Source organism: Lissotriton helveticus, chromosome 7, assembly GCF_964261635.1.
Source record: "Lissotriton helveticus chromosome 7, aLisHel1.1, whole genome shotgun sequence".
NCBI classification, from domain to species: Eukaryota; Metazoa; Chordata; class Amphibia; order Caudata; family Salamandridae; genus Lissotriton; species Lissotriton helveticus.
Window position 1 is genome coordinate 484,167,579 of NC_136068.1, and position 72,089 is coordinate 484,239,667.

Consider the following 72,089-nt stretch of genomic DNA (forward strand, 5'->3'; position numbering starts at 1 on the left):
CCCACACACACACCCACACAGCGCCCCCACACACACCCACACAGAGCCCCCACACACAGCCTCCCCTCACACCCACACAGAGCTCCCCCACACACCCACACAGAGCCCCCCCACACACCCACACAGAGCCCCCCACACACCCACACAGAGCCCCCCCACACACCCTCAGAGCCCCCCCACACCCTCACAGAGCCCCCCACACAGAGCCCTCCACACACCCACACAGAGCCCCCCACACACCCACACAGAGCCCCCACACACCCACACAGAGCCCTCCACACACCCACACAGAGCCCCCCCACGCACCCACACAGAGCCCCCCCACGCACCCACACAGAACCCCCCCACGCACCCACACAGAACCCCCCCACACACTGCGAGCCCCCCACACACCCACACAGAGCCCTCCACACACCCACACAGAGCCCCCACACACCCACACAGAGCCCCACACAGAGCCCCCCACACACCCACACAGAGCCCCCCACACACTGCGAGCCCCCCTGTGCAAGTTATACACTGTTGTTAGAGATGAAACGCATAGGTAACCAACAGGTGTAAAAAGGACTTCAAAGGTGACAGACTGGGGAGAGAGATGATGATGATGTAGGAGTGAGAGAGAGAGAGGGATTGTGCAGATAAAAGAGGAGTGTGGAAAGGGTTGTACACAGCAAGAAGTCTGAGAGGGAGTGTGTAGATAATGGGTAGGTTTGGGTGGGAGAAGCTCTTTGTGTAACATCAGGTGTACAAGGCTCAGAAGTACCACGTCCCCTAGGACCTCGAACATCTGGTACAGGCCGGATGCCTCATTCACTCTCCTGAGGATGGCAGTGGTGAGCTGGGTGATGGGGTACTGTGTCGCGGGCCAGGAGACCCCATGATAGCGGTGTAGGGTGATACAACATGTAGTGTGCAGGTGGTATGAAGAATCGCAAAGGATGAGGGTGGGGAAACAACACAGAGGGTGCGGGTGGCGGAAAGTAACATGGAGGTCGGGGTTAGGGGGAAGCAACAGGCGAAAGAACGTCATGGAGCGGGTGGGGAGGAGCACATGGATTAGAAAGCAACTCTTGGGGGAGACGTACAGGAGGGCAGCATAACATGGACAGGCAGGGGAGAAGCGCGGCTCTGGCCAAAAGGAATGCCCCCCTAGAGCCTCCCTGGGCTCTCAATACAACGATGTGGCCCTGGAGCCTCGGGCCTCCTAATTACAAATGCCCCCCGGAGCCCTCTTAGGGCTTTAACCAATAAGAGTAAGCCTTGAGCCTCGCTGGGCTCTTTAACAAAGAATGCGGCCCGAGCCCCCCTGGGCTCAAAATGAGAAATGCGGTCGGGAGCCTCTCGGGACTCGAAATCAAATGGGGCTACTTGGGGGGAAAGAAGAAACTGCTCTCGAGCCTCTGTGGGCTCGCAAAACTAAGCAGTGCCCCCAGAGCCCTCTACACATACTATGGGAGTGCCCTCTACTAACAGACTAAATCACAGAGGAGCCTCGGAGTCGCACAGCACACGCCCTGAGCAGAAAAGCAGATGCCCATAGAATGTGTGTAAACATTAATCACAACATACTGAGACGAAAAAGCACAAACCGATGCTGCGATTCCAGAACCTTTTCAAGGCGGGCTCTCTCTCTATTCTTGCCATCCATTTCCCAAGACGTTCAACACCCCTCCATCATCTTTTCATGCAGGCGTTTAATCTAGGGTCAGAGCTCGGGCATGACGACAGCACTCATCAATGCACCCCCTCCCCGCCTGTTCCCATTCCCGCCCACAACACATGCCTGGGATCCTTCGACGTGCCGCAAGAAGATCCCAGCAGCATTTCCTCTCCAAGGCCCGGCCGCAACCCATGGGGGTCGGAGGATCAAGCCAGATTACGAGCAATGCGGTCCCTAGGTCAGAGGGCTGCTGTGGGGGTCCCGGCGCTCCACACTCCTCGGCTGCTCCTCTCCCGACAACCTCCACTCTTGCCCACCAAAGAGCGGCAAACACAGGGACCGCCACCGGTGGCCAAAGGTCTAGCTACACCATTGGTCTTTGGACATTGTTCTGTCAAGGTTTTTGTAAAACGTTATAAATATATTAAACATAAAGAATTGGCTAAAACCGGAATATTTTTTGGGACTAAAAAGCACCCGGAGTAGCGTGCTATTTGCTGAAAAAGCGCTTTGGCGCCTCGTCAGGCGTAGTAAGCACTATATAAATGCAATTACAATACAATATAATACATTGCCCTAGTAATCCCTGGGGAACTACTTTGTGTGCTAGTGTGCTCCTTGTGAATGAGCAAAAAGCTGTCAGTCACAGTGATGCTAATGACTGAGGAGGGTTTACACGGTGCCCCATGCTGCATTTGCAGGAAATACAAAGTTAATGACACAAGTACAGCCCAATGGATGAAGAGGAGTGGCTCAATACACCTATAAGTATATACATAATTGTATAAAAAACAAAAGGTCTGGCAGGTCCTGGCATAGCGGGTGTGTTTTCGAAACTGTAAGGAGTGCCGGATCTTTTCCCTTCGCTATTAGCCCCGCAACTAGCCTCCATGCAATTCCCCTCAGTGGGTGCTTGTTGGGCTTATGTAGCCGGTTAACAACTTACCCGGGGATGGGGTAGCGTGTGGCCACACACCCCTGCCTGCCCTCGCCCCTGGTGACTCTTTGAACTCCCTGGTCGGTCTGCGTGGCTGCCGCACGCTCCATATCCGCTTCTTACCTCCTTCTGATGTCCGTCCTGGCTTGGGGGGGTTTCCCGCCGCCCGCATTGGCCGTTGTCTTCTCGGGGGCACAGCTGCCCGCTCCGACCACCGCGTGGCTCCTAAATCTCTCGGATCCTTCCCTTTCGCCACCTCCTGTTGAGAGCTTTGCCCAGCCTGCTGATGCGGAGTGTAGACGGCTGCTCGCAACGGTTCAAGGTGCTCTACGCTACCCTGCCCCTCGTTACCCTCCTGAGGTATGCCTGGAGCGGCGGGTGCACGGCGGGCGGCCGGGACCCTCAAAGGGGGGGGGGGGGAGGAGGGGAGTTCCCTCCAAGAGATTCCGGTTCCCCGGCTCGGCCGCCCCTCATGCTGCTTCAGTTGCGCTGGTTCCTGGGTACCTTGCCTTGGTGCTGCTACCAGCTTGCTTGTTCCCTAGGGTGGGATCGCTGTTTGACCTGTAGCACAGGCGGGGGTGGGGGCTCCGGTCGCGCTGCCTCCCCTCCCTGCGCCACTCGACCATCGCCGTCAGAAGGAAAAGGAAAGCGTGAAAGGGAAGCCAGCTGTTCTTGCCGCCATTGCTGCTCTCCTTGTCCTGCTGAAGGCCAAGACGACCATTGAGACCCGTGAGGTGCAGCTCAAGCCTACCTTAAACACGGACAGCGGGAGGGGGGGAACACGGGGAGAGGGGGGCGGGCGGCTACACGGACAGGGGCAGGGGGGGCGGGAACGGACAGCGGGGGGGTCGGGAACGGGATAAAGACATTAAGAGCGAAAACGTCAAAATACGTACACAAACAAAGTGAAAACACATTTATAAAGAAAATGCTCCTTACCTGATCGCTTCGTGGGAACTCTAATCTTGCAGCCAACTCCAACAACAAACACTTGGAAAAAGAAGAAAACAGGCCGACTCCCAAAAAAAAAATAACACCCACCCACCGCCGCGATGACGATCAGAAGTGGGTGGAGAGAGAAAAAATGTCGGGAACGCCCCCGAATCTGGTCCGGGATTGACGGACAGAGCCGTCTCCCAATGGCTAGCTTCCATTTATGGAGCTAGCCAATGGGAGGAGGGGGCGGATACCCGACCCCACAGAGGAAAACATAAGATTTTGCTAGCGCATGCGTACTTGCTAGGCAAAACCTAAAAAGGGAGCGATAAGCAAAATAAAAAAACATAAAAAATTAAATAACTGCGAGCACAGTGATACCAAGGAAGACAGTGAAGATAATAACGACACTAACATTGACGAGCGGTTAGAACTTATGGCTAAAAAAGCAAAACGCTTACAAACCATCAAAGATCTAAAAGCAGCAGCTAAAACTACCGGACTACCAGGGGAGAACCAACCTAGGATCTCTACTATATTCAGCCTACTTCCTCGGGAAAATTTTAACGTAGGAGGGAAAAATGGAAAATTCCAAAGTGCTATATCAGATGCCCAAAGACTTGAACTAGATCCAGACCAGGAAGAGCAAGCAAACGGCCTCCCTCCTGGAAAAGGAATCAAAGCAATACATGTCAGCAATGGCATCGACATCGTGAAAGCATCAAAAAACGTGATCTTACAACATCAGTCTCATGATAATGAATCTACTAAGGCAACAGCTATTTACAAAGACAATTTGGAATTAGAAAAGTCGTGCACGATAATACAACCCTGCTATTCAGAGATGTCAAACGAAGAATCTGCTGATGAGGGGGATTCTGATATATACGAAACCGGACTCTCAATCTCCGGTGATACAACAGAGAGCAATGGAACGAACGATGATCAAGAACCGGATGCTACCACCATAGTGGCCCCAGACCACCCCGATGAGAAGGAAACAAATGAATCAAGGCAAGATAATACCCCGGAAAAAAGAGGTGACAAAAGGAAGACAAAATATAGGAGAGCGCAACTACCAACCTATGATGAAACCACTGATCAGGGGAGTAATCCTGAGCAAGTTAAGGCTAAGAAAAGACATACAAAGAAAAACTCAACTCCTAAACTAGATGGGAGACCCTATCATGAACAATTGACCAACGAAGAAGGAGGAACCAAAAATATGGATAAAGATAGTGTAAGATTAGAAAACCATCCAGAAACATCCTTGAGTGATGTCCTCAAGTCTATAAAGCACTTTCATGCGGATTTGAAAACAGATAATCAACGGAATCATGTTGCAATTCAAAAACTACAGGGCTCCATCCAAAAAATCGACTATACTTGTTCAGAAATAGTGGATCGAATGAAATCAATTGAAACTCGTACAGAGAATCTCGAGTCAGATGTACTCAATCTACAAACTAAAGAAAAGCAGCAGTCAGGCATAATTGAAGATCTTATGACCAAAGTGGAAGACTTGGAAAACAGAGGAAGGAGAAACAACTTACGAATTCTGGGAATTCCAGAAGGAGCAGAGGGAAACGATCCAAAGGGGTTCATATCGGAACTCTTAAAGACAGCCCTCCCAGAAATACAATCGTGGGATTTAGAGAGAGAGATCCAACGGGCTCATCGTTTTCCTCTGACAGCTCCGAAATACTCACATAAGGCAAATAAATACCCAAGAGCTATGCTGGTGCACTTTGGGAACTTTCTTCTGAGAGAAATTGTTTATGATATTGCCAGACCGACTAGTAAAAGAGAATTTAAAGGAATTAGCTTCTTCGCACGCCCTGATTTTGCTCATGCAACAGTAGAACGCCGGTGGAGGCTGCGACAACTTTTTGCCCCTTTTGAAAAAATCGGTGCCACCTTATATTTACAAAACCCTGCATGTCTGAAAATCATTTATAAGGGAGCTACTAAAAGCTTTACAAGTGAGATCCTGGCAGAGGCATATCTGAAAGAACTTACTGAGACTGGCCCTCACTGCTCCCCGAAAATCACAACTAATCCTAAAGCGTAATTAAAGACAGAGACTATAAATCTCCGATATGATGTCAAACCTAAAGGACTTAATGATTCCTCAGCGATAATTGGGCGGGAGGTGGATGGAATCGAAATAATGTAATTCTCTACCCTTTGCTTTCCCATCTCCTTTTCATACTCTTGAACTGAATTTAAATAGAGTAGGAATAAATAGTCGTACATTTGTAAGAACACTTACATACTAGTATAGCGGGCCATTTAAGGTTTAGATGCTGGGTCTCGGAGAGGGCAGGGAAGACCGGACCACCCAGACACCCACACTTGGGGGAACCATGACCCAAGACGCCTCAAGTAAGGGGGGGGGAGGGCCTGCTCACACTGAGCAGGGAGGGATGGAAAGGGAGAGGGGGAGGGGGGGAGGGGGCGGGGCTCACCCAGCTTACATTACTAATTATTAATAAAATTAGACATACTAGTAACTTTTCGTCAAGGCAACAAATACAACTTAAACAGCCAGAACACTTAGAAAAAAATCCCAAATTTCGATGGCCGCACTAAAAATTGTTTCCGTTAATATCTGTGGACTAAATGACATACGTAAAAGGCAAAATGTAGCTATAGCTCTCCGATCAATCGGAGCCAATATCATTTGCCTCCAAGAGACACATATAGAAGGACGGGAAAAAACACTTTTACAAACTTTGGGGTACACATTGATTACAGCCACAACACAAGTGACCAAAACACGCGGTGTTGCTATCCTGGCATCAGATAAAGAAATCAAATTTCCCCGCACTGCAGCAGATACATTCGGGAGATGGTTGATCGCCGAATGCATCTACGGGGCTGGGAAGCGTATAACTATCTGCTCCATTTATGGATACGTTACTGATGATCCAGATCTTCTGGAATTTATCACCAGTAAATTATCCGACTGGCCACTACCGATTGTTATGTGTGGGGACTTTAATCTAAACCTACCGTCAGATTGGACCTATGATCAAAATTTCAAATATAACGGTAGGAAACCTAGGGTATTTAGGGAATTCGTAACACTATGTAAAACACAGGGATTAATAGATTTATGGCAATATAAGTTCCCCCAAAATACGGGATACACCTATTTTTCACATCCCCATCAAACATTCTCAAGATTGGATTATATGCTAGTCTCAAATACTATTATAACAAAGTGCAACCTGGAAAAACTCCCTATGTTGTTTTCGGATCATAACCCCTTGCTTTTAAAAATAGATATTGATAGAATACAACAAGATCAGGTTAATTGGACATTTGAAAGGACACTATTAATGAATGAAAAATACTGCCAAATGATGGAAAAATGGATACCAGAATTCCTGGAAGATAATATAGGCAGCACATCCTTAGATGTTGTCTGGGACACACTCAAAGCTTTTATCAGGGGTGAAACAATCTGATTCTCCATAAGATATAACAAGGAAAAGAAACAAACAATAACTGAATTAAATAAGAAATTAGCCGAAGCTGAGGAGGAACTTGTAAAAACTGTTGTAGCGGGTCAAAATACTGAAAGTGTACTTCAAAAGGTGTCAATAGCCAAAAACAGAATAATTGAAATCTTTGCTACAAGAGCTATTGACAAAGCTACCTCAAATAAAGAAAAGGCATACAAACTAAATGAGCAAGTAGGGCATCACTTAGCTATCCGTACAAGAAACCAAAATATTATAAATACTATTAAAGAAATCAAAGACAAAAATAATCTATTAACGCAAGACCCAGAAGCAATTAAAGCAGAATTCCAGGCATACTATCAAAATCTATATACAGAGACAGATAAAAATCAACATCTAATTAACACATACCTAGACCAAGAACCGAGACGTAATTTTTTACAAAATGATTATGACAGCCTTGAAGATATACCCCAATGGATTGAGATTCTACTCTCCATTAACAGCTTGCCTTCGGGGAAAGCCGCAGGACTGGACGGTATACCGGTCGAATTTTATGTAAAATTTTACAAACCACTTAAAGCAATACTCACGGCTCTTATGATTCAAGTATTCACAACGGGAAAACCACCAAAATCTTGGTCAATGGCAAAAATAGTGATCTTCCCCAAAAAAAACAAGGATCCAACTGAACTCGGATCATATCGCCCCATAACTCTGATTAACTGTGATTCAAAAATCTACTCTAAGATGTTAGCTACCCGATTAGCCCTGATCATCCATAAAATCGTATCGGTACGACAACATGGATTTGTCCCCAGCCGCTCAACTACAGACCACATACAAAGGGTGATTACACTCTTCGATATAACAGAGGTCACAGGAGACCCTATGGCACTTATATTATTGGATGCAGAAAAAGCATTCGATAGGGTCTCCTGGCAATATCTGTGGACAGCCATGACAAAGAGTGGAATCGGAAATCAATTCATCAATGCCATCCAGAGTCTATATTATAAACCAGAAGCCGTTGTGATGATAAATGGTGGAATGACTGGTAAGATCAAAATAACTAGGGGAACCAGACAAGGGTGTCCATGCTCACCCTTATTATTTGCAATATTCATCGATCCCTTTATCAGTAAATTAGAATGTAATCAAAATATCTCACCAATAAAAACATTGAACGGAAATACCAAAATATTAGCTTACGCCGATGACATCGCAATCACCACAAGCAATCCATATGTAACAATAAAGCTGTTAGAAGAAGAGGCCTTACGTTTTGGAGATATCTCTGGATATAAATTAAATGAAAATAAAACTCAGATAATAATCAACAAAAATATCAACTTAAGCGATGAAAGAATAGTCGGAAATGCTACATATCTCGGCGTTAATATTACCTCTAATTTTGATGAACTTGTTAAAATTAACATAGATCCCCTTCTAAAACAATCATCGGATAGCCTGAGTAGACTAAACAATTTACATCTAACTCTTATAGGGAGATGTAATGTAATTAAAATGATTTATTTGCCGACATTTTTATATTTTTTTCGTACCATATGTTTAAATTTTGATCCACTAATATTCAAACAAATCGATACGCTTTTTTCTCGATTCATATGGGGATACCAAAAAACACGCCGAGCATATAAGCACATCTCACTTCCAAGAATGAGAGGGGGTCTTGCAGCCCCAAATCTTAAAATATATTGGTGGGCTACATTGATGAGTTATAGCAAAGGCTTACTCATGTCGGATGATTTTCCGATTATTGAAGGGGACGTCCCTTCTCCGAGCAGACTTATTCTGGGAACAGAAACTGGTGATCATTTGTGGCGACTAACATACGATAATCACTTTAAAAAAGTCCGATTTAAAACACTGTTAGGTATTTAAAACGCTTGGTCTAACATCCGTAAAATACTAGGAATAGGCAGATACTCTCATTACACTAGTCTCATCCAAAATCATAACCTCCCAGGAATATTTCAGGATACGTGCATGATTAGATGGATCAATACTGGGATTAAACATTTGGGAGTATTTTTTTCACCATTGGCCATTAAATCCTTTGAGGAACTAAAGATGGAATTTGGGCTTGAACATAGGGATTTTTTTAAATACCTCCAAATTAGAGACTTCATAATAAAAAAAGGGGGAGGCAGGGCCGAGTTTCAGAAAGTCCCGATTATAGAAGCCATTATAAGCAAGACTCCTATTAAAATAGGAGATATTTATAAAACTTTAATCTCACTGTTACCAGATGATCTTGATAGACATAGTCTCAAATGGCAAAATAAACTTAATATCAATATAGACGGCGTACAATCAGCATTTCAATTCTCTCAAACTTCACTAATATCTACGAAATTACAGGTTCAATATTATAAGACTTTCTTTCAACTATATTATACACCATCTCAGATTGCCAAATGGAGTATGGGTAAAGGTACGAATTGTCCAAAATGTGCTACACATGCCGCCGACATAGTACACATATTTGCCACATGCCATTCACTAACTATTATCAGATCAGAAATTTCTAAATTTCTTTCTGAAATTTTTCAGAGTCCAGTCGTTATCACGACAACAGAAATAATGTTGGGATTGGAACAAGGTCTAAGATCCAGGGAAACACAGGGTCTGATATCTATATCTATGGCCATCTTAAGGATCTGTCTGGCAACTGGATGGCTGGATCCAACTCCTCCACTATTCCAACAGTGGCGATCAAGACTACTAGCTAGCTATAGCCTAGAAATAGCTATATACAGGAGGAAGGGGACATACAAGAAAAAAAGGGGTCTCGAGATATGGGGCCCCCTAATTAATTGGCTGCAAAATAACGAATAATGATAGGCAGTGAGTAACTCATAAGTCGTGTGAAACTAACATGACTTATTAACATTCAAACGAATGGACGAACGAGTATGGAAATAGAGAATAAATACTTCTAACTTTTATAATGTATTTATCTAATAATCTAGCTACTTTTCTTTTCTTCTCCTCTCCCTGTTGTTTATGACAATGTGCTAGTATGTCCTTCATTATATGTTATCATATTTAGTAAGAACTAGAGAAATAAGTGTATATATTTATGTTTTTGTAATGGAATTCTTGACCAAAAAAAGTTTATAAGCTGGCTGGGCATGGGTGGAGAGGAACAAAGGGTGGGAAGGGATTAAAGTCAAAATATACTGAATAAAGAACTATTTTTAAAAAAAAAATGAAATAGGGCCATACGCGATTGAACCGTACACCTACATTACGTGCGTGTGCGCGGGACGTTTCACTATTGAAATCGGGCCATACGCGATTGAACCGTACCCCCACATTACGTGCGTGTTTGTGAGATGTTTCACTATTGAAATCGGGCCATACGCGATTGAACCGTACACCTACATTACGTGCGTGTGTGCGGGACGTTTCACTATTGAAATCGGGCCATACGCGATTGAACAGTACCCCTACATTACGTGCGTGTGTGTGAGACGTTTCACTATTGAAATCGGGCCATTCCCGATTGAACCGTACACCTACATTACGTGCGTGTGTGCGGGACGTTTCAGTATTGAAATCGGGCCATACGCGATTGAACAGTACCCCTACATTACGTGCGTGTGTGTGAGACATTTCACTATTGAAATCGGGCCACAAGCGATTGAACCGTACACCTACATTACGTGCGTGTGTGTGGGACGTTTCACTATTGAAATCGGGCCATACGTGATTGAACCGTACACCTACATTACGTGCGTGTGTGCGGGACGTTTCACTATTGAAATCGGGCCATACGCGATTGAACCATACACCTACCTTACATGCGTGTGTGCGAGACGTTTAACTATTGAAATCGGGCCATACGCGATTGAACCATACCCAGACATTACGTGCGTGTGTGTGCCTCGTTTCACTATTAAAAAAGTGGCATGCGCGACGTGAAACGCAACGTACTTGTGTGTGCATCACAAAAAATACATACGGGACACCTAGGCTATGAGTAGTAGTACCAGAATGCAGGCTGGTTGTCATGGATACTGAGATTTGAGTGTGTGCTACATGTGTCCTGCAAAAGTCAGTTGGGCAAAACTAGACAATGTTGCAATGTTGTTGCGGAGCTGAAGCTCAAATTTTGAACCATGCAAATGTGTGTCAGGGCCTTATGTTGAAAGTGATTGGATGAAACGTAGGATGCTAAGTAATGTGGCCTATCACACTGTACTCCTGATACTGAAAGCCCCTCAGCAGCACTGATTTAAGGCTGCATGGGGCTGGGAGAGGGCACTTGCCTGCACAACATTGGAGTGGACAACACTGCTGCTGTCTCTGCATTCCCTGGACTCTGATTTTGCTGACCATGGAGAAGGCACCTGTATTCAGTGAGGAGGAGAACCAGGCCCTGCTGGATGCCCTCCTACCAAACTACAGCAAGCTGTATGGGAGACCAGGGGAGCAGGTGAGTGATGACTGCACTAGCTTTGACTGTGCCCCTGTTGTGTGAGTGTCACTACAGCCATTGTGTATTTGTGGTTCAGACATGCAATGTGGTTTCTCTGTGATTGCAGGGTGTGTACATTGTGGTGTCTCCCATGCAGAGCATGTTGTAGTAAAAGTGTGTTTACTCCTTACTTGCATTATGGTAACTGTGTGTCCTGCCAGTCCCAGCTGATGTCGCAGAAGTACCATAGAAGTGGAGGACAGTCCTCAACTTCCCCGTAACACCACCAAATGCCAGAGCATATAACCTGGTAAACACTTGAGGATGTCTTGGGGGAAGAAGGGAAAACAAAACAAGGTAAGTGGGGGGAGAAACAGGATTCTCTTGTGGAAAGACGTCAAGAAGGCAGTGGGAATTCAGGAGGCTGGTGTATCTATCTTAGTATGCAACTATATAAAGGAAAGAAAACAAGAAAGCATTAGATTTCCTCCCTATAGTCTAGACTCTTTATGTGCTCCTATTTCCGCTTAACTACCTTTCTTTTTCTTTGTACAGTAATGAATGTCGGAGAAGTGATTACCTACAACAGGAGTGGGAGGTGCACCAGCTTCTTATAACAGGAGTACGTGAACCTTCTGAACACACGATAAACTTAATTAACATAGGGTGTGACACGCGAAGGAGAGTAAACTTGAATTAGTCATAATGCAAATCTTACCTATCTGATTGACGGGATACACATAGAAAGAGAACCCGGAAAAGAAATACTCTTTTACCATGAAAGAGCCAGTTCCATTAGAACCATCAATAATATAATTCTATAGCGCAACTAAAGCACTATCACGAGGGAAACAAATAAACTCATGTGAACCTTAAGCTCGATACACATGAACTATCCAAACTGATAGACGACCAACTTAAATGACAATCGTAACGGGCGGACCTACCGCCAATGAAACAAAGTAACCTTAATCCTAATGTCTCTTAGGAAACCAACGCTATTCCTGATATGAACACGTTGGATCGACAGAGGAAACCTTCGTAAGGGGAATTACCTCAATTTCCGTGTTCTGCACACGACGAATCGCCGCAAAACCCGACGAGCCCGGAGACGCCACCACCGTGACCCGGATACAAACGAACTGGCCCCTGAACCGCAAAAAGTACGCAAAGCGTATTGGGAACCGAGAGGCGGGTTTAAGAAAAGCCTCTTTCCTTCATGCGCATGCGCTGATGTTCGCGCATGCGTGTAGGGGACTCCTACCGTAATTGCCAACCGGCTCTCCGCCCTGACTTTGCCAACCAATATGGCAGGCACGACACTGTGACATTCAAAGCATACTGATTTACGCATTCTGCTGTGCCACACCGTGCAGGTTTTTTTTTACATGATTTAATGAGCTGTAATTGTGTTCAACCCAGAGTGACAGCTGAATGTATTCACTGATGTTTATGGTTTTTTTTGATCTGTGGTGATTTTCTACATATGCTGTGTTTGGATTCATGGACATTGAAGAGTGTGAATGTTCCTTGTCACCTGGCTGAGTGTGCATGTGATGTTTTGCAACACAGCTGCATGGTGTATGCAGCAGCTGTAGCCATCTGATGAGACAAGTATGCAGTGTTATGTGCATGACTTGCACAGTTAGCCCAACACCTGTGTCACCTCTTTGTCAAGTGTGACATGTGCAAAGTAAGGGTTGTATACAATGTTTTTTTTAAAAACGTTACTTTTCAATTTTCGGTTTAAGGTACAACTTATACCCCCCTCCCCCCCATGGCATCTTTAAAAACATTTGTTCACAGATCGATGGACTCATTATGGCACATTTACAAAGTTTGACAACTTCTGAGTACACAAGACAATGCAGTTAAGCGGTGGAATCAGCTGCTTACTCTTGAACACGTGAGGAAATCAGTCAGGTTCAGCACCTTGCACAAGTTCAGGAACCCCACATTGGGCCCCTCCCCTTTCAACCTCCGAGTCACTCTCAGAGAACAACTCCCCGCTGGTCCCCTCCGAATCACTGGGTGACGAGGGCCCCCCTGCCGCCAGACCTGTCATGCACATGGCACGCCACGCCAACAAATCCTCCTGCAGTTTCTCATCCCTCCTAGTGTGCTTCATATGCGTTTCTTCCGCTAGTGTCCATTCTCTCACATCTCTAAGCCATGCATCGACTTCTGGGGCCCACTGTCCCATCCATGTAATGGCAACCCTGCGCCTGGCCAGCACTAGCATCAATTGTAATAACTTATAGGAGAGTTTCCGCTTCCTTGGCTTCGGGACCAATGCCAGCAGACAATGTATGGGCGTGAGCTCGATTCGGAGTCCCGTGGTAATCCCCACCCGGGTCACTACCGCTGACCAAAAGCTCCCCACCAACGGGCATTCCCATGCCAGGTGCAAGAATCCTGCCCCCCCTGCGCTGCATCTAGGGCAATTGTCACTTCCGCTGCCCGAGAATCGACTGATCGACTTCGGAGTAAGGTAGGTGCGGTGCAAAAAATTTAAGTGGATAAGTTTAAATTTCGCATTACAAGAGACCCAACGCGTGAGGGTCCCCACCCGCGCCCTTTGACTCTGAGTCAGAGGTACTCCCAGATCTGCCTCCCAAGCCGCCCATGCCGGCGGTACCGGAGGCACAGAGTCCTGCTTCATAGCCGCATATAGCAGAGTTATTAGTCTACGTCCTCTTCCGCAGGACAATATAATGTAATGTATAGAATGTAATGTATAAAAACTTATAAAGCGCACTTTCACCATGCGGTTTCTTGGCGCTGGTAAGCATCCAGAGAGCAAAACGGTTTGAGAAACAAAGGGTTTTCAAAGAAGATCTAAACTGAGTATAGGAAGATGTGAGCCTGAACTCAGGTGGAAGTGCATTCCAAAATGAAGGTGCAAGGAAAGAAAATCGTAGCCCCCATGTTTCTTCCAGGCGGGAAGACCTGAGGTTGCGGGAGGGGACATAGCTGCACAAGAGAGAAGAAATAAAAGCAGGGCCGAGGCCAGCCAGCGCCTTGAAGACGATGCAGCCCAGTTTGAAATAACAGCGCTCGGCCACCGGAAGCCAGTGTAAGGATTTTAGCTGGGGACGGACGTGCTGATGTCTGGGCTGGTGAAAGATCAGTCGGGTCGCCTGGTTCTGGACCCTCTGGAGCCGGTTCAGTTGGTAGGCCGGGATCCCGACATATAGGGAGTTTGCGTAGTCGACTCTGGACATGACCAAGGGCAGGAGGGCCAGGGTAAGTGCCTCGGTCGTGAGAAAGCGGGCAATCTTCCGAATAGTTCGAAGATGGAAAAAACTGGAAGACACCACAGAATTAATCTGCGCCTTCATTGACAGGTCTTTAGAAATAATCACTCCGAGGCTTTTGGCAGAGACGACAGGGCAAGGGGGACTGCTGAGGTCAGAAGGCCAGAAATTGGAATTCCAAGGATAATATGCAACGTATTGGACATCGGTGGAATCTCCGGGCACTGTGGCCAAATTGAGCGTACTATGGATCGCAGCGCTTGGTAATGTATGTATTGTCCGCTGCCTAGGCTAAAGGACTCCACTGCCTGCTCATAGGTCACGAAGCTCTCCGAGGGATACAAGTCAGCCAGAACCTCGCAGCCCCCAATTCTCCACTCCCGAAAGGACATCTGATGTTCTAACTCCACTATAGGGGCCAGGCTCCAGAGTGGCAGATCTCTGTGGAACGGGGCCGACCGCTGCACCCTTTCTATGACTCGTTGCCATACTCCCGCTGTGTGTTTGACCACATAAGGCAGTCCGGTATCAGCTCCTGCCCCTCGCAACAGTGCCCTCTGCAGCACCTGCGCCGTCGCCCTTCCTGCGAGCAGCCTCGTCTCCCAAACATCTGCGTTCGCAAACCATCTGGCTGCCGGGAGCAGCTGTGCTGCAGAATAATAAAGATTAAAGCGTGGGGCCTCCAGACCACCCTCCTCAAAGGAGCGCACTAGGGTGCGGAGGGCTACTCTGCTCCTCCTACCCGCCCAGAGCAGAGATGTGAGCAGGGTGTTGACGGTTTGAAATATCTTTGGCGGAAGCGGACACAGCGTGTTCTGAAGGACATACAATGTCCTTGGCAGCATCACCATCTTGGATATGGCCAGTCGCCCCATTAGGGACAGTGGGAGTGTGTTCCAGAAGGACACTGAGCTCTGGAGAGACGTTATGACCCGATTTATATTACGGGCCAGGGACTGTTCCACGGAAGAGGTCACATGAATACCCAAATAGCGGAAACTGGTGTGCTCCCATCGGAGCCCCAGCTCTGGCAGTTCCTCCTGGGGGACTGCTGCAAATTCCGATAGTGGGAAGATTAGGGACTTACTCCTGTTGATCCGCAATCTCGACGCCTCGCCAAAGCGGTCCAGGTGCTGTAGCAATCTCGGGAGCGCTTCTCTCGGAGATGCCAGATAAAACAAGGCATCATCCGCATATAGTGATAATATGTTGCATGTGTCTCCCACTTGAATGCCCCACTGCCTTATTTCGGACCGCAACAAGACGGCAAAGGGCTCGATTGCAAGGGCGAAAAGCAGCGGCGAGAGGGGGCACCCCTGTCTTGTGCTCCGCTCCAACCGCCACTCCTCCGACCTCGCAGCTCCCAGACGCACCCTGGCTCGCGGGGAGCTATATAGGATGCTAGTGGAGTGGTGTGGCTCACTGGTTAGAGGCGGCAGACCCGGAAGCAGAGAACGACCCAGGACCAGGGTTCAATTCCCGGCGCGGCAGGGTTGTGGACCAGGGTCAGCGGACTCGATAATTCTCGCCTCGGTGCCTACTCTAACCAGGGATCACACTCGGCAACTCTGGGCATTAGCTTGCCTCATCTCTACAACGGCCCCCCACATTCGCCGGGGATGCCTGGTTTCACCTTGGAGATACCCAGTAGGGACCATCTCACAGGGATAGCCAGGACGGGTTCCCCAGCGGTCTACAGCGCCAGGACGCCTCAGGGCAGCAGTGCGCTTTACAAGACACATACATTTACATTTACATTTAATCCAACGTCGGAAGGTGGGCCCAAGGCCCATCTTCCTAAGGACCTCCTGCAGGTAGCCCCAATCTACAGTATCAAATGCCTTGGCCAGGTCTATTGAGACCAAGACCGTCTGCTCGTCCCTGTCTCTCACCTCGTGCTGGATATGATTCAATCGTCTTAAATTCATGGCCGTGTTCCACCCGGGGATAAAACCACATTAGTGAACTAAATGCGCCATGTGTGGCGCCAGGCGTAAGGCTAAGAGCTTGGTCAGTATTTTTACATCAGCATTGATCATGGTTATCGGCCGATATGCCGAGGGGTCATGCTTGTCCCCCCCCGGCTTCAGGGGCATGCATATTTCCCCTTGGGCCATACTCTGCGGGAGCACTCCGCTATCTAACGTCTCTTGAAAGACTTGGAGAAGGAGCGGAGCCAAGACTTCCTTATATTCCTGGTAAAACTCTGACGGGAATCCGTCGCTCCCAGGCGCCATTGCGCGTGGAAAATGTGCCAACGCCCCACGGACCTCTTCTAATGTCAGCACTGCGTCCAGCTCCTCCCTGTCATAATCTGAAAGGGTCAACACAGGCAGGTCCCGCAAGTAAGGGAGATATGTGTTCTCTGAAACAGCAGGGTCCGCTGTGTAGACTTCCTGCAGATGGGACTGAAGGACCCCAAGGACCGCCCGCTCCGAATACACCTCCTGTCCGGTCAGGTCCCTCAAGGCCACTATACGCTCTGGAGTCTGCTCTCTCCTCAGGAGCCACCCCGATTTATCGCCCTCCCTATGAAGGCGCTGCCTGTATTGGCCCAGTGTGTATTTATCAAGTCTATCTAACACATCATGTATCCTAGCGCGGGTGTCCAGTTCCTCCCGCTGCTGCTGGGCACTGGGGTCCGTTACAAGCTGAGCCTGCAGCAGGGCGTCCTCCTCTTTCTGGAGATCCCGGAGGAGTTGCTTCCTTACTCCGTATGTGAGCCCTATACAAGCTCCCCTTACTACCGCCTTCAGGGCCTCCCACCTAGTGGCTGCTGATAAGCTCCCCTGCCCCCAATTGAGATCCACATAATCCCCAATGGCCGTCTCCACGTGCGCCTTTCCTATTTGATCTTGTAGTATATCTACCGGAAGCCTCCAGGCCCGAGGGCGAGCTGTCGAAGGCCCCCATTGAACCATACACGCCACCGGCGAGTGGTCCGACAAAAATCGCGCCTGATGAGTAACTTCCACTGCCATATGAATCCCTGTGTTCGCCACCAGGACTCTATCAAGACGGCTGTAAGTATTGTGTGTGGGGGAGAAGCAGGTGTATACCTTTTGTGTTGGGTTCCGCTGACGCCAGACATCCGTCACCCCTATGTTTCTCATGACCTCCCCAAGCTTCACAGTCATACGGGGCTTCGTGCCCTTCCTAGGCGGGGATCTATCTAGGGCCGGGTCCAGTATGCAGTTGAAATCCCCAAACCAAAGTGTCGGGGTCCCCAAATCGTGAACCATTACATCCTGCAGATCCCCAAAGAAGGCCGGGTCGTCAGTATTGGGTGCATACAAATTTAGAATGACAATCTCCCTGCCGTCCAGTTTAGCCCGGAGGAGCAGGTATCGACCGTTGATGTCCGCTTCCATATACTGCATGGCGAACGGCACCCCCGGGGCCACCCAGATTAAAACTCCTCTGGCGTACCTAGAGTAGGACACATAATACATTTGTCCTCGCTATTTCTTGGCCAACTTCTGCGCCCCGTCATACACTAAGTGGGTCTCCTGAAGGCAAGCAATGGACACCCCATGTCTGCGGAGGAAGGAGAGGACCCTGTATCTCTTAGTGCACGTCCCTAACCCCCTCACATTCCAGCTCATGAACTTGTAACCCATAATGCATGCTCCATCTCGTTCCACCACACCCTCTCTCTTCCAGAGCCGTCCCCCTCCCGTGCCTGATCCGTGATACAAGCAATGAATCCCTTCAAACTCACCCCCCTCCCCCCTCCCACGAGCAATATAGCGGCAACCATCAAATATGCCCATATGCCCTTTCCCTGCCGGTGCCAGGATGTGCACAGCAACCCCATTCACCCAACTGGATAAAGTTCACTCAAAAACAAGAGCAAATAACTCCCTCCCCCCCACCCCGATTCCCCGCAGGCCCAGGGCAAAGCTTCCTTACCGGGCTCAAACCATCTATTGTCAAGCATAGTACCCTCCCACGTCTCCAGTACATTACCACCCCTTACCCCTCATTCTCTCGGTGCCCACTAGAAGGCCTTCCCCCCCCTTCCTGCATCCTATAGTATGCAGCCCCCCCTACCTTCCTGAGGGACTCACGCAGTAAATGGACTTCTTGTCCCACGGCACACTCTCCAGAACCCCCCCATGTAGTCCGTTCAAGAAGGATCCAACGTCTCTGGGGTCCCAACCCCCGCAGTCTCAGGGATCGCCGCAGCAGTTATTGGCATGTCCCCTGACCGGCATTGTGTCAGGGACCAATATTTCTTCATTTCCCACGGACGTCGAGGGCATCTCCCCATCATCCCCCTCGGGAGGCTCCAGATGCAAAGCTCCATCTGGTCCCGCCAGCACTCTACGCCTCCCCTCGCTCGCAGCCGCCTCTGACCGTCTTCGTCTTCTGTTCGCCCGCCTCCTTGGGGCTCGAGTTCCCCACTCGGCTCTGTTCCCTCCCCGTTCGCCAGGTGGCAGGTCGTCTCCCGAATCTCCAGCCATTCCCAGACCTCTTCCGGGTACTCGAAGAAATGAGCCTTCCCCTGGGCCAGCACCTTCAGTTTGGCTGGATATAGCAACATGTACTGCAAGCCCATCTCTCGGAGTTTCCGTTTGACTCCTAGGAAGGATTTCCTTTGCTCTTGGACTTGCTGGGTGTAGTCCGGATATATAGAGATTCTGTTGTTTTCATAGGAGAGGTCCGTCGACTCCCTTGCCGCCTTTAGGATACAGTCACGGTCCCTGTAATTGAGAATTTTGGCAATCAGGGCTCTCGGGGGGGCCCCCGGTCATGGCGGCGGGACCAGTGCCCTGTGGGCTCGCTCTTTCACAAATACCTCTGAGAGACCCCTCGGGCAAAGTTGTGTTCTTATCCAGTTCTCTAGGAAGCGTTCCGCATTTCCCGCCTCTGCCCGCTCTGGCACACCGAGGACCCTAATGTTGCTGCGTCGCGCCCTCCCTTCTGCGTCTTCCGCCCTTCTCTCTAATGCTCCGGTCGTAGCCTTGAGTTGCGCAACAGTCTGTTTGAGAGACGCCACCTCCCCTTGCAGCTCTGTGATGTTGCCCTCTGCATCTGAGACCTTGTTGGCCACCTTCCTCAGGTCCGTCCGCAGTAGGTTGACATCTATTGAGACCGTCTCAATTTGTCACTCCAGAGCCGAGTGCGAACCCTGGATCGCCTTCAAGAGCTCCGCGCGGAGGGCTCCCCGGGCTCCTCCGCCCCCTCGTCCTGCCCCGACTGTCGCGCGATCCTCTGGGAGGGGAGCCTTTGAGTGGCAAACTGCGTTATGGTGTTCTGCTGCGTGGATCCCGCCATTCTGTCTTTCCGCATTTCAGGTGCCTCGAAACTCTCTGACTGCACCCTGGTGGGCTGTCAGACCGTCGGTGTCTATTGATTATCCCGTCTTCAGGGCAGCGACCGACCCCAGGTCCCAGGATACCTCCACTCCGTCCGGCGTTGGTCAGCAGTCGTCACACTTCCCGGGTACAGTGACTGACCAGTCTCACATTACTATCGCTGCCCCTCTGCACCTTGTCCCCAGGTTGTGTGGCCCGTCCGAGTAGTTCAGGGGGAGCAAGGACCGCAGTCAGGTCCTACAGCCGCTCCCAGGATCGCAAACCGGGACCTGTTCCCTAAGGGGTCACTGTCGCAGGGCGTTGCCCCAAACATCCACACTCTCCCGGACACCCCCACCTGTGTCCGCCATTCAGAGGCTAGTCCTGCGCTTCCAGCGAACTCCGGTGCTGGCGTATTCCAAGGTCCTCCAGGGGCAGTGCTGGGCCGGTCAGGCAACAGGCCTCTGCCTGCGGTCCCTATTTTCTGACCCTGCCTAGATCGGCCGTGATCGCCGTCCGCATCTGTAACCGGGTCTCCCGCCACTTGGCTGATTCCAGGTCCCCCGGCTCTGGGATCGCAGGCTGATGACCAGGGCTTTGTTCTCCTTCGTGCCACCCCCTCCTCTGAGCTGCTGCGCCTGTCCGTGCGCCTCACGACCTCCCCCGCCTTGATGTCACCCTCGGGGGGGTCGGGTCTCAGCAGTTATGTCTCACCGCAACTTCTGGGGCATTCGTTCGGGTCCTCGACACTCCAGGGGCATGTTCCTGCCAGACCCTGACGCCTGTCGGCCCTCCGGAGCCCCACAGTCCCTCCGGTGCCAGGCGTTGTTGTCCCTGTCCGGGCTCAGGCCTCAATCCGCGGCCTCCCGCACTTCAGGGTCCTGGGTTCTGTTGGTCGGCTTTGTTTCTGTGTCCCACACGACCTCCCCCGCCTTGGAGTTGCTCTCGGGGGGTCGAGGCCCGCCGCAACTCTGAGGCAGGCTCCGGATGTCCGGCAAGTCCTCCCGGGCTTTCTGTGAATATTGTCCGCAGTTGGGTGGGGGGCCTTCACCTACCCGGTCGGGACTCCCGCCACTCAGGTTCGCAACACTCCGGGGGCTGGATCCAGCTAGCTTTCGACGCCGGAGCGGCTCCTGGGTCCTCCGGAGCTCCGCAGGGCCCCCTGTCCAGGCGCTGTTGGTATCCTCCGGCCGCAGGCCTTAATCATCGGCCTCCCGTAGGTCCCCGTTCGGGACTCCTTCACTCGGCTATGATCTCTCGGCGCTTCCGGTCACGGAGTGCCCGAAGCCTCTCCTGAGGATGCTCCCCGGTACTGTAGTGTAGTTCCTATTATCCCAATAGGCTCTGCGCATTGGAATAATACCTTCAATAGTATAGACCTAGGGCCGAGGTTAACTAGGTCTTCTACTGACGATATTAGACTTAAAGTTTTGGGTTTGCCAGCTAGCTCAGAGTTCACTAGAAACTTTCTCGAATAGGCAAGGAGGAGTTTAACCTCCCTGGATAGACAAGAAGGGATTTAGTTTCTGACAACCATAGAACATGACAACTTTGCTCTCCCCTAATCAAGAGTGTATCTCTAGAGTCGTGTGAAAACAAAAGACAACTTATTTTACTCAGTCAGTTCAGTGCATTCTTAGTTTCACCAGATTGTAGAGAAAAGGAAGAGACGGGCGTGTTCAATAAAAGATGTTATTTATTGATCAGTCTCTTTTCTCGAACAAGAGAAATGAATCGATATTATTGCAATACTTATGGTTAAGTAAAGTGCATACAATAAAAGCAGAATTAAAAAATAATACTGTAAAAGCATTGATATGGTTTCTAAGCCATAAGATATTTAAAATGGATAAAATAGATACATACATATATACATTTGACTAATCGTACTCAACTGGTGCTTCTAACTACGCCTACCCCGGTGTACCTGACCTAAGCCTAATACGTGGGCGGGAGTAGATAAGTAGCAGTTTAAGTTAAGTTTGTTTTGCCAAGTGACTGACTCAAGAATTCTCTGCAAGGGGTTATTCAGTTCTGTACCTGAGATCTAGAATGGTTGAGGGCTGGTATCTCTCGTCTTTGGTCTTGATATTCCAGCTGCCTGCAAGGGCTGCTTGGAAGCGCCGGAGCTGGATTTCTCGGCAGGAGAAAGGCAGCGTGTCCTTCTCAGCGCGTCAGGAAGGCGGGGCAGCGCCAGTGGGCTTCGCTCTGTGCTGGGCTCTTTGGCAAGTCTCGCTGCTCCGATCTCGTCACCACCGCGTGTGTTTGCTTAAGGCAATGTCGGTAATATTTATACCTGTAAGGTGCCGAGATTGACGTAAGGATGGACATATATACCTCAATAAGGATGTCATACGAACTGGTCGTTAGCACATTCTTTACTGAAGTTCTCGGTGAAATCAAAACAATGGCTGTAGGGATTTTCCCAGGTTGTCATAGGTTTGATTTGTTTTGAGAACTCCGTATGCCTTATCAGGGGCTGGAGGAATAGTGCTTGCCTAATTAGATGGCAAGCGTTATGACTTAATCAGATAACGCGTTCCTGTGCCGTGGTGTGGCTTAATCAGATAACGGTTTTTGCACCGTGGAATGGCTGCTAGTTAATTATTAACCAGACCAGGGTCAGGAATAGGGGGATCGATACAGAACCTATAGGAATACATCACACCCACTCCACGCAGACTATGTCCATAATTACAAATCTAGGCATAGTAAATATACTAGTAGAGCACGTGTATACCGTACCACCCCAAAATACATTCATATGCATTTTGAAACTATGAAGTATACGAAAAGATAATTATATGCACCATATGCAATCAAGCAGTATAGCAATGCTAAATCAATTACGCATATACATACATCATTATTAATAAGATATGAAAATAACACATGAAATGGCTCTTAATACAGAAGAAAAGGTGCGAGTCCATTTCATCACAAAAATAAAATATTTATGAACATGCCAGAGGGCAGCTAATGTCTCTAAAGTTCCTAAAATAGAATTTTAGTTCTCTAAGAATAGTTTCTACTTTAAGCAGAAGATAAGTGTCCCGAAAAATTGCAAAATATTTTGGGGCCGCTGAAAAAATTATGTTTCGCTGTCCGTAAACTGGAGAAAAAATTGTTCATGATACTTTATTATCAAAGTTGAAGGCCAAATTCAGGGTGTTGGGAACGCCGTGTGCTAGCTTGCTCAAAAGTCATTATTTCTGCTCTGGTGAGAACATCATATCATTTAGACTGTCGAAAAAGCTGTCAACAGCTTCCTGTGAAAGTTCCACTAACTCGGAAAAAGTAGTTACCATGCATTCATGAGCATGATTGCCTTCATTGATGTTTCGATCAGCATAGCTGACAGAAGGTCGTACCTGATCGATGCTGCTTTCATCTTGAACTTCACTACCCCTCAATCGTAGTGGTGAAGTCTCCACGAATGCCGTCATCAGGATTGGTAGCCGCTGGGGACAGCACAATGCATGAGCCGTTACCGGACCCAACAAGGTTTCTGCGTCCATCGGCACATCCGATTGTAGTGTCAGACAGGTGTCCAACACGCATTCTTCTCCGCATAGCAAGCACCTTAATACAGGTAAAACACATCGCTGCCACATCGGTCTAAATGAAAGAAACCAAGACATGTTTAGGTCTCTAAGCCGGGATAGTCCAAGGATCTTAGATATCCGGTCCCGGTATCCAATGGCTAGGATTGTTTCTTCCCTTGTCGCAGGTGTTTTGTCTGTGACACGGTTTGCCATAGCGAAATAACAGGATCAAAAATAGGATTCCTGCCACTAGTCCCAAAAGGAGAGGAAGTCCGCCAAAGATGGAGTGGACAAAGTCTGGAAAAATACCCAGAATGGCTTTGAATGGTGTTAAAGCCCCCGAAAACACTGTCTTAAATACATTTGAGACTCCACTGGTATCAGAAATATTTAAGATTTCATTCAGGATCTCTGCGAAATGTATGGGGGAATTAGTTGATAACAATGAATGAATCTCTGCCGTTGTCCTTGCAACTTGGAGATCATACGTTTCTTTTGATGACGTAAGCCTGGTCGGCGTCTGAAGGAGCACTGTCTTCATTCTGCTTAAAGTATCAATTCGAATAGAAGTAATTTTCAATTTGGGCCATAACCTTGCCTCCCTGTCTGGTGAAGCGCTGGGGAACAATACCCGTTCACAGCACATGACCTTCGCAGTCGTAGTTATGAGATAAGGTATTCCGGGCAGCAAACTACAACATCTGCGGTCTACAATCATAATGTAACTCCCGTTCGATAGTCTCCTAAAGAATGGTTCTATTTGTGTTGCAGGTGTGCCTAGCTGGTGACATGAAAGGTTATTTGAGGACCCTTCACAGGCTCCATGTAAACTAATACCATTACACAGAAGTGTACCGCTTAGTGACATCGCACAATTATTGCCACTAAGAAACACTCTCTGGCCTTTATTACTGACACATGCATGTGAATAGGGCAGGTTCCATGTTGACTTAATGTACCTTTTTCCCAACTTTTCATACATGCCAGCCTGTATATATTTTTGGCAGTATTGAAACCTGAAAGTAGATATTGGAATATTAATTATCCCATGTATTATCCATTCAATGACAGGTCGTTCTGACATTGTCAATGGTAATCTCTCGAGTTTCTCAATGCTCAGGATTGTATAATCAGCACCCTTCTGTGCCGTACTGATTTGTTTATCAGTAAGGTTAAAGATATTGAATAGTGACGTTGTGTTGATTAAACGCCAAGGCACATAGCCTGAACGCAGATTTTGTAACGTCCAGCCAAGCTGTACAATAGAACGCAATTGGGACTGACCGTGTTGTAACAACAGTAAGTCTTGCGATATTATGTCGATTGCTGAAGACACAATGCTGTCCAAAGAGTATATTCTGGAGGACAGAGTCATTAACCCATTGTCCACTACAGAAAGTGATTTTTCCAAATTAATACGGTCAATTTCCCGTATTCTCTCTGCTGTCTCAATTTGAGTTATTTTCCAGGCTTCGTTATAAGCTGCATATACAGAGGCTGCTATGAAGCGTTTTTGACGCTGTTTGCGCGGTCCCATAATGAAATCACGCAAGTCAGCACCATCAGTAAGTAAAGTTAGGTGTTAATTTCTGCCAGTGTGGATGTTTGTAGCCATTGAAGGCAGAGCTTGCCCACACTGTACGTGGTAATTATCCCTGGGTGTTGTCTTTGGGAATATCTAGGGTCTGGCCTGGTCAATGTGAACCCCTGTATTTTGTTCAGGAATCTGTCTTGACAGTTATTAGTATCTGTGGGCCAGATCAACCATTGTTTCCAATCAGGATGTGTTCTGTTTTGGCTTAATATATGGTTACGTCTATCTCCTCATCTATAGATCTATTACTGTTCATTGTTGGCTTTGGAATAGACGGTTTGTTTAAATCTTTGATTTTGGCTAGCCCAAGACAGGTAGTTTGTTGAATAGTGTCATTTAAAAATATAATTTGTTCTGGGATCATGCAGGCTCTAAACAATGATTCCATACCTTGTACTTGCCATTCTTTTGTACCCCAAACACTTTTTACTTCAACATTTTTGTCCCAGTAATCAAAACCAAATGTACTCATTTGCTCAAAAAATGAGTCTGAATATATCAATTTAGTGTTTGTAAGCATGGTCTTCGTACCTGTCTTGTTTGACAATTTGAAATAAAATGTTTCTGCATTACTCGTGTTGAACCCTGAAAAATATGAATATTTGTCATAAAAAGTTCTTGAGCTACCTTTTGGAGAGGTTGCACAGTGTTCCCATTGATTATAATTTAAAACATTTCTAGGTTGTGCAGATTTATGCAGATAATGGTTACCAAAGTGATTATAGCAGAACATCTTATCATAATTAGACGAACCCTGCAAATAATCATGTTTTGTAAATTTAGCAGACATCACTAGGTCAGACATCATATCATTAATACTTTCAAAGTCCCAATCATCAGCAAATGAGCTTGGTTTTACAAAGTCACTCAATGAGATCTTAATTTGATGTGGATACTTCAGGATTTCAACCGGACCATAGATTTCATAATCAGTATTGTCCCATGCTACCCCACCGGGTATAGGATTGGCTGTGAAGTTGACTGAAGAAAGTTCTCTTTTCTCGACATGTGAAGATGTGTGTGGTTTGAGGACCAAGTTGATTTTCTGGCTTGCTGTGTCCATTTTAGCATATTTTCCCTCAATGAAATGTCCCAAACATAGTACCATGATGAGCCAAAGTATGAGGATAAATGCACCTAAGGCCAACCAAAATTCAATCCATGGAGAAATTAGATAGGTTAGATAGGTTTCTTTCAGATGTTGAAAAGTTCCTTAGCTTTATCTTTAAAAGTTTTTGTTGATGTCTGTTTCTTTGATTCACTCAGATCTTCAGATGAATCATTGAAGTTGATGAAGTAGCCGGATGCCGTTCTGTCTATTGTTCCAATTGCTTCTGGATTCGTTTTTGTTCTAGAAGTTTCCTTTGTTTCATCAGCATAGTCATATGGTACTTCATTATAGGTTGGTGTGTCTCGACTAAATGTTTTTATTTGGGTTTTTAGAGGTTTAAGTTCCATTGCTTTGTTGCATAGTCCTTGTTGATGTTCTGTAGGCATTTCGAATGTGATTAGCCTCTTAGTTTGAACCTCTGTATTTGTAGCAAACCTTGGTGTTCTACTACTTATCGGGAGTCCACTTGGCCTACTGTTTGTTATCGGCCACATGATTGTGGTTTTACCAGGTCGATGGATACAACTCTGTTCTCCTTTTTACCAGCAAGAGGCGGTAGTACTACTGATCTTGTCCCGTTGATAGACAAGACAGGAACTGCTTTTCTGTAAGAAGGCCCAAATTCCTTCTTTACCGCGATCTTTTCTCTGACTAGATCCCCGACTTTTGGAATCCAGACAGGTCTTGCTGGGACTGGTGGTTTTTCTTCAGTGGTTGTTGGCTGTTGTTTCAACTTTATGTTGCTCAGGTCTTTCCTTGTTTCGTTTAAGTCCTGCAAAATAGCCAAACGATCTTTGATGTCAAAGCTTTTTTCTTTAACCACTGAAGTCTGACTGTCAAGATCTAAGATCATCATTCTAGTCCCAAACAATAATTCGTACGGACTGAATCCCCTCAGAGAATTTCTTGGCAGGTTGTTTAGACTACGTTGGACACTTATTAGATGATTGACCCACCCAGCTCCCGAACCTAATACCTTCGCTGTTATAGATTGCTCTATGCCTTTGGTTTTTTCTTTACACCATCCCGTTCCCTCAGGTAGGAAGTGAGAAGACTCCCGCTATGCTATGCTCATTTGGCCATGTTTTTCCACACGCTTTAGGGCAAGAGGAAAAAATATTAGCCAAACGTAGCATGCTTCTAGCGTATATGCCATTATAGACTCGCAAATCTTTTTATAACAGTCCAGACGTCAGCCGAGTGCTGGGGTCTACATTACAAGTGGAAACTAGTCTTTTTTTTTTTTTTTAATTGGACACATTATTTTTTATTGTTGATCCATTCTGGAGTGAAACGCCATGGTAATATACCGTTTCTCTCGCCACTGCGATCTCTATTGCAGTCTGGGCAGTTCTTTACAAAGATGTGATGATGCAGGCTCATGCCTGGCCACCAGTACACTGATTGTAATTCTTCCAGGGAATCTTTTAGTTTTAGGTGTCTGAGACCCTCACCCATATGTGCCTCTGCTATTAACAAGCCTCTCCTGTCCGTGTTTGGAATTACTCTATCCCCCACTCCAGGGATTCGAGCAAAAGGAACGGAGTTTGCATTGATTATGTATGTATAATTGAGTGGATAGTTGATCGGTAGCGCTGAGCAGTCGCCTTTTGATGACGTTTTCACCGCCAGCACTGTTTCACCGTCAATGTATTTTACAGCACGCTTTTTCCTAACTACGGAAGCCGATTCAGTTGCTACCGTTGTGGCTTTCTCAGCCAATGAATTCCCTGCAACGTGAACGCCATCACGCTGATGACTCACTGAATGTATCACGTGAGTTTTTGGTAGTTCTTTCTGCAAAAGAACTATTTGTTTCCAAAGCACTTTTTGCTTTATTGTTGCACCTGTGTCATCTTTGTAACCGTTTTGAATCCATTTCTGCAAATCGTTGTTATATGATTTGACGCAGTAATATGAATCGGACACTATAAGTGTCGGGAATTCGCGATCTGCATTATCTAGCGCCATTTTCAATGCTATTATTTCAGTTTGTTCTTCTGAATTAGTTTCTACTGAATGTGTTTTTATTAGCAGAGGTCTCAGTTTCCCTCCGTGCCACACTTCTTTTGTAATTTCACATGTGGGGTTGTACGCTTGTTCTCCCCACCCTGGTGGTTGAGCATGGCCGTCTGTATAGATTACACAGGCGTACTGTCGTAAGGGCAGAATGTCGATTGGCAGAGGGTATGTCATTTCATATTCTAGATATTTTAATTCCTTTAATTCTGGATCAAAGTAGTATTTTACTTTGTCCGTTGTAATAGAATTCACCCATTGTATCCATTCTGGATTCAACGCTGTTGTTGGTAAATTACATGGGGTTGTTAATGCCTCAAAGGCTGATTCTGCTGTTCTGACTGTGATACGTCTACCGTCAGCTTTCTCTTTTTCTCATGCTATAGCCGTTTGAACTGCATGAACGATGTTTTCTTTAATACTGAACTTCTTTTCAGCTTCTGTGTACAAGTGTGATTTGTATGCAATTGGTACCTTTTCTCCCTCATTAGAGGTCAGGTATGTGAATCCGCATCTTCCTGGGATGACTCGAATCACAAGATTGCGTGTGTTATCACGTGTTTCTAATCTTGTTTTAATTAACATGTCTGTTTGTAAAGATCTCAAAATTTCTGTGTGTTTTTGAGTCCAATTGATTTTTTTAAAATCTGGTTTTATTAGATCATAAAGGGGTTTGACCCTTTCTGCGTAATTTATAATGTAAGTTCTTCCGAAATTTAGGAAGCCTAGAATTGATTGTAAGTTTTTTAATGTTTTAGGTGCTTGGATTACAGCACATTTCTCTAGGAAATTGTCAGTCAGGCTTTTGCCTTCACTTGTATAATTCATATCCTAAAAACAGGACTGTTAGATGGGCAATTCTTGACTTTTTAAAGTTGAATTTGTAACCCTCTGCTGCGAACCCAAGTATTATGGTGTTCACTCTCTTCAAGTGAGTATCCAAGTCATCATCTGTTAGGTAAATGTCGTCGACATAGGATAATGCCTCGTCATCATATGTTTGTAGTAACTCTGTTACTCTCGCTGAGAATAATCCTGGGCTGTTCTTGTGCCCCTGGGGTAAACGGCAGAAACTTTTTTGTGAGCCATTTACCGAGAACGCAGTCAAATATCTGCTCTCTTGTGCTATATTTTGACAAAAGAATCCATTAGAGATGTCTAATGTTGTTTTGTATTTTTTGCGCACTATGTTATTCATTAGTGCAGCACTATGCGAGTTTTGAACTGCAAAAGTTTTGCAACATGAGTTAAGGTGTCTGTAATCCAAAACAAGACGATATGAATTGTCTGGTTTGGAGACAGGAAACAAAGGGTTGTTCATTTGTGAGGTGCAAGTTTCAATCACCCCCTGGTATTCAAGTTGATCTAGGATCTCTTTTACCTGTTTTTTAGCTTCTTGCTTAATTGGGTACTGCCTCTGTGCAGTAGGTTGTGATTTTAACTGGATTTTATGAGGAGGAGAGTCCTTATCCCATCCTACATGATTTTTATATAAAGCAGGAGCTAGAGCTACTGCCCACTTTCTTGCAAGTGTATATTGTTTATGAATTGGAATATGATTTGAGAAGGCAGGCATAATTATTTCTTCGCCATGAGGGCACTCCCTGACAAACTCGGGTGGCCAGTCTCGTTCAGCTAGAAGGATGTCATAGCCCTCGGAGAGATTATCCCAAAATAGACCCCTTATTTTTCTAGTCTTATCCCCCTCTATACGTAATGTTATTTCATATATTTTGTGAGGTTTGCTAACTCTGGTATCGGCAGTTTCCACCTGAATGTATTCATTCGTGTCCACTGTCTCCAGATGATTCATAAGGACTTTGCGAGCTATGCTCACTTCTGCTGCGCTGTCTAGCATTGTCTGAGCCCATTCTCCGTTTTTCAGCTGTGTCCTCAGTATTCTCGGCATTGTTGATTACTTTAATACTGGCTACCTTCTTTTTTGGAAATTGTAACTTTTTATTTGGATGAGCAGGTTCCTTGTCTTTGGACTTGACGTGCTCTTCCCTGTGTTCTGACCGTCCTCTTCTTTCTGATTTCTGCGAGGAAGTCTGAAAAGATTGAGAGGGACGTGTATCATTATCTTGATATCTATCAGGTTTCTTTATATTATCCCTATTTCTAAGGTTGTATTTTTTCACAGAGGGCTCCCTTTGGGGAGACTTGCGTCCTTGGTCAGGAGATCTTTCTCTCCGCCGAGGAGACCTTCCTATGATTGGAATCTTTTTTCTTTAGGATTGGATTGTTTGTTTCCATCCCAGTTCTTTTTTTGAGTGAATAGAGTATTTTTAATAAATATTTTTTCTGGACTTTCAATTAGTTGGGGTTTTACCAGTATTCCACCCAAACTATCTCTACCTAGTTCTTCATAGGATTTTTCTATAATTCTGGCAATTTCAGCTGGTTGGTCTGCTATATTTGTCTCTTTTAACCTCTGGCGGATCGCCACATTCGCTGCTTCTCCCTTTATGTTAGCTAGTAATATTGCCGATACCTGCTTGAAGTCTTTCAGTAATTTCATACCAAGAGTTAAAGCGGGTTCTGGACCGTATTCATCTTGAATTTGTTTTAGCACATCTGGTATTACTGACATGGATGGTACACCATGTGTTTGTGTGTAAATGGAAGCGAAGACTGTACCCCAAGTGTCACAGTCCTCCACGTGTGGTGCGATTCCCATTGGAAGACAGATAGTCAGAATCCTGTGTTTCTCAAGAGGAGTGGTTTCTGGAAATACCGCCTCTATTTGAGTGATTTTTTGTGCTAACCAGAATGGAATTTGTTCCCGTTTAGCTGGTACTTTACCTAGGCAGGACTGTATGTTCTGTGGTGTAATTTTATTTGTGTTCCCCTGTTGAGGGGTCAGCTGTGGAATTTTAATTGCTGGTTGGACTGTTGAAGTCCGCATTACATATTGGACTAATTGTCTATGTATTTTGATTAGTTGTTTTAGCTGTATTAAAAGTTCTGGTGCAGGCATTTCTTCAATGTCTGGATGTGGTGAGTATCCGGCTAGGACCGGCCACGTTGCTCCCGGTCTACCTAGTGGACCGAGCCTGGTGATGTGATTATTATGTTTTAGGGCGCCATTAAACAAGAGGAGGTGCTCTTGGAATTTAAGTGGTACTTCCACCTCCTCGAAAGGAGTGTACTCATTAGGAGGTTCCTCTGTTTTGTAATAGTGGAAGTCCTTTGTTACAGCGTTTGCTGCTGGAAAGTTTATCCATGAATAGAATACCTCTGTCTGCCGATATTCGTGTGCCTCAATTACGAATATGACTGTGCCACCTCTCGGTGTCAGTCCATTTTCTATAAGTTTTAAAGTTATAGATTTTCTTATGTTGACCGGGATGAGTATTATATCCGGGTCATTTTCCTGCATAGTAATATCAGCTGCTATGAGTTCAGCTGTTATTCTAGCTGTCTCTCTTTCTTCTTCACTGTCTACCATTTTACCGACAGGAAGGTTATTCCGTTTGTTTGCAGATCAGGTTTCTTATGGAAACAAAGATTAGATGCACAATATTTTGGAACAGTGTATCCTTCAATGTTGACTAAACCAAGAACCATACATAGGAGTCTCCTCCTGCGATGTTTGGCGGATATGACCTTTCACCCACTCCAGACGTCTTTGGAGTATTATGGGAAAAAAGGGGTTCTGAGTGAAAAAGCACGACTGAGTTACTCTAATGTCTTGCGTTAGTTTTATCGCCTATCCAAACTTTTGGGCGCCATGTAGTGTAGTTCCTATTATCCCAATAGGCTCTGCGCATTGGAATAATACCTTCAATAGTATAGACCTAGGTCTTCTACTGACGATATTAGACTTAAAGTTTTGGGTTTGCCAGCTACCTCAGAGTTCACTAGAAACTTTCTCGAATAGGCAAGGAGGAGTTTAACCTCCCTGGATAGACAAGAAGGGATTTAGTTTCTGACAACCATAGAACATGACAACTTTGCTCTCCCCTAATCAAGAGTGTATCTCTAGAGTCGTGTGAAAACAAAAGACAACTTATTTTACTCAGTCAGTTCAGTGCATTCTTAGTTTCACCAGATTGTAGAGAAAAGGAAGAGACGGGCGTGTTCAATAAAAGATGTTATTTATTGATCAGTCTCTTTTCTCGTACAAGAGAAATGAATCGATATTATTGCAATACTTATGGTTAAGTAAAGTGCATACAATAAAAGCAGAATTAAAAAATAATACTGTAAAAGCATTGATATGGTTTCTAAGCCATAAGATATTTAAAATGGATAAAATAGATACATACATATATACATTTGACTAATCGTACTCAACTGGTGCTTCTAACTACGCCTACCCCGGTGTACCTGACCTAAGCCTAATACGTGGGCGGGAGTAGATAAGTAGCAGTTTAAGTTAAGTTTGTTTTGCCAAGTGACTGACTCAAGAATTCTCTGCAAGGGGTTATTCAGTTCTGTACCTGAGATCTAGAATGGTTGAGGGCTGGTATCTCTCGTCTTTGGTCTTGATATTCCAGCTGCCTGCAAGGGCTGCTTGGAAGCGCCGGAGCTGGATTTCTCGGCAGGAGAAAGGCAGCGTGTCCTTCTCAGCGCGTCAGGAAGGCGGGGCAGCGCCAGTGGGCTTCGCTCTGTGCTGGGCTCTTCGGCAAGTCTCGCTGCTCCGATCTCGTCACCACCGCGTGTGTTTGCTTAAGGCAATGTCGGTAATATTTATACCTGTAAGGTGCCGAGATTGACGTAAGGATGGACATATATACCTCAATAAGGATGTCATACGAACTGGTCGTTAGCACATTCTTTACTGAAGTTCTCGGTGAAATCAAAACAATGGCTGTAGGGATTTTCCCAGGTTGTCATAGGTTTGATTTGTTTTGAGAACTCCGTATGCCTTATCAGGGGCTGGAGGAATAGTGCTTGCCTAATTAGATGGCAAGCGTTATGACTTAATGAGATAACGCGGTCCTGTGCCGTGGTGTGGCTTAATCAGATAACGGTTTTTGCACCGTGGGATGGCTGCTAGTTAATTATTAACCAGACCAGGGTCAGGAATAGGGGGATCGATACAGAACCTATAGGAATACATCACAGTACTAGTGAGTCGGGACGTGGACGCTTCAGTCTCTGAGTCGCCCACACAGGATCTTATATTAGGATTACAGGGCCGTTATGCAGGGAGCCGAAGGAGCTCACGTCCTGTCGGCCATGCTGCTTGGCCACGCCCCCCCCAGGGTTGTATACAATGTTGACACCAACAGGCAAGGGATCTGTGCCAGGGTGTGTATGTGTGGTCTGCTGAGGGTTCGTAGGTGTAGTGGGATATGTGGCAGCATGTCAGGTGCTGTCCAACACCCTGCAGTTGCATGTGTGTACAGTGTGTGCCATGATCAGTGAGTGTGTTGTACCCCTTATGCCATCTGTTGCCTTTCAAAGGCATGTAGTGCATTAGTGTGTGCCCACTGGGCAAAATCAGATGGACAATGTTGCAAGTCCTGTCAGCATCCTATGCCCTGTTCACATCATCAATGTAGTGCAAGTGTATGTCTCAGGGACATGCAGCAGGTGTAGTGATGTTGTTTAACTTTGTCTTCCTGACAGGTAACTGCCTGTGAGAAGGGGGAGATCTGGTCGGACATTGTCAGGGCTGTCAGGTCTGTGGGGGGCCCTCACCGTCGGCTGATGAACATCAGGAAGAGGTGGCAGGACAACCGGTGCTGGACTTGCTGTATTGCCCGGGTCCAGCTGAAGCTGGAAGCTCCACGCCGGAATGGCAGCAGCCGTCACCTCAACCCCCACATGCTCCGGGTCCTGGAAGTGGTCTTTCCAGACCTCCATAGGCAGTTGCAGGACGGACAGCAGCAAGGAGAGGGTAGGTACATATCTGTTTCTAGTGTTGTGTGTCACATGGTACTTGAGGTGCTCTGAAGCCTGTTAACACTCCCACAGTTGGGGGGTTTGGTCAGACAGGCTATTTGTGTATTGTAGTTTAAAATCACCATATTCATCTGCTGCTCTTTCCCATCCCTTCCCCTCCTCAACATGTTACCCCTGGTTTGTGTGTTTAACATTTTTAACATGTACTTCTAGGGTGCAAGGTAATTAGACAGCACATTGATTTCCGCATCATGTGGGAGGGAGGTCTGTGACATGTGTTGTAACCTTGCCTGTGCCACGACCTGTGCACTCTGTTTGGCATTCATATTTGTTTGCACTGATCATGAGTATCAACATAGGAGTGCAATTTATATGATTCACACCCTACCAGCATGCATGAGCCATGTTCCATACTCATACATGATGGACATAATTTTCAAGATATGCATAGTGACAAGACGGTTATTCATGAGACAGTCAGCAATTTCTTGACACACAGATCTGTGTGCCCACCACGGTACCCTGAAAAACCCGGGCATCCTAATCATGTGTGTCATCCAACACTGTGCCCATTCTATGTGGGTTCAGAATGGGTGTGCCTCAGTGGCCTTGGTCCCTGCCATACTTTGTTTTTATCATGTGTTAGCTACATCTGCACACTGGCCATGGATACAAGATTTAGCTTGTGCATACTCACACTGGGCATTGCCTGTGTGCCTATTCTCAAGAATCTGTTGCTGATTGTTTGTGATTAATATGGATTGCCAGCCACAGGAGGTGATCTTGCTGTACATTTTAAAACGATGCTGCTCAGTTTTTGCTACCCTGATTCTGATGGTTAACTTATTGAGCAGTTTCAAACACATTAATGGAGTGATGGGGGTCTTGTGCAGGAGAGGTGTGATGGGTCTGCCTGTTTGCCCTTGTCAGTTGTGAACTGTGGATGTCATTTGTGAGTTATAGTTATCAGCATGCACTTCACCTGTGATGCTGGACAGTGCTGTCATGGGGCTCTTTACAGGCTATGTTGTTTGCTTACAGAGATGATTGTGCCTCAAAGATTTTTGGATACATGTATGTAGTTGCAGCGCTACGCTGTTTTGTCCTAGTGCGCAGACTACAATGCTCACATTTCCCATGTGGTTAAGGGTGTGTCTTTCTATGCAGCAATGAGTTTGATCTTCGCAATTGCAGGCACATTAGCTTAAGCATTGTCCAGATTTAGGACATGTGGTCCACTTCAAGTGACAGCCAGTGTGTGTTATGTGCTAACAACTGTATGATCTGGTGATAGATGCCCCTGTGAGGAGTGACACATTTGAAGTGATGTCACATTGATGAATGTCCCTAGGCACTTCCAACACTTGTTGAAAGTAGTTATTGTTTGGAATGTGTTCATATGACAAAATGTGTATGTTACACTTATGGGTCTGCATTATAGTTGGCTCACAAGGTAGTGCAAACCACACAACATGTGCAATGTTGTTGAATAAGCAGGCAGGTTTAGAATAAGGCCAGTGTTAGTGGTTAATGGTGTGCCTTCATCGATATCAACATGTCCCCACAGTGGTCTTGAGTGATTGAGACTCCTTTGCTGTCAATTGTACAGACTGATGTGTGTGAATACATCAAGACCTCCGTTGGACCATGTATATTGTATATGGTCCACGCCATTTATTTCTTACAGTGTTTCATCTTGAAGTGTGCAAGCTGTCTCAATAAAATTGTGTATGTTGTTTGTGTGGATTTCCTAGTGAGAGCTCTTTCATGCTGGTACATACGTGTTATGTACACGAGATGGATATTTTTCAGAAGCTATACAAGTTGATTATGTGACGTATGCAGAGTCCGAAGATGCAAAGATTTTATGCCATTAGTTTTCACCAAACACTACTTCATGGGCTCTGGGAGTGGTGTATACCTTGGGTAGTGAGGTGTGTTATTTTGCCCTGAGGGGAAACACAACTGTTAATTTTTTGTGAACTTCAGGTGGCATAACTTCATTATATAGATCAGCTCTCATGTGAACAAACCGAACCTCCTCAGTGTGACTCTCACTCAAGTCGTGGCCTGGTCTATTATTTGGATCCTTGTGTGGAAGTAGCATTGTGTCTATACCAACTGTGCAGTACTAGTCTTAAATATGTGCAGAGTTATGTTGCTGTTACTCATGATGCATGCCATGAATTGCAATGTGACCAAATAAATTTGTGTTCATGTGTCAGATGTGTACAGGTGACTGATGCATTTTTGTTTATTCTCCTTCCCAACAGCATCATCAACCGACACAGGAGGAGACATAAGCACGGACCAGGAGGGGGGACCCAGCCGCAGTGCCACCAGCGCTGAGGAGTCGGAGGGAGCCAGTGGCACGGAGGGTGAGGGGAGTCAGTCGGCCGAACCTTTTGAAGGAGACACTTCGTATCATGCAGACGGCTTGGCTTCTGACTCCCAGGAGGAGGGGGAATATGCGGCGACAGCTTCTTCCACCACTGTGTCTGTACCCACCTCCTCCAGACCCATCTCCACCCTCCCAGTTGCTAGGGTCCCTTCTGTCCGTGCTGCCCCCCATGTCTCCTTCGTCCCCATCACCGCAGCCCCTGACCCTGTCTCCCCTGCTGCCCTCAGTGCCGAGTCTGTGGACCTACTCCGGCAGATTCATGTTGGTCAGACATCAATGCTGACTGTCCTCCATGGCCAAACTCAGATCTTGACACAGTTGTTGTCATTCATGGAGGGCATGTCAGCTAACATGTCTGACCAACGTCGGAGTCTATCGTCCATAGACTCCTCACTGACAGCAGCACTTGCCCTCCTGCAGCGGCCCGTCCCACCCACTCCTTCAGACCCATCCACAACCCCCTCACCCATACCTGTCCATGGAACAGCAGACATACAAGATCACACACCCCAACAGACCCACCCAGCACACCACCACAGAAGTCTATGCGCAGATCACCAGGCACCCAATCTTAGGGGGATGCAGGCACTCCCACAGGGACTGGGGTCAGACGGCAGGCACGCAGACACATACACAATCCGCAAGACTCAGAGCCCTCTACCTCCAATCCCATTGTGTCCCCGGGTGCAGGTGGTGGTCTGGCGGAACTGGCAGCAGTGTGCAGCGCAGAATATATTTCCAGCTTTGGCGCTGCACAAGCCACTGAGGAGGATTCCTCCCCCCCTGCACCCACAACACCTACCCTTCCCTCTGATGTCCCTGCGGTGCCGGACACTGACCCAGATGATGCCCCCCATGGGTCCACAAACCTTTAACATCATGTGCAGGCAGGTTGTGGGGTGACAACCTCCACAAGATTACAGCAACAGAAAAAACGTTATTCTGGACTGGCCATTGGCCTTCATTTGAGCCTGGACTCATTTAGGAGAAACAAATTGTTTTGGTGCTGAATAAAGCATTTTATTTTTCATTCCAAACTATTGCATTTCAGGTACTTGCTTTAGGTGCTGTGTGCCTAGGAGTTGGTGTCATGGTAATGTTTTGGTATTGTGAAAGATGTGTATTTTGTAATGTAAATGAGGTTCACCATGGTATCTATGTGCCATCACAATGTAGAAGGTAATTATCTTGATTTGTGTGTGTTCAGTTTGCCTACAGACATTGTCCAAAAGAGTGTAACTTCCTCAGTGACACATGAGATCTGATATACAGACAGTTGCACAATATTTGTAGTTACTTTAGTGCACATTTCCTTTTTTTTTAAAACATTCCCTTCAGCAATGGCCATGCCTGCTCACAAATGAGTTCTGCTCATTAGTCTGTGCCATCCATGCTACTCACTGTACTTGTGTTTGTAGTATGTAGTACTGCCTTCATGGACACCATCAGCCTTTTGCACAATATGCTGATGTATGATCACAGCCTTACCCTTATGTTTGGATTTCTTATACAGGGTATTTGTGCAGACAACTCACAATGTAGTGCTTTGTATCTAAGGGGTTTCAACCCTGTTCTTTCCATGGAAGAGTACATGTTTCACCACCTGGACATACATATCAGGTCCGGAATATACATGACAGTGCGTTTTTCCTTTTTGGTGTATTTGTTTGGTGGGCGGTTACATGACTATACACCATAGAGTAATGATGGGAGGGTGTGTAGGTTGCCTGCAAACTCCATGGGTGGATATGCATGTGGGATCTGACATCACACCTACATGTGGTATGTCACGCAGTGTGTGACAGAAATCCATCATCCATGGAGTGGGACACTGCTGTAAGTGATATGTTGCTATGGCACTATCATGACTGTCACAGGTTAGGGATGTAAAAATACACCCATGTAGTTGTTGTATGGTGATGATAATGCCCCACCCTATAACTGGGCACTGCTGGGAGTCATATTCACACCCCCTCCTATGTTTGGGCACTGCTGGGAGTCATATACACACACCCCTCCTATGTCTGGGCACTGCTGGGAGTCATATCCACACCCACCTCCTATGTCTGGGCACTGCTGGGAGTCCTGTGAACCCACCCCTCCTATGTCTGGGCACTGCTGGGGGTCCTGTGCACCCACCCCTCCTATGTCTGCGCACTGCTGGGAGTCATATCCACACCCACCTACTATGTCTGGGCACTGCTGGGAGTCATATCCACACCCACCTTCTATGTCTGTGCACTGCTGAGAGTCATATCCACACCCAACTCCTATGTCTGGGCACTGCTGGGAGTCCTGTGCACCCACCCCTCCTATGCCTGGGCACTGCTGGGAGTCATATCCACACCCCACCCCCTATGTCTGGGCACTGCTGGGAGTCCTGTGCACCCAACCCTCCTATGTCTGGGCACTGCTGGGAGTCATATCCACACCCATCTCCTATGTCTGGGCACTGCTGGGAGTCATATCCACACCAAGCTCCTATATCTGGGCACTGCTGGGAGTCATGTGCACCCACCCCTCCTATGTCTGGGCACTGCTGGGAGTCATATCCACACCCACCTCCTATGTCTGGGCACTGCAGGGAGTCCTGTGCACCCACCCCTCTTATGTCTGGGCACTGCTGGGAGTCATATCCACACCTATCTCCTATGTCTGGGCACTGCTGGGAGTCATATCCACACCCCCTCCTATGTCTGGGCACTACTGGGAGTCATATCCACACCCCTTCCTATGTCTGGGCACTGCTGGGAGTCCTGTGCACCCACCCCTCCTATGTCTGGGCACTGTTGGGAGTCATATCCACACCCACCTCCTATGTCTGGGCACTGCTGGGAGTCCTGTGCACCCACCCCTCCTATGTCTGGGTACTGCTGGGAGTCATATCCACACCCACCTCCTATGTCTGGGCACTGCTGGGAGTCATATCCACACCCACCTCCTATGTATGGGCACTGCTGGGAGTCCTGTGCACCCACCCCTGCTATGTCTGGGCACTGCTGGGAGTCCTGTGCACCCACCCCTCCTATGTCTGGGCACTGCTGGGAGTCATATCCACACCCCCCTCCTATGTCTGGGCACTGCTGGGAGTCATATCCACACCCCACTCCTATGTCTGGGCACTGCTGGGAGTCCTGTGCACCCACCCCTCCTATGTCTGGGCACTGCTGGGAGTCCTGTGCACCCACCCCTCCTATGTCTGGGCACTGCTGGGAGTCATATCCACACCCACCTCTAATGTCTGGGCACTGCTGGGAGTCCTGTGCACCCACCCCTCCTATGTCTGGGCACTGCTGGGAGTCATATCCACACCCACCTCCTATGTCTGGGCACTGCTGGGAGTCCTTTGCACCCACCCCTCCTATGACTGAGCACTGCTGGGAGTCATATTCACACCCACCTCCTATGTCTGGGCACTGCTGGGAGTCATATCCACACCCACCTCCCATGTCTGGGCACTGCTGGGAGTCATATCCACACCCACCTCCTATGTCTGGGCACTGTGCACCCACCCCTCCTATGTCTGGGCAACGGCTGGGAGTCCTGTGCACCCACCCCTTCTATGTCTGGGCACTGTTGGGAGTCATATCCACACCCCCCTCCTATGTCTGGGCACTGCTGAGAGTCCTGTGTACCCACCCCTCCTATGTCTGGGCACTGCTGGGAGTCATATCCACACCCCCTCCTATGTCTGGGCACTGCTGGGAGTCCTGTTCACCCACCCCTCCTATGTCTGGGCACTGCTGGGAGTCCTGTGCCCCCACCCCTCCCATGTCTGGGTACTGCTGGGAGTCCTGTGCACCCACCCCTCCTATGTCTGGGCACTGCTTGGAGTCCTGTGCACTCACCCCTCCTATGTCTAGGCACTGCTGGGAGTCATATCCACACCCACCTCCTATGTCTGGGCACTGCTGGGACTCATAATCACACACCCCTCAGATGTGACGCACCGTACCCCAACATAAATGGCGTGTTTGCGTCTCATATCACTATTGCAATGATGATATACGCGAGCGTGTGACGCACCGTACACCAACATTTGCGGCATGTGTGCAGCTGGTATCACTATTGCAATGGTGATATACGCGAGCGTGTGACGCACCGTACCCCTACATTCTAGGCGTGTGTGCGGCTCGTATCACTATTGCAATGGTGATATACGCGAGCGTGTGACCAACCGTACCCCTACATTCACGGGGTGTGTGCGGCTCATATCACTATTGCAATGGTGATATACGCGAGCGTGTGACGCACCGTACATGTACACTTCCGTTGTTGCGGTACGTTGTACTCACCGTCTGCGCCGTCGTCGATTTCTATGCACCAGGTCGTAGGCGCACAGGACTGTGATGACACGGTCGATGGGGTTCATGGCGTGTCTGTCGCGTACTGGGGTGCTGTTCGGGCCGGACTCTGCTTTTAGGGTAGTTTTCAACTCCCGTAGCAATAGGGTCATACCGAGTGTCGCCAAGACGAATCGTACTTGCTGGGCCGGAAACTGCTGCTTGTTTACCTACGGACGGGGCGTTGAGCGTGACCCGGATATGTTTCATAAGTATTTTCAGTTCGTATGGTGTTTGGTACGATTCGTATGTTGATATGCTTTGGGTTAGGATCGTACTTGATCGTACGTACGGGGACGTAGTAGGTGTACGAATCGTATGGGAAAAACGCTCCGTACTGCGATTCGTGGGGGATTTTACCGGATCGGAATTGGCCCCCGAGTGTTTCTGTCTGATTTTTTTACATCTGACTTATTTGTAGAAACTAAATGGGGGGCACTACCAACCAGAATATAAGATCCTTAAGTATTGCCCGGCGGTGTCGCCTCTTGAACCCACAAAGAAGTTAAACTATTGAAGAGGCAGGCGCTGGAGACTGGAAGGCAGGAAACAAGGTTTTTATTCTCTCCGGAGGAGAACACAACGAAACGGACAGAAGGTATCGTTCTGAGGTGCTCTAACTGCATCCCTAAGGCCTGGCCTCTTATACACACGTTTATCTGTTTATTGCATGTAACACATTTTCGTCGATACTTTGATGTACGGAAAGACATCCTTAGAATCCCCCCCTTCCCAGCCCGTTCCCACGCAAGATTACAGTGGAAGTCCCCGCCCCGTTCACAACAGGTGATGATCATCGCGCAGCTGGATATTCCGCCGATCCACGGAGTGTGTGGGTTTCGATCGGATCTCGTGGGATGGGGGGGGCTTTGATCATCTCGGGGGTCCTTTGAGGAGGGAAGCTTTCTATTGTACGGGGAGGGGCAAGGGATTGGTATCGGCAGAGCTGGGTGTCGGCCTGGGAACGGGGAAGACAAACGGGCACACGGGGAAATGGGGTTTGCATCAAAGGGCCGGGGATCATAAATGGGAAGAGGGGAGGTGTCGCGCTGGGAACAGGACGAGGGTCTGGGGCAGAGCAGCGCTGAAGAGGGGTTTTATGATTCGCGGCAGGTGCAGGCAGGGGGGTTGTCAGTATGCGGGGGATGCCGGCGAAGTTAGGAGTGGGAGAGAGGCGCGCTGGCTCTCGGCGGGAGCAGGGAAGCCATGGTGTTCAAGATGGCGGCTGTTTTACGCGCACAAAAAGGTTAAGGAGAGCAAGAGGGCGCCGATAATGTTGACGGTTTCAGCCTACTTTCAACAGTCCTCCCTTTTCAACATATCTAGCCAACTTGCTTACTCAATGTCAATTTTCATCAAATTCCTAACTTCGGTATCATACAATGCTCTCATATGTTCGCTTCCAATGTCCACAGTTTTGGGAAAAATACAACTCGCACATAAAGAACACATAGGTGGCAAACATTGAATTCCTAAGCATAGGCCACATGTTACAACTACGGGAATCAGGATAATGGTGAGCAGTCTCCAGCCCCAGCTTTTGACGGTGTCCCAGAACCAACCACCAAGCGACCATTCTTCTTGCTCTTGGTGAACTTCCGAAGAGAGTCTGTGAAGATGTTCGATGGCTTTGTACACTGAGGGTGAGTTGTCCGGTATGTATGTACAACAGCTGGACCCAATAATGCGGCATGCTCCTCCACGGTCCGCCAGAACCACATCTAGAACGAGGCGGTTCTGCAGAGCCACCAAACGGACCGCTTGGAGCTCGGCAGTGTTGTTGGCAAAGATGCCCGCTGTGATGTTCATGGTTGTCTCGACTGCCTGAGTCAAATGTCGGATGGCACGGCTGTTTGCCATCGGGCCCCAGAGGGGGACGAGTCCTTTCATAGCATCGAGGAACTGCGCCCCTGTTGAGTCGGCTTGTTCAATGTCTTTGGCTCGTTTTTGCCGGTGGTGATTCGCTGGGGCTACATAAGTCGGAGGAAGGACGAAGGAGATGTAGCAAGTGCCCCCCCAGCCTTTGGGGAGCCAGGTGTAGGCCTTCGTGCCGCAGATGAAGTACATGTTTGGGGATGACACAAAGGAAGGTGGATCCGTGGAATCCAGAGTGCTGGTAAAGCGGCAAGCGCTGCGACCCACCAGCTGTGTCCCAAGTCCTTCTACACACATGTGGCCTGTGACGTTGATGACCGTCAGGGCCACAGTCAGAGTGGCAGCCGTTCGTTTCCGCAGATAGGAGAAGGTGGGTCTGGTTGGATTGTTGAACACCTGCATTTCGATTCGCTCTTTGGCCGGGATGTCCATTTGGATCGAGTCGCTGGGAGTCAGCGGGCAGAAGTGTGTCTTTGTCTTGTTTCGCCCGGCCCCATGAGAAGAATGTGCTGCAGTTCTGCTGGAGGTGGCATTGCCCGTATAGCTCTCTTGCAGGAGGATCAGCCAGGCAAGGCAGGAGCCGTGGACAGAGAAGGGTGAAGGGATGAATGGTATTGAATGTCCAGTGGCATGGGGTAGCAACCCACAGATCCAGCAGTTGGTGGTATTGGTGGCAAGATTGTGCTGGTGAAGTAGCTGCACGAAAGAGTTGTTCCAAAACTCCTTTCGCCTCTCTCTTAGTTGAGGAGAGAGCGAAATTAGATAATGTTCCTTCATGGTGGTAGGCTGAGCAGTGGTTAGGAATGTTTCGTGAGCAGGTGCGTGTTCTTCCATAATCCAGAGGGTAGTCATGAGGAGAAAACAGAGGAGGATTACGATGAAGAGTGCAATTGTCTTTGAGCTATGGAGTCTGTCTATTCTCGGGTTTCTGTAGTGGGTATTTCCTGCTGTCTCCGTCGGCTTCTTATTTGGCGCTTCCATCATCTTCTTATCTGGCGCTTCCATCATCTTCGTCTTCAAGGTGCTCGGTAGTGGGCAGGACCACAGACTTAGTTTTAGCTTCTCTCCAGGTAACCCTTGGTAGTTTGGGTCACCGTTCTGAGATCCTTTAACCTAGTCCGTGGCCTACTTAGCCGAAGCTCCCTCCTTTCGACGCAGGAAATACCCTTCTCGAGATGGCACAGTGGGATCAGGATGTTTTGAAAGTTCAAGTGTCTCAGTATCAGGGTAGCAGTTCAACGATGGTCGGTCCTGGTTCAGGAGCTCTTCTTGGGTGCTGACGGTGTCTGTCGTGGCCAGGGCTGGAGAGACCCTTTTGCAGTGATGAGCGTGCAGCCAGTGTTTCTTCCCCTCCACTCGAAGTGCGGTCCGAGTGGTGATCAGCACTTGCCAGGGGCCCGTCCACCGGGGTTCCAAACTCTTTGATCGCTGAAAATTTCGGATCAGCACGAAGTCCCCCGGCTGGATGGCGTGACCCGGACCCCTGGAAGCATCGGGGATGGCCTGCTGCACCTGCTGATGAAGGACAGACAAAGTTTCAGTCAATTTGTACAGATAATCAGACATTAGGACATCCGGAACGTCATGAATGGAAGTTGGTTTCGGGGCAGACCAGACGCTCATGGGTCGACCGAAGACAACTTCATAAGGGGTTAAGTGATGTCGGGTGGGGGTAGAGCGCATCGATAGCAATGCCAATGGGAGGGCGTCTGGCCATTTCAGGCCCGTCGTAGCCACTATTTTGGCCAGTTTAAGCTTTAGTGTGGCATTGTGTCGTTCGACAAGCCCAGCAGATTGAGGGTGGAAGACTGCGTGGAATTTCTGTTTAATACCCAGCCCATTTAGGATGAGCTGGATAACGTTGGCTACAAAGTGGGGGCCATTATCACTCCATAAAACACGGCAGAGGCCATAACGGGGGAAAAACTCCTTTAACAGAACCTTTGCAGTGGCCATGGCGGTGTTGTCACGGGTTGGATATGCTTCCACCCACTTGCTAAATGCGCACACCACGACTAGTACATATTTCAGGCCTTGGCATCTGTCTAGCTGGATGTAGTCCATCTGCAGGACTTCAAATGGGTGGTTTGGGACCCCAAATCCCCCCCGGGGTACTACAGTTCCTTTCCCGGGGTTGTGTTGCAGGCATATTAAGCATTGTTGGACCAGGCGTTTGGCGGAATCTGGGATCTTGTCATTGTGCCAAACCCTGGAGACAAGTTCGATCATGGGGGCTGATCCTATGTGGGCAGGGGAGTGTGCCATGGTTAATATGGGAATCAAGTACGAATCAGGTAGCAACCATCTGTTCGTGTCTTTTGTCCGCCAGCAGCCTTCATCGTCTTTCAATCCCACCCGTGTCCATTCAGTCAATTCGTGTTGTGTGCTAGTCGTTTGTATGTCTCTAATTGTGTCCTTGGCGTCAGTCCAGTTTTCTGCTTGTGACCTGGTCACGTACATATGTGTTGTCGTTCTATTTTCAGCTGTCGTTCGGGCGGTGATGTCGGCTAGTGCATTTCCCTGTCCAATAATGTCTGTTACTTTCTTGTGTGCCTGGCATTTGATAACGGCAAGTTTGTTGGGGAGGAGGACAGCTTCGATTAAGGCGGAGACTAAATCCCCGTGCAAAATGGGTGTGCCGTGTGAGGTCAAGTATCCTCTCTCCCTCCAGAGGAGCCCAAAATGGTGAACCACCCCGAAGGCATACTGGCTGTCGGTGTAAATGTTCGCTGTGGCTCCTGTTGCCAGGATGCAGGCTCGCGTCAAAGCGATCAGTTCCGCTGCCTGGGCAGATCGCTGGGTGATGCGGGCTGTTTCTACTACAGTTCGAGCCGTGGTGACTGCATAGGCAGCGGAAGTGGTACCATCGGGGAGTTTGATGCAAGAACCGTCCACCCACAACTCCCCGTCGGGGTCAGGGAAAGCTGTGTCTCTGAGATCGACCCTACTCCTGGTCTGTTCGTCCGTAAGAGTCACGCAGTCATGTACGGGGTGCACATTGGGATCGTTCTCTGGCAAGGGTAACAGAGTTGCTGGGTTCAGTGTGGTGCATCTTTTCAGGGTGATATAGGGGGCAAGCAAGGTCAGTTCGTATCCAGTCAGTCGTGCACTCGTCAGATGTTGCGTCTTGGTTTGGTTCAGGAGGGTGTCGACTGCATGGGGTACCAGTACCGTGAGGGAATTCGAGAGTACAATCCCCTCACTCTGTCGGATAGAGACTGCAGCAGCAGCTACAGCTCGAAGGCAGGCAGGCAAGGCTCTGGCGACAGGGTCAAGAGTGGCAGAGAAGTAAGCGCACGGTCGTTGCTTAGGGCCGATGGCCTGGGTCAGGACAGATAAAGCGCACCCCTCCCTTTCGTGAGTGTAAAGGGAGAAGGGCTTTCTGTAATCAGGGGTACCCAGGACAGGGGCTGAGCAAAGAGCATCTCGCAGTTCTGTGAAGGAAGTTTGACACTCAGGAGTCCAAGGGAGTGGGAAAGGGACGTCTTTGTTTAGCAGAGAAAGCAGTGGTTTTACAACGAGGCTGAAGTTTGGTAACCATTGTCGGCAGAAGGAGGTGAGGCCTAATAGGGAGCGAACCTGCTTCTGGGTTTTAGGGACAGGGGTATCTAGAATGGTTTGGATTCGATCAGGGGTGAGTTTTCTTCCATCTTTGGACAAAAGGTGGCCTAGGTAAGTGACCTGGGGTAGGCAGAATTGCAACTTCTTCTTGGAGACCTTGTGGCCATTTTCCGCAAGGAAGTGCAAGAGTTGAATGGTGGCGGTAACCGCTAGAGGGGTGGTGTCGGCTGCCAAAAGGATGTCATCGACATATTGTACCAACACCACCCCGTCGGGTAACTGGACTTGGTCTAGTTGTCTTTTGAGGGCCTGGCTGTAGATGCTAGGGCTTTCCGTGTAGCCTTGAGGAGCTCGGCAAAACCTATATGAGCGGGCTTTTAGGGTAAAGCCGAAGAGATATCGGCTGTCCGGGTGGATGGGGATGGAGAAGAATGCGTTCTTGAGGTCGATGACGGAAAAGGTGGTGGCAGTGGATGGAATCAAGGTCAGGATGGTGGTGATGTCTGAGACCACAGGGTACTGGGGTACCACCACTTTGTTGATCTCTCGGAGGTCGATGATGAAACGGTATGCTTTCTCATCTCCCTCTCCCTGCTTCTTGATAATGGGCAAGATAGGGCTGTTGCAAACGTTGCTAACCACTTCCTCTACCACTCCTGCGTCTATCAGTGACTGGATAATCATTACCAATGCCTTCTCGCCCTCTGGCGATATCCGATATTGTGGGAGTTTTGGGAGTGTTGCGTCTGGTCGGACAGTAATGTGCACTGGGTCAATTAACATACGCCCTACGTCCGAATCCGCTTTGGCCCACAGATACGGAGGTAGAGTGTCAAGTAGGGACGCGTCAACGTCGGTGATGGAAAACATGTGTCGGGGGGAACAATGTCTAAGCAGAACGGGGTTGTCGTAAAGAAACACTCGAACTCCATCTTGAGAACACCTAATCGTCGCTCGGAAGTGTTTCAGTAAGTCAAGTCCCATAATGGCGTCAGGGCTATTGGAGGAAAGCAAGAACGTGGTGTCGGTGGTGTTGTTTTCTACGTCAAAGAGAATCGGGGCAGACAAAGGGTTGGTGGAGGGCGTTCCATCGAAACCTGTCGATGTTATGAGTGAGCCAGACAAGGGTGCCCTTGGAATCAGTCGTTTAGATAACGCACTACGTGTTGCGCCAGTGTCTACCAGAAATGGAGACTTGGTACCCAGGACCTTAGCAGTGACATAAGGGCCCTGCTGGTCAACATAGAGCTCGACTGGATCCCTCCCTCGCCCTTGGCTGTCCTATGCGAAGGTGTGAGTGTCGTCATAGTCAGATTGTTGATATTGGTTCTGCCTGGGTCGATCGAACGTATTTGGTCTGCTTGATCTGTCATTAGTCGCGTCATTTGGGGGCCCTCGTTGTTGTCCCCTAGGTCTCGGTCCGTTTGTTACATCCCTGGGGTCTTTGCTTCTGATCATTTCCAGAAGAACTGGGCACTGGGATTTCCAATGGCCAGTCCCTTTGCAGAAAGCGCACTGGTCTTCTCTAAGGTCTGTGCGTCCACTGTAGGAAGTCAGAGTGCGGTCCTGGGGAAATGTAGTCTTAGGGACGTTTGTCTGGTAGTTTCCTCGGTATTGGTCTCGTCCTATAGTCACCCCCTGCAGTTTGGCAATCATCACCCTCTCTTTTAAGTCTTTCTTCTTTTTCTCTGTCGCCCTATCGTTTTCATTTTTCTGATGCTCATAATATTGGGCCATTTGGAGAATCGCTGTAGGTTTGGAGGCTGCCCAACTACTCTCGCTGGCCTGTAGTTTCTGGGAGATTTCCGATGATAGGCCCTTAACATAATTCTGGACAAACAGATGGTGTCCGGTTGCAGTGGTCATGTCCTGGCCGCTGTAATCGGAGAACACCGTTTCAAACCGGGAGAAGTATTCCGATACATCCTCCTGGGGTTTTTGGCGACAGGCTGTTACTATCGACCAGTCCACTTTCTTTTCTGGGATTAGGGTTTTTAATTTCTCTACGATTTTATCTGGGAGGTCTAGAATGGATTTCAACGGCTTTTGTCCTGGTCCCCGTTGTTTGTCCAGGTCATCGAGTTGTGACCAGGTATGTCCAAACAGCTCAAGGTGGTCGACTTTCCGGATTTGCTTCCACACATCAGCTGGTAGACATAACCCGAAGAACAAGTCGATGTCAGCCAGGGTCATGATCGTTGAACCCAGGGCTGTACCCAATTCAGTATAGAAGGCAGTGGGGTTTTTACGTAGGTCGGGTAGAGATTTCCGGAATGTCAGTATCTCTTGCCGGTCCCACGGCTGGTAGACCCAATTGTACACTACCCTTCCCTTCGCATCTTGGTTGTTTGCATCATCGTGAGTCCCTGTACCCCTAGGAGGAACCCAGTAAGGGGCAGCCTCACGTATTGGCATCATGGTGTTAGATTGCTCGGTTGGTGGTTCGGTCACTACAGAGGTTGCGGATTTTGCTCCCGGCTTTCGTTCAGTGAGGTGGCGGAAAACCTCAAGCGTACGCGTAAGGAGGTCCGACACATCACACTCGCCCTCATCCCCGATATCGACCTTCCGGTACAGAGTCCTTAGGCTCTCGGGACCTTTGTCTCGATATCGGTCCTCGTATGCATTCAAGACATGATAACACAGTCGTACGGTAAAATGTCGTCTGTGACTCCCTGTATACGAGCTGAACATATCTGTGATGTACTCTTCATCATCCTTCCTTTCTACCAGTGTCCTTGCTATTTTGTCGATCCCCGCTCGCTCATCTTTGTCTAGTCTGTTTGTTCTTGCAGGGCCAGCCCCTCGAGTCTCATGGTCGTCTAACGTTGTTGTTGATGCGGGTTTTAATACAAGGGGTTCGGCTGGCACAGAGGCCATTGGGGCCGACGCTGTGGCGGTACCTTCGTTTTTACCTGGGGGTGGCGCGTGCTGCGCCACGGGTTGAGAAGGGGCATATGGAGGGGGCATGTAGATGATAGGAGGACCTAACAGCAGGTCCTCATTGGCTTGTCGTTTCGAGGGTAAATCAGGGTAGAGCATGGAGGGGGTTCTGACCGGACACTGGCTTGGTGTTTCCATTTCTAGTTTCTGTTTAGCTTTCTCTCTTTCCTTTATCTCTTTTTCTAGTTTCTGAGCAGCTAGGTGGGCTGCTTTTCGCAGCTCTTTTTCCAACCTACTCTCAGTTTTCTTTTTACGTTGTTCAGTTTCTTTTCGCCACATGCCGAAGCTGTCAAGCATAGTAGGTGTTGTCTTGTTTTTACCCAGGGCAGTTTCTAGCGTTTTTATTTTATCATCATCGAAGGATCCTATCAGGGGCCATTGACTTTCTTGACCCTTTTTTGTATATTTATGCCATAGTTTACTATAGGCTATAGCGGTCAATCCATGCTTCATGAACATGTCCTTATTAGGGGTGCCTTCCAGTGGGGCTGGATGGTCCATCTCTAATAAGCGGTCCGGGCTAAACAGGCTACTAATCAGTGGGGAGAAGACAGACATGACGGCTCGTAACGAGGGACTAAAAAGTCAGCACTGCCTATCTTATCACTAGGTGCAAAGACGGGACAGAATATTTCTATTCTACGTTGTTTGCAGGCAGTGAATACCTCATGGATCAAAATAACAAAAGACCAATAAATAACAATGGGGAGAATGAGTAGGTCCGCAAAGATCTGCGTTACCTACCCTTTTCACTATCTGCAAAAAGGGTGGTCTCTTCCCTGTTTGCAGACAGGGAATCTCCAGGAAACAATAGTTTGCGAACAACAGTTCAGTTTCAAGTGATTATTGAGTGGGGGAGAAAAAATAAGCACGGCTGCTGCCCTACCTATCCTCCACTGTTTGCAAAGAGAGAGCCCGTTGTTTCTCCGTTTGCAGACAGTGAATCTCCAAATAAATAAAAAGAGCAATACTAGTATTTTTTTAAACAAACAAGCAATCAAGCAATTATTTCGCGACTTGTCGTGGTTACACGACCTTACCCGGACCGCATGGACAGTTTCCTGTCTTCCGAATCCAGCGCCCGATCGTCCTCTCTTCTTCGTTATCCTCGCGGCACTCCTGATGGTTCCCAGTCAGGACCGTAGATCACTCGAGAGAGGTCTGTTCGGAACCAGTGAAGTTCGGATGATCGGCTGTCAGACGAGGGTCTATCGGACAGACGCGTTCCCGATCGTTGCAGTCGTTCACTTTGTCGTCAGGACCTCTCCCACTGGATCCATGGGTCGCTGATGGGCCCCACGTTGGGCGCCAATTGTAGAAACTAAATGGGGGGCACTACCAACCAGAATATAAGATCCTTAAGTATTGCCCGGCGGTGTCGCCTCTTGAACCCACAAAGAAGTTAAACTATTGAAGAGGCAGGCGCTGGAGACTGGAAGGCAGGAAACAAGGTTTTTATTCTCTCCGGAGGAGAACACAACGAAACGGACAGAAGGTATCGTTCTGAGGTGCTCTAACTGCATCCCTAAGGCCTGGCCTCTTATACACACGTTTATCTGTTTATTGCATGTAACACATTTTCGTCGATACTTTGATGTACGGAAAGACATCCTTAGAATCCCCCCCTTCCCAGCCCGTTCCCATGCAAGATTACAGTGGAAGTCCCCGCCCCGTTCACAACAGGTGATGATCATCGCGCAGCTGGATATTCCGCCGATCCACGGAGTGTGTGGGTTTCGATCGGATCTCGTGGGATGGGGGGGGCTTTGATCATCTCGGGGGTCCTTTGAGGAGGGACGCTTTCTATTGTACGGGGAGGGGCAAGGGATTGGTATCGGCAGAGCTGGGTGTCGGCCTGGGAACGGGGAAGACAAACGGGCACACGGGGAAATGGGGTTTGCATCAAAGGGCCGGGGATCATAAATGGGAAGAGGGGAGGTGTCGCGCTGGGAACAGGACGAGGGTCTGGGGCAGAGCAGCGCTGAAGAGGGGTTTTATGATTCGCGGCAGGTGCAGGCAGGGGGGTTGTCAGTATGCGGGGGATGCCGGCGAAGTTAGGAGTGGGAGAGAGGCGCGCTGGCTCTCGGCGGGAGCAGGGAAGCCATGGTGTTCAAGATGGCGGCTGTTTTACGCGCACAAAAAGGTTAAGGAGAGCAAGAGGGCGCCGATAATGTTGACGGTTTCAGCCTACTTTCAACATATTGTTGAACGGTTTATTGGACTGAGAGGGATTTTAAGTAGGTTTTTGTGAAATTTTGTTTACTGCTTCAATGGTAATATTTTTACTCTAGCCTAACTCTTTAGAAGCAAAAACAGAACGTTCAATACCTCTAGCTAGTTCTAAGATTTCTGCTAATGATGGATTTCTATCACACAAAATTATTTCTTTAAACTTAAGAATCTTGACAGTTTACCACAATCTGATCTCTTAAATATTGTTCTAAAGGTCCCACAAATTCACAAGAGGAAGCTAACACTCTTAGCTCAGCTACGAAATTGTAAATATTTGTGTGTGCATGTTGTTTGCCAGTGTAAAATGTATGTCTTTCTACAATAATGCTTGGGCTCATCGGTAAAATGTTTTTCTAATCAGCTAATTGCTTCAGTAAACTCATTTCAATCATCGGAAGGAGGGCGAATAATGGGGGGGGGGGTTGATGATCGACAATTCTTTGAGCCTTAGATCTCAAGCAATTGTAAAACATGGCACTTTTCCTGACAGCTGAGAATTTTACACATCAATAGCTATAAGATAACTAATAAATTACTTATACTATTGACTCTATTGGATTTTTGAAATTCCAGGCTCAGGGAGGAAAGGAGCATAAGAATGGTTGTTTGAAGAGCCATATCTGAAGCAAAAGAGTAAACAAGAAGAAATAAAAGGTGCCAATAATGTAAAAGAAGAATATGAACTACAAATCTCAAACAAATGTGCACATTACAGCATTGTACTGAAAAATTCTATGAATGAAAAAATTGTGAAAACATTGTGCTGAATTGTATTAATTTTAAAAATGAATGTACTGAAGAATAAGTTGTGCGCACCACGGCGCTCAGGGTACTAGAGAAGAAATTAATTGCACTGACATATCTAATGCTAGTGTTTACAATTCCACTCAAAATACAATATACAAATTTGCATTTGAAAAGGCTTGTTTAAATGTAACAAGTATAGAATAAAGATTTCTTTATAGACATGAAGCATAGTATACATTCTATCATTTGTAAAATACAAAATTACATTCATGAAATGTCTCTGACGTTTACAGAAAGGAGAAGAATTTCTTTATTTTTTTTCGATACCATCCCGAAGCATAATATCTAAACTGTTTTTGTTCTGAAGAATTAGGCCAAATATTGTTATTTATGGGTTATAAAAAGGAAATCTTGTTCTCTAGGAATAGTTCTACTTTAAGCAGATTACTCTGTGCCAAAAGTTCTATTTTGGAAAAAGTTCAAATTGGTAGATGGTTTGTTTTGAAAAATGAAGGCCGAATTTCAGAGTTCAGGGACAGATCTGACACCGCGTGAAGGTTTCCCGCACCGTCAGTTTCCAAGGAGAAATTATCTCCCTCTCGCTATGTGAGTGTGTCTGTTTGTATGCTCACTAAGATCGGGGCGCTTTGGTTTTTGAAATACCACTGGTGATTTAACTATAGATGGAATGCTTGATTATTCTACAGATTTAATGCTCCTGCTTAACTTGTTTTTTAGACGAAGGCAGTTTAATTTTGTGCACGATACACTGCCTCTGTTCAATGTAACATTGCTGGAACCAAACAATACGGTTCCTTTTTCTCATTTTGGAGATAACATTAAGAGAAATTACCTACTTCTCCATTCAGGCTATATTGGAGATTTGGGTCATTATCACAAGACGATTGACAACGAGTATAATGCAGTATAATGATAACCATCAATTATATGTCTTCGTATGTCATTATATGTTATTGTGTTTTGTCCTTCTTTTCCTCCCATTTTCCACAGGTTTTTTCGCTCCTGTGATATTCAGTGAGCCGTCACGGGCAACAACCGTAAGTTACCATAATTTTTCTAATTTTTCACATTTAGTGCCTCACGGGAGGGTGCGCCTTAGCGTGCGCACACCACCGGTGGCCAGCCTTTCTAATTATACTAGGTCCTGACGAATGCTGAGCGAAAATGCACATAGAGCAGCAGAAACATGTTGACCGTTGATTAAAGGGCACAGGTTTCCTAATTTAGAACCTAGTTGGTCCGTTCTCACTGTTTTTAATCAATACGGGTTGACCTCTATTAAAAGTTTTTTGGGGTATCAACCTTGTATTTTTTAATTTGCACTCACAGTTATTCTCACAATTTAGTTAGAGCACTGTTGCACTCAACACATCCTGCTCCGCTGTAACACAGGCGTTGTAGCACGCTGGGGAGACATTCGGCCACCCCAGCGGGGACCCAATGATGAAGCATGTCACCAACTAGTGGTGAGTGAGGGTCCTTTTATAAAGAAAGAGGATTCTCTCCCTCTTTCCTTTATAGGCACAACTGGACATAAGCTACTTCCAGTGGCCGGTCCACCTCTGTTGGACTCACTTTGGTTTATGGGGGTTGTTAATACTCTAATAAAACTAGAGCTAAGTTTAGTCAAAAGTTATTCTCGGTGTCAGGAGAAAACATCAGATCGTCTAGGCTGGCAAAGAAACCGTCTACCGTAGTAGGTGAAAGTGGAACCACTTCAGTTAGCAGATCAAAAGTGCAGAAGTGTGGATCATCGCCGTCAGCGTTTGATGCATTAGCAATGTCCAGTTGGTGGTACCTGTATGCCTGTAGTGTCTCGTATCTCACCCTGAGTTAGACTTGCCGGTGAGACCTCAATGAATGCCGTCATCAGAATAGGCAGCCGTTGGGGGCAACACGATGCATGAGTCGTTACTGGACCTAGCAAAGCGTCAACATCCGATGGCAGTACTGATGGAAGTGTAAGACAAATGTTCAACACGCATTCCTGTCCGCAAAGCAGGCATCGTAGAACAGGTAAGATGCAATCTTGCCAGATTGGTCTGAACGATAGAAACCAGGTTGTGTTCAGATGTCTTAAATGAGCCAAGCCAAGAATCTGCGAAATTCTCTCACGATACCTCATGGCAAGGAGGCATTGTTCCATGGTAGTCTGGGTGTCGCTGGTGACCGGACTTGCCATATCGGAGCAGACAGAATAAAAATAGAATTCCTGCTACGAGTCCCAAGATGAGAGGCAGGCCGCCGAACACAGAGTGCACAAAATTTAGAAAAATGCCGAGGACTGCTGTAAATGGTGTTAACAGTCCCGAAAAAATCATCTTAAATACATGTGCGATGCCACTGGTATCAGACATATTTAAGATTTGACTTAACATTTCTGCAAAATGTACTGGGCAGTTTGTTGATAATAATGCATGTATCTCTGTAGAAGTCCTTGCACCTTGCAGATCATACGTTTCTCTAGACGAGGTCAGTGGCACAGTTTTTTGTAAAAGAATGACTTTCATTCTGCTTAAAGTATCAATTCGTATAGAAGAGATATTCAGTGAAGGCCATAATGCCGTCCACCTCTCTGCCTTGTGCGTTGGATACAATACTTGCATACAACAAGTGACCATGGACGAGACACTGACTAGATACGCTTTTCCTGGCAACATGCCACAACAGCTGTGGTCGTTGAGCATAACGTAACTGCCATTGGATAGCTGCCTGAAAATTTGTTCTATCACTGCGGAGGGTGTACCTTGCAGGTGGCAAGAGAGGTTATTTGCAGAACCTTTGCAGGCTCCGTGTAAATTAATACCTTGGCAAAAAAGTGTACCACTTAGTGAGTTCTTACAATTTTTGCCACTAAGGAATACCTCCTTTCCCCCATTCCAACATTTGTGTGTGTATGGTAAAGTCCAGGTCGGCTTAATGTATTCTTTACCCAACCTTTCATACAGGCCCGCTGGTATATGCTGTAGACAATACTGAAATTGGAAAATCGTCACCGGTATCGTGATGGTGTCATGTATTATCCATTCAATGACAGGTTTCTCAGAAACTGTCAATGGTAATCTTTCCAGTTTTTCAATCCTCAGCACCGTATAGTCTGCTCCCTTTTGTGCCAAAGAGATTTGTAAGGGTAAACATAGTAAACAATGACGTGGTATTGATTAAACGCCATGGCACTTAGCCTGAACGGAGATTTGCAACGTCCAGCCTAGCAGCATTATAGAACGTAATTGAGACTGGCCATGTTGTAACATTAGCAAGTCTTGCTCTATTATGTCAATTGCAGATGATACGATGCTGTCCAAAGAATAAATTCTTGAGGACAGAGTCGTTAACCCATTGTCCACTACAGAGAGACTTTTCTCTAAATTAATACGATCAATTTCTCGTATTCTTTCTGCCGTTTCCATTTGCGTTATTTTCTAAGCTTCGTTGTACGCAGCGTATATACCGGTGTGTATGAAACATTTTTGACGTGGTTTGCGAGGCCCCATTAAGAAATCTCGCAAATCGTTGCCTTCTTTAAGTAAAGATAAGTGTTGTTTGATTTCTGGAAGTGTAGATTTCTGTAGCCACTCAAGGCATAGCTTTCCTACACTGTAAGTAGTTACTATCCCTGGATGTTGTCTCTGGGAATATCTTGGATCTGGCCTATTCACTGTGAACCCTTGTGTTTTGTTCAGGAATCTATCTTGACAGTTATTCGTATCTATGGGCCAGATTAACCATTTTTTCCAATCAGGATTAGTTCTGTTTTGTTTTAAAATATAGGGTACGTCTACCTCCTCTTCTGTAGTATCATCACTATCAGATGTGGGTTTAGGTATAGACGGTTTGTTTAAATCCTTTATCTTAGCCAGGCCAAGACAAGAAGTTTGTTGAACAGTGTCATTTAAAAACATTATTTGTTCTGGTATAATGCAGGCTCTGAACAGGGCTTCTAAACCGTGCACCTGCCAGTCTTTCGTGCCCCAGACAGTTTTTGTCTCAATGTTGCCTTTCCAAAAGTCAAAATCTAATGTAGACAGCTGAGCATAAAAGTTTGCAGAATACATTTGTTTAGTATTGGTCAACATTGTTTTCATTCTTGTCTTATTTATATTTTTTAAATAAAACATTTCTGGATTTGTAACATTAAACCCTGTGAAGTACGGAAACTTTTCAAAAAATGTTTTTGAGCTGCCTTTTGGCGGTGCTGGAGAATGTTCCCATTGATTGTAAGTAAAAAACGTTCCTAGGGCTTGCAGATTTATGCAAATAATGGTGACCATAATGATTAAAACAATACATTTGTTCATAATCTGATGAACCTTCTAAGTATTCATGTTCTGTAAATTTAGCTGACATTTCTAAATCTGTCATCATGTTATTAACAGTTTCAAAGTCCCAATCATCAGAAAATGTGCTGGGTGAGACAAAGTCACTCACAGAAACCTTAAACTGGTGTGGAGTCTTCAGCAGCTCCACCGGGCCATAGATGTCATAATCAGTTCTGTCCCATGCTATACCACCAGGTATAGGAACGGCTGTGATGTTTACTGATGACAGGTCTCTTTTTTCACGATGAGATGATTTGTGAGGTTTCAGGAGCAAGTTGATTTTCTTACTTGCTGTGTCCATTGTACTGTATTTTCCATCTATCATCCTTCCCAAACGTAACACCAGTATGAGCCAGAGCAGGAGGAAAAGTACACCTAACACAATCCATAATTCAACCCATGGTGAAACCAGATATTTTTTTTCAAGTTGATGAAAGAGTTCTGTTATTTTTTCTCTGAAAGTTTTATTTGCTGGCTTTTCTTTGGGTTCACTGGGATCCTCAGAAAATGTATCAAAGTTGATAAAATAGCCAGAGGCAGTTCTGTCAATTGTTGGAATTGCATCAGGATTGTTATTAATCTTTGGAGTTGCTTCTTCCTTTGTCATATTGTATAGTTAGAGGCTACATCATTGTATACAGGTGTTTCTTGATGAACTCTTATTTGGGTATCCAGAGGCACAAGTTCCATGGCTTTGTTGCATAGTCCTTCTTTTCTTACTGCAGGTTTATCAAAGGTGATAAGTCTTTCAGTTTGAACCTCTTGGATTGTAGCAAAATTTGGTTGTCTGCTACATCTTGGGAGTCCACTGGGCCTACTTATTATTATTGGCCACATGATGTGGTTTGACCAGGTCGATGGACACAACTCTGTTCTCCCTTTTACCAGCAAGGGGCGGTAGTACTACTGATCTTGTTCTATGGATTGCCAAGATAGGTACTGCTTTTCTGTAAGAAGGCCCAAATTCCTTCTTTACCGTGATCTTTTCCCTGACTAGATCCCCAATCTTTGGAATCCAGACAGGTCTTGCTGGGACAGGTGGTTTTTCTTCAGTGGTCGTTGGCTTCTGTATCGTGTTACTCAGACATCTTCTTGTTTCATTTAAATCCTGTAAAACAGCCAAACAATCTTTGACATCAAAGGGTTTATGTTCCACCACTGAAGTTTGACAATCGAGATCTTCGATTATCATTCTAGTACCAAAAAGTAATTCATATGGAGTGATTCCACCCAGAGAACTTCTTGGCAGATTGTTAAGACTATGTTGGACACTTATTAGATGTTTGACCCACCCATCACCCGAACCTAATACCATAGCTGTTATGGATTGCTTTATGTCACGGTTTTTTCTTTCCACAAACGCATTACCCTCATGATGGAAGGGACTAGAATACCGCAATGCAACCCCCAAGCTAGCCATGGCCTCCTTGTAAGCTCGAGAGCTAAACGCAGGACCCTGGTCAGAGTGTAGCGTGACTGTAAGAACTGGGACCGCCAGTTCTCCAGGGGGTAGCATGGCTCGAGCAGGAAGGCGGCCAGGGGCTTATGTGTAAAGCAGCCACTTAACACACACATCCAATAAAACATACAGTGGCGCAATAATGGAGACCACACCAGATGTTGTATTTGAAAAATCAAGATCTTTTATATATAGGCTTTCAATCAGAGCAAGGCATTGGTAATTCATTAGCATTTCAAATAAGCATTTCATTAAGACATTTCATGTATCATGTGCAGATTGCATTTCTTTTGAAGAGTAAGCATTTCATTAAGACATTTCATTAAAATTACAGCTAGTTCATCTATGCAATGAAACGTTAACTGACCCCGCCTGTCGCATCAAACTCTTTGACAGGCAAAGGGGTAATGGTATAAACCTGGAGGATTCTACAAGAAGCGACAATTATAATGCATTTAAATAGCACATCAAACCTCTCACGGTCGCTTCTCCTAGAAAGGAATAAAACATATCAACAAGTACTTTCCAGGTTAACAAAGAACTTCAAAGAACACAGCCTTTAGTCATTTGGGACAAGCTTTTCTCCTTGTGAATACAGGTCGGCTGCGACCTAGATAAGATCATCAGAATACAAAGGAAGCCCACCTCTGCAAGAAAATTCACTCAACTCGACCCAGCGCGGTGCAGACGCCACTTCAGGGCACCGGCGCTGGGGACGAGGCGGGGTTTCAATGCAGAGCAGACGGAGGGGGCTCTCAGGCTCCGCGGCCCCCTCCGCAACGATCCAGGGCTTCCCCGTGTGTGGGACGAGGCGCGGGGCAGCAGCCAATCGCTGCCCGGCTCAGGCGGGGGCGCGGCCGATGACGCGGTCGCGTCTCCCGTCACGTGATGGGCTCCAAGCAGGCTTCAGGCCTAGCGCGGCCTGTCAGTTTCAATGCGGCGGCCCTCTCCTGGCACCGAGGGCCGCCGAGAAGGGCAAATACGGCGCTGGTCACCACGTGAAGGTGGGCAGCCCCAGGGCAGGCCGGAAGGGCCACAGAAGCGTTGCGTGGGCGGCGCTGATGCCGCAAGGACGTGGGGCCTCTTCAGGCACCTGGGGGAGCTGAGGTACAGCGCTAGCGTCGCTTCTCAGCGCTATGTAGGAGGGCAGATTACAGCGCTCCACAAGTTAGTCAGTCAGAACTGTGGCAGGATGGGGGCAAATTATAGCGCTTATCACACAGTTCAGTCAGGGGGAGACAGGTAGGCCCAGCTGAAGGCAGGGGATGCGCAGGGCAGCTCAGTCCAGTACCTTGTCTCATGAAGTAGGCTTCTTGGCGCTTGGTTGATTCTGCACCCTTGGTTGCTTGTTGTTTGAAGTTACAGAAGAGGGGGGGAATGAGTTGAGGGCCTGAAGAATTTCTCCTCAGTCACTGCAGATGGGCCCTGGGGTTCCCTACCACTGGGCCAGATCAGGGGGATAGCTTTGGACACCTCACTGAGCTTAAGAGGCAGCACCTGAATCCTGTCACTCCCAGTAGCATAGGTTCCTCACTAGGCCCTCCCGCCTAAAACTCCTGCGTGGGTTCCCCAGGTCAGTGATGCCCCAACTGACTAGAAAGTTTCCCTCCTTTTCCTTATATAGTGTCAGTTGGCAGTTGGTGCCTCCCCTATTCTGGAAGGTTCCAGGAGCTTCCCCACTCTAACTATGGACAGGGGCTGGGTGGCTGGTGTTGCAACAATGTATGGGGACCCAGCCTGCTCCTGGCAACTAGGGTGCTACACTAAAAAGACCACGCTGCAGTAGCAGGGGCCAGTGGCAGCCATGTTGAAAGTAGAGAGCACCTGCACCCTAACACAGGTTAGCTGTAAAAAGGTGCCCGAAGACCTAAGTACCAACAGAAAAATAGGTGGAAAAAATGAGGCCAGGGCGAAAAATACAGGGCAAGATCTTCCTAAGGCTGACAGGTCTAACATGCGTCCCCCCCAGCTGAAAGTGGGGAGAGCTACCCAACCTCTAGGGAGTTCTCGTCACTAAGGCGGAAAAACCGGGAGAGACCATCAGCATTGGCATGGTCAGCTCCGGGCCGATGTTCCACCCTAAAGTCCATCCCCTGTAGGGAAATAGACCACCTTAGCAACTTTGGGTTTTTGCCTCTCATTTGCATGAGCCAGCGAAGGGGTCGGTGGTCGGTTTGAACCAGGAAGTGAGAGCCAAAGAGGTATGGCCTCAACTTCTTCAAAGCCCAGACCACAGCAAAGGCTTCTCGCTCGATGGTACTCCATCGCCGTTCCCGAGGAAGGAGTCTTCGGGAGATGAAGGCCACAGGTTGGTCTTAACCATCATCATTGAGTTGCGACAGCACGGCGCCTACGCCATGCTCTGAGGCATCTGTCTGCAAGATGAATTCTTTTTGGAAGTCCGGAGTGGCCAGCACCGGAGCGGTGCACATCGCGCGCTTCAGTGTTTCAAATGCCTCTTGGCAAGCAGCCGTCCAGATGACCTGACGGGGCTGCTTTTTGGACGTCAACTCAGTCAAGGGGGCCACGATGGTACCATACCCCTTGACGAATCTGCGGTAATAGCCAGTGAGGCCGAGGAAAGCTCGGACCTCAGTCTGAGTTTTTGGGGACTCCCAGGCCATGATGGTCTCAATCTTGGCCTGGAGGGGTTGCACCTTACCTCCGCCCACCAAGTGTCCCAGGTACACGACAGAGCCCTGTCCAATCTGGCACTTGCTAGCCTTGATGGTCAAGCCAGCCCGTTGTATCGCCTGCAGCACCTCCTGGAAATGTTGCAGATGGTCCTCCCAGGTGCTACTGAAGACAGCTATGTGTAAGGATTGCAGGCTGGTTCCACAGGAGCGTCAGGAATCCGAAGAGTAATCCACAGCCTTCCCCTACGGTCTTCCGACTCTATCAAGCACTAGAGTACGAGAGACACGCCAGGGGAAAACAGGGAAACAAAACAAGGAAAGAGGGGGAAGACAACGATGATTGATGGTACTCTCCAGTAGTGAATACGATGGTGTCTTTATGTAAGGAACCGGAACAAACAGGTAAGCTGTAATAACAAGAGGAGGTCAACAATTCTAGCTCTAATTCGGTACTAATATACCAACGTACATATACAACCATATCACATACCCCGGTTTCTTAGTATGTAGCAGATGTAACAAGTGAAGATGAAGAAAATGGCACAGCGTCTGGAGCTATAATAGAGATGACACAATAGACTGTTGAGCCCTTGCATGTGAGATGATATTAGGTACAATAATGGCCCATTAAACTCCCTTCTTACATCAACTACAATAGAGCAGTCTTCGAAGACACTTTCACTACTGTGTGGCATATAATGATCTTTCCACCCAACACTTCTGGAGATGTTTTACACAGTGTATCACCATCTAGAGGAACCAAAGCAAGACATTTAATTCATACATACGTATAGATAGTACTAGTAAAAGATTGGTAACGCATGTGCGTTCTTACCGCGATTCTTGGTAGTGTGGAATATAAACCCACCCTGGTCCACGCAAGAGTGCCACCAAATATCAAGGAATAGGAATCCAGTACTCTCACAGCGATGAATGGCTGACTGGACCAGAATGGGGAAATCAATAGGGACTAGTGGGAAATAGGATGGGAACAGGTAATAAGTGATAGAGAGGAGCTAACTAACTAGCTAAGAAACAAAGAGTGACCTGGGAATCTACTGACACCGGACAGCGGAGCAAAGCCCGGCCGCCGGGTGCAGTACACAAGGAGAAGAATACAAATAGGGAAAGACAATCCCCACCGGATGGCGGAGCAAGCCCGGCCGCCGGGTGGAGAAAGCTGCCAGAGGAGATTTTAGGGAAGAACCCTCTGAAATAGATCCCACCGGACGGCGGAGCAAGGCCCGGCCGCCGGGTGGAGATCACAACCAGCGGAATGACAAGACGTATACTACAGTGCTGTATACGGGCTCTCAGTCAGCAACAGAAAATGCTGTGTCCGGCCGGATGGCGGAGCTAAGCCCGGCCGCCGGGCGGGACACAAGGAAAGGGGGAGAGAGGAATAGGCGTTCGTGAGATACGCCGAAGGCAGTTGAACACTGCCAACAAATACCGCGTAGGCGTCTCCCGAAAATGGAGAAGGCAGGGGACGCATACGCTCTTCCCGCGAAGAAATCAGGGATTCAAAACAGGAACTGCAAGGACAGGCAACAATGAAGCGACGGAACCGGAAACAAGGGAAGCTTGACGTAAGAACGTGAAGCGTCGTTCCCTGTTTCCTGGTTCTTTAAATAGCTTGCCTCTTAAAGGGACAGCGTAGGGGAGTCCCGAGGCATGACACTATGTCATCCATGTAAGCTGCTGAGAAGGACTCCAGACCAGATAATACCTGGTTCACCAACCGCTGGAAGGTGGCCGGAGCATTCTTGAGCCCGAAGGGCATCACCCGAAATTGAAAGTGACCCTCAGGGGTGGAAAATGCTGTCTTCACCATTGCTCCCTCGGCAATGGCAATCTGCCAGTACCCTGATGTCAAGTCGATGGTGCTGAGGTACTTGGCTGCTCCCAGCCGGTCAATCAGCTCATCTGCCCGTGGTATCGGGTGAGCATCTGTCTTGGTGACAGAATTCAACCCCCGATAATCCACACAGAACCGAAGTACTGGTGTGGTGCCCGGTGGAGCCGCTTTTGGCACCAAAACGACCGGACTAGCCCACGGGCTGCTGGAGGGTTCGATTACTCCCAACTCCAGCATCTTGGTCACCTCACCCTGGATGCTGTTCTTTACTTTGTCGGACAGCCGGTAAGACTTGGTTTTCACTGGCGGACTGTCCCCTGTGTCCACATCATGGGTACACAGATGCGTAATTCCTGGCGTGAGGGAGAACAATGAGGCATGCTGCGCCAAAACCTGGCGGCAGTCCTTCTGTTGTTCTGGGGTCAAGGATGGAGAGAGGACAACTCCCTCTACTGAACCATCCTTTTCCTGGGCCGCTAGAAGGTCAGGAAGAGGCTCACTTTCCTCCTCCTCGCTCCCATCCGTCACCATGAGGAGAGCAAGCTCCGATCGCTCATGATGAGGGTTCAGGCGCTTGACGTGGAGCACCCGGTGGCGCTGTCGGGGGGTCTTCAAGTCCACGACATAGGTGGTCTGGCCTTTCCGCTCCATGATCTCGTATGGACCAGTCCACCGGTCCTGGAGGGCACTAAGCTCCCCAGGCTCCATGACCCACACCTTCTGTCCAGTGTCCAACTCCACCGTCTGAGCGTTGTGGTCATACCACTCCTTCATGACGGCTTGGCTAGCCTCTAGATTGTCTGAGGCTTCCTTCCACAGCTTAGCCATCTGGCTGCGGAATGCCAGCATATAGTTGACAACATCCCGGGGAAGCTTCTTCGAAGTCTTCTCCCAGCTCTCTTTGGCCAGACTAAGGGGTCCCCTAACGGGGTGACCATAGAGCAATTCGAAGGGGCTGAACCCGACTCCCTTCTGTGGTACCTTGCGGTACGAGAACAGCAAGCAAGGGAGGAGGATGTCCCATTTCCGCCTCAGGTCTTCTGGCAGACTCTGGATCATTCCCTTCAAGGTCTTGTTGAAGAGCTCCACGAGCCCGTTAGTCTGGGGGTGGTAAGGAGTGGAGAACCGATAGGTCACCCCGCACTCCTTCCACATGGCCTGCATGTAGGCCGACGTGAAATTTGTGCCCCTGTCCGACACCACGACCTTGGGGAATCCCACTCGGGTGAATATCCCCATCAGGGCCCGCGCCACTACAGGTGCAGTAATGGTCCTCAGAGGGATGGCCTCCGGGTACCGAGTGGCGTGGTCCACTAACACCAGAATGAACCGATGTCCCGCAGAGGTCAGAGGGTCCAATGGCCCAACGATGTCTATACCGACCCGCTCGAAAGGGGTCCCGACCACTGGGAGTGGTTCCAATGGGGCCTTCAATTTGGTCCCAGTCTTGCCACTGGCCTGGCAAGTCTTGCAGGTCTTGCAATAAGTGTCAGAGGCAACTCTCATCCTAGGCCAATAAAAATGTGGGACTAGCCTCGCAAAGGTCTTGTCCTGGCCCAGGTGTCCGGCTAGAGGTATCTCATGCGCCAGTTCCATCAAAAAGGCTCGGTAGCACTGGGGGACCACTAAGGCCCTCGAAGATCCATGCACCGGAACCCTTGGCTCACTGTACAGGAGGCCATCCTCCCAATACACGTGATAGTTGCCGGTCTCCTTGCTCACCGCTTGTGCTTCGGCCTGTCGCCGCATGCCTTCAAGCGTGGGGCACTCCTTCTGCGCCCGACAGAATTCTTCCCGGGTAGGACCTCCTTCCACATGCCACTCGGCAAGGGTCAGCAAATCCCCTACGGGAACGACATCCACCTCCACGGACTCCGGGGTTACCTCTGCGGGCTCCCCATCCATCACACGGGGTGTGTCCTCCACAACACTCTTCTCTGGACCGACAGTGGGTTGGGCCGTTGTTTCAGGCTCCAACCCGGATTGAGTTCCTTGCTGGGCAGCCGTGGACCGCGTGACTACGCAAGTCCACCCTGGTAATCCCAGCATCTCAGTGTGGGCCTTCAACTCCACTTCCTTCCAGGCGGTATGTTCGAGGTCATTACCGAGCAGACAGTCCACAGGCAAGGCAGGGCTGATCGCAACTCTCAACGGGCCTGACACTCCTCCCCATTCAAAGGGAACTTGAGCCACGGGATAGTAGCTCATTCTGCCGTCAGCCAATACGGCCGGATAGTACACATCAGGAACAACCTGCTCAGGGGACACCAGCCGTCTCACTACAGTGGTCATGCTGGCTCCTGTGTCCCTCAGAGCGTCCACCTCCTCCCCATTGACCTTCACCCTCTGCTGGTACTTAGCAGTATTCGATGGTAAGGGCGTCACTGGGACCATCTCCTTATCTCCAAGTGAAACCAGGGTCAAGCCTGTCCACTCCCCTTCCCTATCTAGGGGCAGCTCCAACCCAAGCGCTATACTAGCCACCCCGGGACTCTTGCCACCAGTGGGGGCTGGGGGTCGTTTGCGACACTGGTAATCTCCCTTGTAGTGTCCGACCTCTCCGCACTCATAGCACCGGACCACTTTTGGCTGCTGACTCTTGTCAGGGTAAGTGGGTTTTGGGGGACGGTTCTGTGGTGGGGTACCTACTCCTTTCCCAAACTGTCTAGTTTGTGGGCCTCGTGAGAACTCTGTTCTTTTATCACCACCCTCTTTCTTCTGAGGGGCGCCCTGTCCGCCTTTCGGGCCATCTCCCCCGGGACCCTTGTGTGACACCCGGGTGCTAACCCAAATATCCGCCTCCTCCGCGAACTCACGGGAATCAGTAAGCTTGCGGTCCACCAAATGTTGGCGCAACTCCGGAAAACACTTATCCAAGAGGTGCTCTCTCAAAAAAAGGTTATACAGACTCTCAAAATCACGCACCTCGTTGCCACGCACCCAACCAACCAGAGCCTTTCGGGCATACTCAAAAAAATTCACCCAATTCTGCGTGGACAGCTTATGGCTGCCAGGAAACCTCTGGCGATACCTTTCAGGGGTGAGGCCAAAATGTTTGATAAGTGCCTCCTTCAAGGGGGAATACCTAAACTGGTCTGCCTTCTCCAAATACAGGAGTGAGTCCCTGACATCAGGAGGTATATACCGGTACAAACCACCTCCCCAATGTTTCTCAGGCCCCCCATGGGCAGTCAAGGCCACTTCATACGGCTCCAACCACCTGGCAATGTCATCCCCCTTGGTGTAGCTCGCTATCACCTCCTTGGGTAACCAGAATCTGGGCTCCTGCTGAGCCTCTGGTCTGCTGCCACCATTAGGACTTCCTGGCGCACTCAACTGCAATGCTCGCAGCTCCATTTCCTTGAGCTGCCGCTCGTGCGCTAGTCTCTTTTCTTCCAACGCTAATTTCTCTTTCTCCAAAGCAAACTGCCTATCTTCCCTTTCTCTCTCCTTCTCGTGCTCTAATCTAGCAAGTTCCCACTTCAATCGCCTCTCCTCCCTCCTGTCTTCGTACTCCTGCGGTGACACACTCTCCCTAGATACATTGCTCCCTGCCCGGGAACGTGGTCCTGGCAACACATTATCTGATACATCAATGTTGAGCAAACCTGGGTCTTCCTGAGTGTCCACCTCCCCGTGTGTGACCTGTTCCCCATCCTCTTCTTCCTCTGGGTGGGCCTCTACCCATGCCCTTAAGGCAGTACGGAGCTCTTCTTTAACAGCTCTCGTCTCCACAGGCACCCCCATCCCCTGACAAAACTCCCTTAACTGCACTGCCGTGTACTTATCAAGGTCAGCCAGCTGGAACTCCATTTTACCAGGTGAGGACCTAGATAACCTGGAAGAAAAATTCTAAGACGTGGGCAACAATACTGGTTCAACACACTTTGATGCAGGCTAGACAGTGGTGAGCAATTGGGTTTGCTTGCAGCAGGATAGGTGTCCAATTAATTGCAGCACACCCCGTCTCACTGGAGGGTGTTAAGTAGCTACAGGTCCTGGATCCCACCGCTGCCACCAATGTAAGAACTGGGACCGCCAGTTCTCCGGGGGGTAGCATGGCTCGAGCAGGAAGGCGGCCAGGGGCTTATGTGTAAAGCAGCCACTTAACACACACATCCAATAAAACTTACAGTGGCGCAATAATGGAGACCACACCAGATGTTGTATTTGAAAAATCAAGATCTTTTATATATATGCTTTCAATCAGAGCAAGGCATTGGTAATTCATTAGCATTTCAAATAAGCATTTCATTAAGACATTTCATGTATCATGTGCAGATTGCATTTCTTTTGAAGAGTAAGCATTTCATTAAGACATTTCATTAAAATTACAGCTAGTTCATCTATGCAATGAAACGTTAACTGACCCCGCCTGTCGCATCAAACTCTTTGACAGGCAAAGGGGTAATGGTATAAACCTGGAGGATTCTACAAGAAGCGACAATTATAATGCATTTAAATAGCACATCAAACCTCTCACGGTCGCTTCTCCTAGAAAGGAATAAAACATATCAACAAGTACTTTCCAGGTTAACAAAGAACTTCAAAGAACACAGCCTTTAGTCATTTGGGACAAGCTTTTCTCCTTGTGAATACAGGTCGGCTGCGACCTAGATAAGATCATCAGAATACCAAGGAAGCCCACCTCTGCAAGAAAATTCAGTACAGTGAAGTGAACCTCCCTCTCAGTTCCGGCTTGTACATATGGTGCACTAGGAGCAAATCAGGCTTATGGATACAGTGCACCTATAGCATTTCAGGCTTGTAAACACGATTCATGAAGAATAAGTCAGGCTGGTAATTATGCAGCACGATGAGCAATGCAGGCTGGTAAATTTGTAGGCAAAACGATTAAATGAGGCACATTGAGAAAGGGGGCCAACAGGACCCAGTCACAGTTAACCCCGGGGGAGGGGCGACCTCGGGCCTCACTCGGCCTACCGCCCTCCTCCCCAGGGGGTTACCTCACTTCTTCGGCCCTCCAGGGCCCTTGCGTGGTTCTCGGGGAGGGAGAGGGCGCTCTGACCCTCTTGAGGCCTCACTCGACCCAGCGCGGTGCAGACGCCACTTCAGGGCACCGGCGCTGGGGACAAGGCGGGGTTTCAATGCAGAGCAGACGGAGGGGGCTCTCAGGCTCCACGGCCCCCTCCGCAACAATCCAGGGCTTCCCCGTGTGTGGGACGAGGCGCGGGTCAGCAGCCAATCGCTGCCCGGCTCAGGCAGGGGCGCGGCCGATGACGCGGTCGCGTCTCCCGTCACGTGATGGGCTCCAAGCAGGCTTCAGGCCTAGCGCGGCCTGTCAGTTTCAATGCGGCGGCCCTCTCCTGGCACCGAGGGCCGCCGAGAAGGGCAAATACGGCGCTGGTCACCACGTGAAGGTGGGCAGCCCCAGGGCAGGCCGGAAGGGCCACAGAAGCGTCGCGTGGGTGGCGCTGATGCCGCGAGGACGTGGGGCCTCTTCAGGCACCTGGGGGAGCTGAGGTACAGCGCTAGCGTCGCTTCTCAGCGCTATGTAGGAGGGCAGATTACATGATTCTCATGAAGTAGGCTTCTTGGCGCTTGGTTGATTCTGCACCCTTGGTTGCTTGTTGCTTGAAGTTGCAGAAGAGGGGGGGAATGAGTTGAGGGCCTGAAGAATTTCTCCTCAGTCACTGCAGATGAGCTCTGGGGTTCCCTACCACTGGGCCAGATCAGGGGGATAGCTTTGGACACCTCACTGAGCATAAGAGGCAGCACCTGAATCCTGTCACTCCCAGTAGCATAGGTTCCACTCTAGGCCCTTCCGCCTAAAACTCCTGCGTGGGTTCCCCAGGTCAGTGATGCCCCAACTGACTAGAAAGTTTCCCTCCTTTTCCTTATATAGTGTTAGTTGGCAGTTGGCAGTGGCAGTTGGTGCCTCCCCTATTCTGGAAGGTTCCAGGAGCTTCCCCACTCTAACTATGGACTGGGGCTGGGTGGCTGGTGTTGCAACAATGTATGGGGACCCAGCCTGCTCCTGGCAACTAGGGTGCTACACTAAAAAGACCACGCTGCAGTAGCAGGGGCCAGTGGCAGCCATGTTGAAAGTAGAGAGCACCTACACCCTAACACAGGTTAGCTGTAAAAAGGTGCCCGAAGACCTAAGGACCAACAGAAAAATAGGTGGAAAAAATGAGGCCAGGGCGAAAAATACAGGGCAAGATCTTCCTAAGGCTGACAGGTCTAACAGTGACGATTGCGTATGTGCCGATAAAGACTCGCAAATCCTTTATAACAGTTCTGGCGTCAGCCGAACGCTAGGGCCACATCCAAATAAATCTTGTGCAGGAATCCACTGCGACCATGATATATTTATAGTTACCATCCCTATGTAAGGGACCACAGTGGTCCAGGTAAACACAAGCTAGTGGTTTATCTGAAATCAGAAGCGGCGTCTGAGCAGGTCATTTTATTGTTGAAACTTTTATTTTCTGGCAGATTTCACATTCTAGAACATAGTTTCTAGTTTGTTTCCTCATGCGCAGCCACCAATATCTTTGTTTTAATAATGATACTGTGGCGGAAATTCCTGCGTGTGCAGGTGCCAGTCCTTCGTGTGCTGCTAAGATCAGTCCTAACCTATGTTCCATGTTTGGAATTGCCCTATCCCCCACTCCAGGGATTCAAGCAAAAGGAACATTATTCGCATCAGTTATATATGTATTACCGAGTGGATAGTTTAGAGGTAACGCTGCAATAGCTGCCTTCCATTGAGGTTTTACTGCTAGTAACGTTTCACCGTCTATTACTCTTTTCGAGTGAGTGATTGTAGCTACGGAAGCCGTTCTCACAGCTGTCTTCGCGGCCTCATCAGCCAATGAATTCCCTGCAACGTGAACGCCATCACGCTGATGACTCAGTGTATGAATCACATGCGTCTTTTGTAGTTCTTTTTGCAAAATAACTACTTGTTCCCAAAGCGTTTTATGCTTAATTGTGCCACCTTTTGTATTTCTGAAACCGTTTCGAACCCATTTCTGCAAATGCTCGTTGTAAGATTCGACGCAGAAATACGAATCGCACACTATTAGTGTGGGGAATTCGCGATCGGTATTTTCAAGCGCCATCTTGAAAGCCTGTAGTTCAGCTCGCTGAGCTGTACAGTCTCCGAGTGATTGAGTTTTAGTGACCATAGGTCTAAATTTACCTTCGCGCCAGCGACCTTTAACAATCGTGCACGCAGCACTATAGGCTTGTTTACCCCCAACTGCGGGCTGTGCTGATCCGTCTGTATATATTATACATCCGTAATGTTCTAGAGGCAGAATCTCGGTCGGCAGAGGACATTCGTATTCGTATTGGAGGAATTCTTGCGTTTTTAAGCAGGGGTCAAAAAAGTATTCAACGTCTGCTGCAGCAAGAGAATTAACCCATTGCATCCATCTCGGATGTAAAGCCTTAGCATTGGGAATGCTTGCTTTTGTCACTGCCTCTCAGGCAGGTACAGGTGTAATGATAATTATGCGTTTACCCTGTGTGAGGGCTCTCTCTTTTGCTACCACAGTTTGAGCCGCTGTCAGAATTTTTTCTGTAGAAGTGAATTTTATTTCAGCTTGAGTGTACAAGTGTGATTTGTATGCTATTGGTACCTTTTCACCTTCATTAAACGTCAGGTATGTGAATCAGCATCTCCCTGGGATGATTCGGATCACAAGATTGCGCGCATTATCGCGTGTTTCTAATTGTGTTTTTCTAACATGTCTGTTTGCACTGAACGCAAAATTTCTGTATGGTTTTGAGTTCAATTTGTTGGTTTGAAATCAGGTTTGATTAGTTCGTAGAGAGGTTTAACCCTTTCTGCGTAATTCAGAACATAAGTTCTTCCGAAATTCAGGAAACCTAGAATTGACTGTAAGTTCTTCAGTGTCTTTGGAGGTTGGAGCAGCACACATTTCTCTAGGAAGTTGGCTGCCAGGTTTTTGCCTTCACTTGATAACTCGTATCCTAAGAATAGGACGTTGAGATGGGCAATTCGTGATTTCTTAAAATTGAATTTGTACCCTTCAGAAGCGAACCCAAGTATTATGGTGTTCAATCTTTTCAAGTGCACGTCCAAATCATCGTCTGTAAGATAGATGTCATCGACATAAGATAATGCCTCATCATCATACATTTGTAGTAACTCTGTTACCCTGGCTGAAAATATCCCTGGACTATTCTTGAATCCTTGGGGGAGACGGCAAAATTGTCACTGTGTCCCCATTATTGAGAAAGCGGTCAAATGCCTGCTTTCAGGTGCAATATTTTGACAGAAAAAAACCATTCCAAATATCTAATGTGGTTTTATATTTTTTACGCACGATGTTATTCATCAGTGCAGCACTGTGTGCATTTTGTACTGCAAATGTTTTGCAACAGGAGTTTAGATGTCTGTAATCCAAAACTAGATGACATGACTTGTCTGGTTTGGAGACAGGAAACAAAGGATTGTTCATTGACGAGATGCATGTTTCAATCACCCCTTGGTATTCAAGTTGATTTAGAATCTCCCTGACTTGTTTTTTAGCTTCTTGCTTAACTGGATACTGCCTCTGTGCAGTAGGTTGATTTTTTAACTGGATTTTATGGTGAGGAGAGTCCTCATCCCATCCCACATGATTTTTATATAATGCTGCAGCCTGGGCCACAGCCCATTTTCTGGCATATGTGTATTTTTTATTAATAGGAATATGATTTGAGAAGGCTAGCATAATTATCTCTTCGCCATCTGGGCACTCCCTGACAAATTCAGGTGGCCAGTCTCGTTCAGCTAGAAGAATGTCATAACCTTTAGAAAGCTTCTCCCGAAAGAGTGCTTTTACTTTTCTAGGTATGTCCCCCTCCATCTGGAGTGTTACTTCATGTAACTTGTGTGGTACACTAACCCTGGTGTCGGCAGTTTCAACTTGAATACATTCATTCAAGTCCACTGTCTCCAGATGATCCATCAGGATCTGACGAGCTATGGTCACTTCTGCTCCGCTGTCTAGCATTGTTTGGGCCCACTCCCCGTTCTTGAGTTGTGTCCTCAAGATCCTCAGCATGTCTGATCTTTACGCTTGCTACCTTCTTTTTGGTGAATTGAGTTTTCTTATTTTTTGGGAACGTGCTGTTTTTCTTCGGACTTCACGCGTTCCTCTTTTTGATCTGATCGTCCTCTCCTCTCGGATTTCTGCGAGGAAGTCTGAAAGGTACGAGAGGAACGAGTATCAGTATCTTGATATCTATCAGGTTTTCTTAAAGTATCCCTATTTCTAAAGTTATACCTTTTTTCAGAGGGCTCCAGTTGGGGAGACCTACCTCTGGACTGTGAATGCTTCTCTTTAGGAAGTGTTTGCTTAGTGTTTTCCCACTTCTTTTTAGGAGTAGTGAGATTATTTTTAATAAAAACTTTTTCAGGTTTGTCAGTTAGCTGGGGTTTTAATGGTTTCCCACCCAAACTATCTCTACCTAGTTCTTCATATGATTTTTCAATAATTCCTGCAAGCTCATATGGTTGATCTGTTATATCTGTTTCTTTTAACTTCTGGCGGATTGCCACGGATGCTTCTTCACCTTTAAT